Source organism: Dipodomys spectabilis, unplaced genomic scaffold, assembly GCF_019054845.1.
Source record: "Dipodomys spectabilis isolate Male_0828 unplaced genomic scaffold, ASM1905484v1 ptg000083l, whole genome shotgun sequence".
NCBI classification, from domain to species: domain Eukaryota; kingdom Metazoa; phylum Chordata; class Mammalia; order Rodentia; family Heteromyidae; genus Dipodomys; species Dipodomys spectabilis.
In genome coordinates, this window is record NW_024870760.1 from 504,465 (window position 1) to 565,412 (window position 60,948).

A 60,948-nucleotide genomic window follows, 5' to 3' on the forward strand; every position below is an offset into this window, starting at 1 on the left:
CATGGGGCTAAGGGTTTGGCCCCATCTGACCCTTAACTTTCCACCAGCTTACAATTCCATCCATCTATTCTAAGGTGCCTTGCTAATAAGTTGCTCTTTTCACAGGCCCTGGTAACTGAGGCCCAACCATCTGATGTGCTTTTTTAGCACAGATGTCTAAACATTGATGTCAAAATTTTGGGTTTTGAGTTTTGCCTTTTTTGTTTTGTGTTGTGTATTCTACTGACTACATGGTTCTAAAATACTAGGCATATCTGTGCTAAAATTCTCATCACATATAATGAGTTTTGTCATTTCAGAATATTTGTTGGCAATTCTTGATAAGGACCAGGTAAGCTCTACTTATTCTATTTGATCTCCTTGTTGCTTTAATTGGAAATAATAAAGGGCTTTTGTGGCAAAGATTTCAGTTCAAAGACAGCTCGGGCTGAAAAATCCCTAAGACTCCATCTCCCAGCTAACCTGCAAAGAGCCAGGCTGGGAGCGTGGCTCAAAACTCTTATCTGTAACCAGCCAAACTCTGCAAGTGGTACTATAACTCAAAATGGTTCAGTGCTAGCCTTGAGCAGAAGTGCTCAGGGACAGTGCCCAGGCCTTGAGTTCAAACCTACTTGAATACTAACTGGGACAAGCCATCCCAGCAACGAGCACCTAGACTCAGTCAGTCTGGGGAAGAAGGGAACATGGAGAAGAGTAAGAGGAGATGATGTCACATCAGCCACTTTGTGCCTGCCCTTTCAAAATTAACCAGAGCTGGGAGGTCAGTAGAAGTAAGAAGCCTGCCCATCCAATGTCTATACCTGTCTACCTATTAACTGAAAAGGAATTTATATTCTTGCCTTTGTCACCTGACTTCTCTACCTAGTCGCCATATGTCAGAGGTAGCTAGGGACATTTCTACCAACATTTTGAGCCACAAGTCCTTCCTCTTGCCATTTATTTGCTCTCTAGTATTTTTTTCAGTCCCTCAATGCTAATGAGACTTCTCCAGACTTTATCTAAGGACTCATGCCACCAAGGAACAGCTGCTGCTCACTGCCTTCTCTGGAAGGGGACCAAATTCCAGCCTTTTACCCTTAATGTCAACGTCCCTTGTCAGCAGGAAGTAGCCAGAGAGAATCCTCGCCCTATTTCATGATTATTAAAAGGCTGGAATGTAAGATCTGCTCCTGAATGGAGAGCAGACTCTACCCTCCTTCCAGCAAAGTCTCCACCCAGTACCTGCGTTACCTAGGCAACTGGCACACCTGGAAGAGGTCACATCTGCATCTGCTGAGGTCACATCTGAATTTAATGTGGCCACACCTTTCTCTGCCCATACCCTAGATAAGGCCTAGCCCAGGCCCAGACTCTCTTTTTCTAGCTCTTTTCTAGCTATTTCCCAGGCCCCCCTCCCCTTCCCCCTCCCCCCCCACCACATGGAGGGCCAAGATGGCCTGGTGCCAGCCAGAACGATGACTAAACCTACCCCTTACCTGAATACCACGTGTGGTGCTGTTCTTACTTGGCTACCTCTTTTTAAAAAATCTAACATTATTAAATAGGCTTTGGGCCTGTAGGTCAACATTTCTGCTACCATGGTTCTGAATCCATAGGCAGTAATATACAGGCTGAGACTCATCAATGTAAGGAAGATAAAGAGGCTGTCCAACTCATAAATCATTACTTTTGCCTAACCCCCTGAAACTCATGGCTATATAACAGAAATATTCCTTGTTTTTCTAAGGCCTTGCTGCTGGTATGTGGGGATGTGTGTAACATAATTTTCTTTCCATCTTGTATTCTATGTTAAGCTCTACATTTTGTTCTCTCTTCCTATTAGTCTAAGCTCTGTGTATTCCATTTTGTTTGGTTACACTTTTATTTCTATATGTCCAAGCACTATTTCAATATACTTTTATGTATTCTGTTACTTGTAAATGACATCTATGTTTTTCCATGTTTATCTGTCTTTGTACCAATATCAATGTATTGGTTACTTAATTGGAAAACATGTTACCTATTTAACAAGAGACATTACTTGTCGCTTTAAAATGCCTATAATTTGTGTTTCTTGCTTCTTGCTTCCCTTCCCCCTTTAGCAACTTTTTGTTGAAGTGATCAAATTGCTATCTTTTCTCTTCATCTTTCTTGTCATTTTAGGAGTTTTCTTTTAATTTTTCATTTATTATTATAGACTATCTTTCTCCTCAGTGTTGTGCTCTTTCTTTTCAAGTTTTTTCCTTGTTTACCAGGAAAGAATGAGGTCTCAGTGCCCTGCTTCTCCCTTACCTGCCCTATGTCTGCATAACATGCATATCATTGCTTTTACTGTGCTCAAGAGACTCAGGTCCAGCTCCTGGAATGTATCATCTCAGCTGTCCTATGGGTGAATGAACTCTGTTTCTTGGGTTCAGTCTTTCCCAGAAAGAGTCTTCTGGGAACTGTTATAAAGAAATTTCTCTTCTCCTTGGTTTTTCCCCATTCTCTCCATCTTCAGAAGTAGCTAGGGACATTTCTACCAACATTTTCCAGCCCCAAGTCCTTCCTCTTGCCATTTATTTGCTCTCTAGTATTTTTCAGCTGCTCACTGCTTTCTCTGGGAGGGAACAAACTCCAGCCTTTTACCACTATTGTCGACACCCCTTGTCAGCAAGAAGTAGCCAGAGAGAATCCGCACCCTATTTCATGATTATTAAAAGGCTGGAATGTAAGGTCCACTCCTGGATGGTTAGCAGACTCTACCCTCCTCGCAGCAAAGTCTCTACCCAGTACCTGCATTACCTAGGCAACTGGCACACCTGAAAGAGGTCACATCTGCATCTGCTGAGGTCACATCTGAATTTAATGTGGCCACACCTTTCTCTACCCATACCTTAGATAAGGCCTAGCCGAGGCCCAGATGCTCTCTCTCTGCTCTTTTCTAGCTCTTTCTCAGCTCTTTGCTTCTCTTCTCTTTCCCAGCTCCTTTCTCTTTCCTAGCTCTCTCTTTCCCACCTTTCCCAGATGCTCTCTTTTCTAGCTCTTCTCTCCCTCTTTCCCAACTCTCTCTCTTTCCTAGCTTTCTTTCTTTCCCAGCTCTCTCTCTCTTTCCTAGCTCTCCCAGCTCTCTTTCCCGGGTTTTGGCACCATTTATGTTAGGTTTTTAGAAAGAGGTAGCCGAGTAAGAACAGCACCACGCACGTGGTATTCAGGTAAGGGGTAGGTTTATTCATCATTCCGGCTGGCACCAGGCCATCTTGGTCCTCCACGTGGTGGGGAAAGGCCTGGGAAAGAGAGAGAGCTTGGAAAGAGAGAAAGCTAGGAAAGAGGGAGAGCTGGGAAAGAGGAAGAAAAGAGCTAGAAAAGAGAGAAAAGAGCTAGAAAAGAGAGTGTCTGGGAAAGGTGGGAAAGAGAGAGCTAGGAAAGAAGGGAGCTGGGAAAGAGAAGGAAAGAGCTGAGAAAGAGCTAGAAAAGAGCAGAGAGAGAGCATCTGGGCCTGGGCCTTATCTAGGGTATGGTGGAGAAAGGTGTGGCCACATCAAATTCAGATGTGACCTCAGCAGATGCAGATGTGACCTCTTCCAGGTGTGCCAGTTGCCTAGGTAATGCAGGTACTGGGTGGAGACTTTGCTGCGAGGAGGGTGGAGTCTGCTCGCCATCCAGGAGCAGACCTTACAGAAGGGAGCTTAAATGCCCGAGCCAGGAACAGCGCCCCTGGGTCAAGACACCCAACAGTAGAAGAAATTTGAACGGTGTACCCCAGGCTGCATATCCTAGGCAGTATACACAGCAGCACAGGCCCAACCGGCTTGCCCCAGGCGGGGGGCCCGGGACCAGGCCTGGGGATCCGGTGCCTGAGCAACACAACCAATTCCTCCCAACTGAAGTCAGAAGCTGAGCATACACCTCAGCAGAGGGGAGAAAAACAGGGAACTGCACCCCCTGGGAAGCACACCTGTGACAACAAAAGACCCCGGGGGCTCAGGACAATAGAAGCCAAACCCCACCAGAACCCAACCCATATATTCTAGGCTGAGAATTGAATAACACAGGCTGCCAGCACCTGATAGTAGGCAGGAGCTCAGGCTGGTAAGGTGGCTCAGCAGTAGAGTGCTTGTCTTGGGTGCATGAGGCCCTGGATCTGATTGTTCAGCACCACATAAGTAGAAAGGGCAGAAGTGGTGCTGTGGTTCAAATGGTAGGGTGCCAGCCTTGAGCTGAAGAGCTGAGGGACAGCGCCCAAGCCCAGAGTTCCAGCGCACAACTGGCCAAAAAACAAAAACAAAAAAACCATCAGGAGCCCATAGCAGACTCCAACATCTGGGAGACTGCATCCAGCACATCCGATCTTGCCAAGAGCATCTATAGGAGCAAACAGGAGCAGTCTAGGCTGCTCCTAGCAGTCTAGTGAACTGCCAGTAATCTACAGCAGAGAGCCGAGAATCCTATGTAGGTCAGACCAGCAGCTGGAGGTCGGCCCCCAACAGAACCCAGATCAGGTACAGACTCTCTCTACCAATACAGAAACAGCAACCAAGCAAAGACAGACACACCAAAACAAAATTTCAGATTAGTCTCCAATAACCCCTGAACCCCCATGCGAAAATAACAGAGAAAAATTACAAGGTTTATCAACACCCAGGATAGCAACCTATCCCCAATAGCCAGCAGCCACCCAGGGGAGAGCCCCAGTGGGAGCAAAGCAGGAATGGAAGACAAAAGCTACATCCAAGGGATGCTGGAGGCAATGATTCAAGAAATAAAGCGAGAAATAGACCAGAAATGGAAAGAACACAGGGGCAAACTATCGAAAGAGATGCATGATCTCAAACACGAGGTACACGCAAAAATAGAGGCAGTACATACCTCACTAAGAAGTGAGATAAATGCCAAAATAGAGGCAGTACATACCTCATTAAGAGGTGAGATCAGTACTTTGAGAACCAACATCGAGTCCATAAAGGAGTCCATTTCCTCCATGCAAACCACAATGGAAGCCACAGTTAACAGAGTGAATGAAATGGAATGTAGAGTGTCAGATACAGAAGACAGAATACACCAACTAGACCAAAAAATGACAGATATGGAAAAATAATTCAAATTATGCCAAAGGGAAATTCAAGAGCAAGCAGATAGTGCCAAGAAATTTAACCTTCGTATAATTGGAGTGGACGAAGGTGAGGAATATCAAAGCAAAGGAATGCAACACCTATTCAACAAGATAATCGGTGAAAATTTTCCCCATCTCAAAAAAGAAATCTTACCTACATAACAGAAGCATATAGAATACCTAACAAGCAAGATCCCAGGAGAAGCACTTTTAGACACATTATAGTAAAAATGATAGATCTGAATAATAAGGAAACAATCTTGCATGTAGCAAAAATGAAGAAGGAATTATACTACAATGAGAAAAACAACTTGAATCACTGCAGATCTCTCCACACAAACACTGAATGCAAGAAAGGCCTGGGAAAGTACCATACGAGCCCTGAGAGCCAATAACTGCCAACCCAGACTGATATACCCGGCAAAGCTAGCATTCACATTCGATGGAGAGCTGAAAATTTTTAGTAGCAAAGAAAAACTAAATGAATACATAAACATTAAGCCAGCATTACAAAGAATACTAAGAGGGGGAACATAACCTGAAGAAAGCAACCAAGAACTGGGACCTGCACCCAGACAGGCATTAATCGAAGTCTAACTGAGCAAGCACAGGAGGAAAGGAAAGAAGAAAAACTGAGGAAAACAGTGAATGACAGGGACAGCAATCCATCTCTCTATACTATCTCTTAATATTAATGGGCTTAATTCACTAATCAAAAGAAAAAGAACAGATTGGATCAGAAAACATGACCCATCCATCTGTTGCCTTCAGGAGACCATCTCTCAGCCAAACATACAAACAAACTCAGAGTAAAGGGTTGGAAAAGGGTTGGAAAATGCCCCCAGTAAGAAAGCAGGTGTAGCTATCCTGATATCTGACAAAATAAACTTTTCATTAAAATCAATACAGAAAGACAAGGACAGACACTACATATTAATACAGGGAACAATCCAAGAGGAGGATATTACCATCATCAACTTATGTTCCCCAAACATTGGTGCACCCAGATATGTTAAGCAAATACTCTCAAACTTACAGAATAAAATAGATCCCAATATGATAATACTAGGAGACTTTAACACCCTACTCACCAAAGGACAGGTCTACCAACCAGAGGATTGGCAAAGAAGCTACCGAATTAAGTGAGGCCATACTTCAAGCGGAATTAACTGACATCTACCGAGTATTTCACTCTAAAACAACACAGTACACATTCTTCTCAGCAGCTCATGGAACTTTCTCCAAAATAGACCATATCATAATTCATGCAAGGAACTTAAGCAAATACAAAGGGATCGACATAATCCCCTGTATCCTATCTGACCACAGTGGAATCAAGCTAGTTCTCAGTAACAAAGCATACCGCAGAAATTTCTCTAATACATGGAAATTGAACAGCACACTTCTTAGCAATGCCTGGGTAATGGAAGAGATCAAAGAAGAAATAAAACATTTCCTACAACTCAATGAAAATGATAACACCTCGCAAAGAAACTCGTGGGACACAGCAAAAGCAGTCCTGAGGGGCAAATTTATTGCCCTCAGTGCCCACATCAAGAAAATAGAGACAGCCTAAGTAAATAATCTCATGTTGCAATTAAAACAGCTAGAAAAACATGAAAAAATGGAACCTAAAGTTACTAGACGGAGCCAGATAACCAAATTAAGAGCAGAGATTAATCAATTAGAAAATCAGAAAACTATAGCCCAAATTAACCAAACAAAAACCTGGTTCTTTGAAAAAAGTAAATAAAATTGATTGACCTTTGGCAAGATTAATTTAAAAAAGAAGAGAGGAAACTCATATTAACAGGATTAGGGATGCCACGGGAAAAATCACAACAGGTACCCAAGATATCCAAACAATCTTAATGGAATACTTTCAAAAGTTATACTCTCTAAAGGAAGAAAACCTGGCAGAAATAGATGCATTTTTAGAGAAATACAAGTTGTCCAAACTGAGCAAAGAAGAAGTAAATCAATTAAATAAGCCAATATCCTACAACGAGATACAGGAAGCAATCAAAAGTCTTCCAACAAAAAAAAGCCCAGGACCAGACAGATTCACAGCAGAATTCCATAAGACCTTTAAAAAGAACTAATACCCATACTCCTCAAGCTCTTCAGAGAAACAGAGAAGGAGGGAGCTATCCCAAACTCATTCTACGAAGCCAATATCACTCTCATCTCCAAACCAGGCAAAGACCCAACCAAAAAAGAGAATCACAGGCCAATTTCCCTGATGAACACAGACACAAAGATCCTTAAAAAGACTCTAGGTAACAGAATCTAGAAACACATAAAAGAAATCATACACTACGACTAGGTTGGCTTCATCCCAGAGATGCAGGGATGGTTTAACACACATAAGTCAATAAATGTAATCCAACACAGAGCCAAGGTCAAGAATCACATGATTATCTCCACAGATGCAGAAAAGGCCTTTGATAAAATTCAACATTCATTCATGCTAAAAGCTCTGGAGAAAATAGGAATAGAAGGAACATTTCTAAAAACAATAAAAGCCATTTATGACAGACCAATAGCCAATATTATACTTAATGGGGAAAAGCTACAACCAATTCTCCTAAAATCAGGAACAAGGCACGGATACCTCCACTCCTCTTCAATATAGTCCTGGAACCCTTAGCCAGGGCAATAAGGCAAGAAAAAGACATTAAAGGAATCTGCATAGGGAAAGAAGAAGTTAAACTATCCCTTTTTGCAGATGACATGATACTATACCTTCATGATCCCAAAAACTCCATCCCCAAACTCTTAGAAATCATAAATCACTTTGGCAAAGTAGCAGGATACAAAATCAACCTACAAAAATCAGTTACCTTCCTGTACACTGACAATGTACAAGCAGAGAGGGAAATAAAGGGAGCAACCCCATTCACAATAACCTCCCAAAAAATAAAATATTTAGGAATTAACCTAACCAAAGATGTAAAAGAACTATTTAATGAGAACTATAAAAAGTTAAAGAAAGAAATTGCAGAAGACACTAGGAAATGGAAAGACCTCCCATGCTCTTGGATAGGCAGACTTAATATAGTGAAAATGGTAATACTGCCAACATTAATATACAAATTCAATGCAATTCCTATTAAAATCCCAATGACATATATCACTGAAATACAGAAAAAAAGTCCAAAAATTCATATGGAACAACAAAAGACCTAGAGTAGCCAAAACAATTCTAGGGAATAAAGATAACATGGGAGGGCTATCCATGCCGAACTTCAAACTCTACTATAGAGCTGTAATAACAAAGACAGCATGGTACTGGCACAAAAACAGACCTGAAGACCAATGGAATAAAATAGAAGATCCAAAAATAAATCCACAGGCCTACAGTCAGCTGATATTTGACAAAGGAGCCAAAGACATACAATGGAAGAAACACAGCCTCTTCAACCACTGGTGCTGGGAAAACTGGGCAGCCACATGCAGAAAACTAAAAGTGGACCCCAGCCTATCACCATGCACCAACATCAACTCAAAATGGATTCAAGACCTTAACATTAAACCTGAATCTCTGAAACTACTGCAGGACAGAGTAGGAGAGACACTTGAACTCATAGGCACAGGAAGGAACTTCCTGAACAGAGTCCCAGGGTCACAACAAATTGGAGAGAGACTTGACAAATGGGACTACCTTAAAATAAAAAGTTTCTGCACAGCTAAAGCTATAGCAACTAAGCTAGAAAGACAACCAACGAATTGGGAAAAAATATTTACCAGCAATATATCAGACAAGGGGTTAACATCCTGTATATACAGGGAACTCAAGAAACTAATACCTCCCAAACCAAACAAACCAATTAATAAATGGGCAAGGGAACTAAAGAGGGACTTCTCAGATGAAGAAATAAAAATGGCAAAGAAACACATGAGGAAATGTTCACCATCCCTGGTTGTGAAGGAAATGCAAATAAAGACAACCCTGAGACTACTTTACCCCAGTCAGAATGTCCCACATCCACAAATCAGCCAATGACAAATGCTGGAGGGGATGTGGAGAAAGAGGAACCCTATTTACACTGCTGGTGGGAATGTACACTTATACAACCACTTTGGAAAGCAGGCTGGAGGGTCCTCAGAAAGCTAAAGATTGACCTCCCTTTTGACCCAGTCATACCACTTCTAGGCATCTACCCTGAACAACAGGAATCAATATACAAGGACACATGCACCTCCATGTTTATTGCAGCACTGTTCACAATAGCTAGGATATGGAAACAACCCAGATGCCCCACCACAGATGAATGGATCCAAAAATTGTGGTATCTATACACAATGGAATATTATGCAGCCATTAGAAATGACAAAATAATGGCATTTGCAGGGAAATGGATGGAGCTAGAAGAAATCATGTTGAGCAAGGTGAGCCAAGAGCAAAGAAACAAACGGTACATGGTCTCCCTGATAAGTGGATGTTAGATCCAAAATGTTAGGTGATACGACAAAATTAACAGGACTTAAGAAACAAAGAACTTCCACTCATCTGGTCGAACCACTACTAAATAACCCCATGCTGCTGATCACATGTATGGTGTATATGTGTACACCGTTATATGTTATAGATCGTGATAGACAATTTACTCCAGGAAAGTTAGAATGAGTTTGTGACTTTAAATGAGCATCATTATCCCACAATACTGTGAAATTTGGGAAATTATGTAATCACTTAATCACAATTAAAAAAAAAAAAACACCACAAAACTAGAAGTGGCGCTATGGCTCAAGTGGTAGAGCATAAGCCTTGAGCTTCCAGACCTAGAGCTTAAGCCCCACGACTAACAAAAACAAAAAACAAAAAAAAAAGCAAAAAGGAGAGAGAGAGAGATCTTTCATGCTATTGTTTCTAACATATTTATAAGATTATGTCTTTGTTGCTTTGTATGTTCCTCCTCCATTATAACCCCTGCTTTCACTATATATGATGTTGGTGTATGTGGAGGGGAAGGGAAAAAACAAATCGTTAAAACAGGGATACAGGAGGACCCATTTCAACAATGAGATGTACAAGTCCTTATGTCAAAAAACGTACTTTACAACTTTGGTGGTGGGGCAGGGACAGTGGGGAGGATACAAAGGGATGGGAAGGGGAAACTAAGGAGTAGACTACAATGCTTGATAAGAAATGTGCTCATTTTCTTACCCATGTAATTGTAACCCCTCTGTATGGTATTTTCACAATAAAAAAAAAAAAAAAAAAAACAGGATACAGGTTGACCCATTGCAACAATGAGATGTACAAGTCGAAAAAAGAACTTTACAGTTTAGGAAGGGACAGGGCTGGGGGGTGGGGGAGTGTAGTTGAAGAGATGGGAGAGAAGGGATGGTAGGGGAAAAACAAAGGAGGAGGTAACAATGCTTGATAAGAAATGTACTCATTACCTTGCTTATGTAACTGTAACCCCTCTGTACAATATTTTCAAATAAAAAACTTAATAAAAAAAAAGAAATTTACCCCTATGCCTTTCTCTGTTTTACAGCTATAAACTCATGCTCCTCAGTCTGGGTCATTGATAATCTTTTCAGTCCTGAGACACAGAAGAGTGTGAATGTGTTTTATTTCTCTTATTTTTAAAATCACTTTTGTATTTGTCTTTTGGATCTAATAGTTTCTCTTTGTTTATTGTCATATATGTGAGTTTTTGTGCCATTTCAGGTCTCTCCCATTGAGATCAAATTTCCAGGATTGAGTGTGACTCAAATTGGTAGTATTTGGTGAAGTCCATTTCCCTATTGAGATTTTGTATTTTTTAAATAATTCTCATTACATTTCTCTTTAAGTTTTGGAAATCACCCATTTTTTATTTTTATTTATTTATTTATTTTTGCTGGTGGTGGGGCCTGAACTCTGGGCCTGGGTACTGTCCCTCAGCTCTTTAGCTCAAGGCTAGCAGCACTCTACCACTTGAGCCACAGTGCTACTTCCAACTTTTTCTGCTTATGTAGTGCTGAGTAATCCAACCCAGGGCCTCATGCATGCAGGGCAAGCACTCTACCAAGGACCCACCTTCCCAGCCCCTTTAAAAACTATAATACCTGTTTCAATAGTTGGGCCTGTTAAAGTTTTTCTTTTCTTTTCAGGGACAGGGATTTGAACTCAGGGCTTGCTTGGCTTTCTTGCTTATCACTGGTGCTCTTACCACTTGAATCACACTTTCAGGCCCTAACTTTATTAGTATACATTTGTTGTACAAGGGAGGTTTCATTTTGATATCTCCACACCTTTAATAAATGTATTCTTAACAATCTGATCCCCTCATCCTATTTTTCCTTCTTAAAAATTCAACAGATTTTTATATATGCAAATTGTGACTATATTTATCCTTATTCACTGTCTGTTATTCCCCTTCTCTCTTCCCTCTTCTGTCCTCCCCTACCAAGTCTGTTTTACTTTCTTGTCATTTTTTTCCATGTATATTAGATCCACCAAGGAGTGTCACTATATTTCAGACATGTATATGTTATACCTTGCTCAGAATAACCCTCTTCTTTGCCTTCTCCTCCCTGAGAATAATTTTCTATTATGACTTTATTCTTGAGTGTAGGTAGCATTTTCCTATTTCACCATATGAAGCAATTTTTGGATGAAATGTGGGCATTTTATATTTCTTGATATTTGTTTTTAGTGATCTCCCTAGATGTAAACAAATAAAATCTGTTGTTTGACTACTGGTATCTCCTGTTTTTTTCTCAGCTTTCTTTTCTTTTCTTTTCTTTTTAATTTTGTTTTTGGGTCCGGTCGTGGGGCCTGAACTCTGGGCCAGGGTGCTGTCCCTCAGCTCTTCAGCTCATGGCTAGCGCTCTACCACTTGAGCTACAGCGCCACTTCCGGCTTTTTTCTTTTTGCTTATGTGGTGTTGTGGAATCGAACCCAGGGCCTCATGCATGCAAGGCAAGCACTCTACCACTGAGCCACCTTCCCAGCCCCCGCAGCTTTATTTTCAATCCTAATGTTTTTGGGTTTGCCCTATGTCTGCATAGTTGAATGGTCAGCCAATGATTTGGGCAAGAATGGATTAAAATACCTTGAGTCTGTGAGTCTTGTTCCTTCTGCCAATCATGCAAGTGAAAAATGCATTCAACCAGCAATGGTAGTTTATACCTCTAATCTACTACTCAGGAGGCTGAGATCTGATTATTATGGTTTGAATCCATCATGGGTAGGAAAGTCTGTAGGATTTATCTCCAATTAACCACCTAAAAGCCAGAAGTGGAGTTATGGTTCAAGTGGTAGAACACTAGCTTTGAGCAAAAATAGCTCAGGGAGCATGCCCAGGACTCTGAGTTCAAGATTTTAAAAAATGTGCTGGGCACTGGTGGCTCATGCCTGTAATCCTAGCTTCTCAGAAGGCTAAGATCTGAGGATCATGGTTCAAAGCCAGCCCGGGCAGGAAAATCCATGAGACTCTTATCCCCAAATAATCAACAGAAAAGCAGAAGTGGCACTATGGCTCAAAGTGGTAGAGTGCTAGCTTTCAAGCCGGATGACAGAAAGAGGGGCGGAGGGGAGGGAGAAGGAGAGGGGGAGAGGGGAGGAGAGGGAGAGGGAGAGGACACATATATGCACAAGAGAACGAGAGCAGGAGAGTGTGAGCATGAACTGGGCGCAGGTGGCTCACGCTTGTAATCCTAGCTACTCTGGAGGCTGAGATCTGAGGATCATAGTTCATCAAAGCCAGTCTGGGCAGCAAAGCTGGTGAGATTCCTATCTACAATTAACCACCAGAAAACCGGAAGTGGCACTGTGACTCAAGTGGTAGAATACTCACCTTGAGATGAAAAGTTGAGGGACAGCATCCAGGCCCAGAGTTTAGCCCCACAACCAACCAACAACAACAAAAGAATGGAAGAAAGGAAAGGAGGGAGGGAGGGAGGGAGGGAAGGAAAGAAGAAATATTCAAAGTTACCACTAGTTTTCACATCCATTTTTTCAGTTAAGTAGACCTTTTGGGTGCAATTCATTCAAGTGCTTGGTTTCTAGCTGTCAGAGATGTGTGGAGGGTTATCTTAGCCCTGGCATGACTCTTATTTCTAAAAATTTCACCCTAATTATGGCTTGCTTGCCATTTGTAATCTTTGGTAAGCAATGCTGTAGGGATTTCCTGTTTATTTTCTTGTCACTTTCAGTTGTCAGTCTTTTTGATCACTCATCACAAATTGTCCCATCTGCTAGAGGCTGGTTTTCATGACTAGTCCTACTCACATTTGTGAAACTCCAGTTCTTGAGCAACAAGGTATGAGAGAAGAAGCCTTAGGCAAGGCCACAGGCATTGACTCCTTCCTAGAAATTCTAGCAGATTTTAAGAGTGTTGGTCAAATTGCTTTGATTTCCAGTACTCAGAAATGCTTTTTTCTTCCTATTTTGCCTAGTTTTGTATTTGTTTTGTGTGCAGAGAATTACTGATGATGTTCCTTGCATAGTTTTGTTATTACTGAACCTAAGGCCTTGAGCTAGTTTCTTTCTCTAAGCCTTTTGAGTAGCTAGGATTCCAAGTATGAACCACTGGAACCCAGCTTACAGTTTCTTTTTAAAGAAGTAGAATTAGTCAGGCCTTTCAGTGTGAATTAGGACTGTTTAATACTACTAACTGGCTTAAACACCACAGGAAATTTATGGATTATAATTCTGAAGTTTATAAGACATTTGATAGTATAAATCAGTCAAGGTTTGATATTTCACCAAACACATGGTATTGATTTCATTTTCATATTGTATTGGAGTCTTCCCTGTGAATTATCATCCTTCTAGGCTTTCCTTTTGTAAGAGTAATATGACTACATTTACACATCTCTATCTTACTGCATTAGAAGAACATGTAAGCTTCAGTTTAGTTGAAGTTCCAACCCTAGTCTTCCTGGGGTCATAGGTTCTAGCTGTGTCACATGACCATCCCTGAGATTAAGGGAATAGCTGCATGGCTTTAGTGGGAAGAAAGAGTGTTAAGGAGACAAGTAACAACTATGTTCTATAAATCTCAACTTCATTAGCATAAATAAACAACTATATATACAGTGCATATTGTGATGTACTGCTTAATCATTTAGGCTCACATACAAATAGCACTTGAAGAGCTACAGAAATTATGGCAACTGAGAGAAATCATTATCACTTGCCCAGCTCTTGCTTCTTCTGGGTCTTCTTCCCTTCTTTTCAACCTCATTCATTCCTTTTTTTTCTTTTTTGTCAGTCATGGGGCTTAAACTCTGGGTCTGGGTGCTGTCCCTCAGCTCTTCAGCTCAAGGCTAGCACTCTATCACTTGAACCTCTGCGCCACTTCCAGTTTTCTGGTGGTTAATTGGAGATGAGTCTCACAGCCTTTCCTGCCTGGGCTGGCTTTGAACCTCGATCTTCAGAGCTCAGCCTCCTGAGTAGCTAGTATTACAGGAGTGAGCCACTGGTGCCTGGCTGCCTCATTAGTTTCTATGACCAACAGGCCACTTTATGTTTTAGAAAATATGACCATCATGGGGCTGGGAAGGTGGCTCAGTGGTAGAGCGCTTGCCTTGCATGCCTGAGGCCCTGGGTTCGATTCCTCAGCACCACATAAGCAAAAAAGAAAAAAGCCCGAAGTGGCACTGTGGCTCAAGTGGTAGAGCGCTAGTCTTGAGCTGAAGAGCTGAGGGACAGCACCCAGGCAGAGTTCAGGCCCCACGACCGGACCCCATCCCCCCCAAAAAAGAAAAAAGAAAATATGACCATCAGCAATTAGATCTCAGTAAAAATCTCCTCTTCCTTCTCTGAGGCCTATAGCAATTTCAGGCAAGGGCTCCATAATTCCTTGCTTGGGTCAGTGTTTATCCTTTGACCACATCAGTACTGCCAAAGGCTACATTCGAATGGACATCCTGTGGTCACGGGAGACAAGTGTGTTGTAAGAGAGGCAATGGGAATACTCTTCTGGGATCCTATTGTTGAGCTGGGATTTTTTTTTTTTTTTTTTTTTTGGCCAGTCCTGCGGCTTGAACTCAAGGTCTGGACACGGTCCCTGAGCTTCTTTTGTTCAAGGCTAGCACTCTACCAGTTGAGCCACAGTGCCACTTCCGGCTTTTTCTGTGTATGTGTTACTGAGAAATTGAACCCAGGGCTTCATGCAAGCTAGGCAAGCTCTCTACCACTATGCCATATTCTCAGCCGCAGATGGAAATATTTGAGGGGGCCTTTTTAGTACAATGGTTTTAGTCCTGAGGAAAGCTAGGATATATGGATGCCCCAGACTCAGCCTAAATTAGGCAACACACTTTACAGCATGGTTCTTAGGAATAAAGTGGTGTGAAGGGTCATCTTTCTTCAAATAAACTGCTACATTTTATAAGGCCAGAAGTCTTAAAAAAAAAAAATAAAAGATCGCTGCTCTCCAGCTTTCAGTACATTTGAGAGAATTATTCTTCAACTCTTTGTAGAAATTTAGTTGTTTCTATTTTTGAATAAAACATACAGGCTGAGTAGTTTTCATCCAGGCGCCGTTTTGCAAATGCTGAGTTGAGAAAGGGGTGGTGGTGGAAGACATCGAGTCCCACAATATCCATTTCAAGAATTCTGTGGATGGCACAGGAGCACGTAAAGTTCTCTACACAGGCCTCGGAGCTTCCTTTTTCCTAACCCCCCACCCAAGAGTCTCCATCCTACACCAAATATCCTCACCCAAAGGCAGCCTGAAGGTTCCCCGCCAGCAGAGGGCTAGGTCATCGGGCCCAGACTGGTTTGACTGGTTGGAAGATTGGAAGCGCTCCAGTACGAGAGTAGGGAGCACCTTCAGCCACTGGGGACCGGTTAGCCAGAGCGCAGAGAAGGAAGGCGCTTTGTCCCTCCTCTTCATATCAGGAGTTGCACTGTAACGGTCTTCACAACAATTCGCCTCAGGTAGGAGCGTGTCCCACCCACTCTTCCAAGATCCTGCACTGCGCAGGCGTCTGTAGAGCACTAGCGTTTGGCTAGTCCTCTCGCGCGCTGTCTCTTTAGTGAGCTTGGGTCGAGAGACCCAATGCTTTCTGGGTGTTGTAGTTCGCTTTAGGCCTAGAGGCCTCGGGAGGCTAGAGTGTTGGAGGTGATCTTTCGACTACAACTCCCGGCGTGCTCCGCTCGAGGACATGGGACGTTTGCCCTCGATGGCCTTAGCCGTCAGAGGCGAAAGCTGAGGACCCGGGAAGCAAGCTGCGGCAGGAGGAGGATATGCGCGTGCGCGCAGAGCCGGCTCGTCCAGTTCTGTCCCAATCATTGTAAACAGGCGGAGGCTGGGCGGGGTGGGAATGGGGCGCCGGGGGCCGACCAGGGGTACGGCGCTGGAGGCGGTGACCGTAGCTGCAGCGGCAGTGTGAGCGCGTGGAGGCAGCGGTAGCGGCGTGGCGGGCGGACGCGCGGCAGTGGGGCAGGTCAGTCACTGGGAGCGGTGGCGTGCGGGGGTCCCGGCTGTCCTCTTCGGTGCTCGCGGAGCGCACTCCCGCCCGCCCTCGCGCTTGCGTCTGTCTGGCGGCGTGCGGGGCTCGGGGCTCTTCCGTTCTGGGTTGCAGTTGGGGGTTGGGGGCGTGGCTGCTGTGGGCTCCTCCAGGAAGGCTGCACCCCCCAGGCTTGTCCCTGGGAGTCTGACCTCCCTCAGTGCCCCTGCAAGTTTGGCGCTCTGCTTCCGGGCGGGTTGAGAACCGAGCTCTCCTCCCCGAGCCTCCAGGCCGCGGGGGAGCGAGCTCTTTATCGGGTACACCTGGACTGAGTGGGGCACCGTCTTTTGTACAGCTCTGTGGGCTGAGAGTCGTAGTTGGCTTATGGACCTGTCTCGGTGCCTCGCTCTTGATGTTGCCATGGCTGGCATGGTGGGGGGAGGGGGCCATCTTTGGGCCCAGGTTTCCTTGGGGATGGATGGACAGATTTGGCGCAGAGAATTCCTTTCCCAATTCATTTTCAAATAGGTTTGCGCCAAAAGGCTCTGAAATAAGTTTCTTCTTTTTATCTTTTGAATTTATCATTGTGAAACTAGTTTTACAGAGTAGTCCACGCCTCAGTCTAACTGAAGTAATTTCGCTAGTTCAAGTTTTGAGATTATTACTCACAGTCCTTCCTGAACAAGTAGCCTCTTTGCCCCAAGGCCTAGTAGCATTCTTGACAGTCATTAAAATTTTAGTTGGAGGTACCAACGTTCACGGAACAGAACTGCAGCTGTTTGGATAGAAAGTTACTGCTTTGGTAAGAAATGTACGCATTATCCTGCCCATGTAACAGTACAGTATGTTCACAAATAAAATTAAATTAAATAAAAAAAAAAAGAAAGTTACTGCTGTACTTAATCTAGTGAGAAGCTTTCACTGAAAAATTGTGTGTGTGTGTGTGTGTGTGTGTGTGTGTGTGCTTGTAGGCACTGGGGCTTGAACCTCAGTGCTGTCCTTTGACTTCGCTCAAATACAGAACATTACCTCTGGAGCCACAGCTCCACTTTTGGCTTTTTGCTATTTAACTAACTTTCCTTCCCAGACTGGCTTCGAACTGTGTTCCTCAGAACTCAGCTTCCTGAGTAGCTAGGATTAAATTACAGATGTGAGCCATCAGTCTCCAGCTTCACTGGTTATTTTGATTAATAAACTAGACATGTTCTAATATTGAGGTAACTTGAGTAACATTCCATCAGACAAGGTAGTTATTCACAAACTATGTAAGTGATAAGGAATAGGCCTATTTTGGGGCTGTTGTTTAGGAAGGCAGCACTTCTAAAAGAAGAAGCAGCACTTCTAAAAGAAGAAACAAAACTGGTAAATGAAAAGGTAACATCACTTTCTGTCTTAGGAATTGCCTTGGTGATTGGATAGTTTCTAAGTCTCTTCCCGAAAAGGAATTATTACTGTGAGCTGTTATTAGCAGTTGTAGGGATAGCAAGTCAGTAGATTAGTTCCCATTTTTCAATCAGTTGTCCCACATATTTAAGTGGGGAAGGCTAATTTAACAATTTAACTGCTTAAAAGTGTCTTTTAAGTATCTAGAAACTGTAAAATAATTAAATTTTCTATTTCTTAAAAAATATTGTTTCATATTACAGACTTTATAGAGACCATTTGAAAGAAAAGTATCATAAAGTGTATATTAACTGCATATTATACAAAAGTATATATTAACTGTAGTTTGTGCAGTTATATTTGCACAGTTGTTTGCTTGGCAAGGAGATATTAAATCCCGAATATTACTCAAAAGTATATTCTCCTCAGGAGGCTGAGATCTGGGAATTATGGTTTGAAGCCTTAGTTCATAAGACTTTTATTTCCAGTTACCAAAAATCCAGAAGTGGAGCTGTGCCTCAAGTGGTAGAAAACTAGCTGTGAGCAAAAACTCTCAGGAACAGCATCCAGGACCTGAATTCAAGCCCCTATGACCAGCCGAAAAAAAACTTTCTTCAAAAGAAACATCCCAGCCTGATGCAGGTGGTCTACACCTGTAATTATAGCTATTTAAGGAGGCTTGGATGTGAGGATGGAAAGGTTGAAGACAGCCCAGACAGGAAAGTCCTTGAGACTTATCTCCAGTTAACCACTAAAGTCAGAATTGGAGCTGTAGATCAACTGATAGAGTGCTAGCCTTAAGCAAAAAAGCTAAGGGATGGCACTCAGGCCTTGCGTTCAAACTCCGGTACTGGCACCAAGTGGGCGGGGGTGAGGAAAGAAAAAAGAAATTGGGGGAAAACTTAAGGCCTAAGGAAAGTTGGACAGAGAGAAAAGAACACTTTTAAGAATGAAGAATGAATACTATTAAGAATAGAAAGTTGTTTCTATGAAAGCTATAATATTGGTTGTGGAAGTATGCAGAGAATGAAGCTACACAAATTCTTAAGTGTTGCATGCCTTTCTAAGGTTTTCCTCTGTAATAAAAAAGTATACAGATTTTAATCAGGAAATATAATGCTTTCATTCTAGGAAAAGCATTCTAGAGTATGAATATCAGAAGATAGGTAACATTGGATGCAGAAAGACTGTATAGGAGGGTTTTGCAGGAACAGATGAGAGATAAGGGTCTAAACTAATGAAATATTAGGACAGAGGAGTAGGTTAATGGAAATATTTAGAAAGTATCATTTATAAAGGTTTAAGAATGATTGAGGGAAAAATAATAGGATATAATGAACTGGATGTCAGCCTGTATAATTTGAGTAGAAAATGGTAAAATAGACTGAGACAGGGAATTCAGAATGGGGAACAGACTTCAAGAAGATCATTAAGTTAGCTTTTGGACATATTGAATGGAAATATCTGTGAAGCCTCCAGACTGTGATCTGCTGCAGTATTACATATGTGGGTTTGGAGTGTAAGAGTGTTTCTTCTCTCTTTTCTTTCTCTACTGGGGTTTGAACTCAGGGCCTTATACTTACTAGGCATTCACTCTGTCACTTGAGCCATGCTCCCAAGATAGAAGCCTTTTTTTTTGTTTTGTTCTCTCTTTTAAAATTATTTTTAGCAGGACGTTGGTGGCTCATGCCTGTAATCCTAGCTACTCAGGAGGCTGAGATCTTAGGATCATGGTTTCAAAGCCAGCCTGGGCAGAAAAGTTCATGAGACTGTAGTATCTAATTAACCATCAGAAAACTGAAAGTGGCACAGTGGCTTAAAGTGGAAGAGCTCCAGCTTTAGCAAAAAGAGCTCAGAGACAGTGCCCAAGCCCTGAGTTCAAGCCCCAGGACTGACCAAAACAAAAAACAAACAAAAAACCCAAAAAACCAACCCCAAAACAAAAAGAGGAAGTCACACAAAGGAGTTTCAGTTCAACATGTCAGTTTATAAGTACAATGTGTCTCGATCAGTTGTCACCCTTATATTATTATCCCTCATCTCCAAACTCTACCCAGTTCCTCAATTTTCCTAGTTCTATTTTCACATATTTACTTAGAATATTATGACATTTTCTTATCCTTCCTTTCTTCATTTGTCTACTACTCTTCTTCTCATGTTCCAGCTTTGGTATTCATTTTGTTAGATGTAGGTTTGTCGTTTAGAGGAGTTAGACCATTGGATTTCTCCCCTGAGTGTACCATACATTAGTTATTATGTTTGTGTATATATGCATATGAACCTATATATGTTTACATATATGTATAAATTGGGTCTAATTTGAAGCATAATTTGTCTCTCTAGGCCTGACTTAACATAATTTATTACAGATCCATCCATTTCCAAGAGAGAAGTTTTGATGTGTGACTCATCAGGCTATATTATGAGTGGTATATTGTAAGAAGCCCTTGATGTAGGGATCACCAAACAGGAAGAGTTGACTGAGAACAAGTAATTTTGGAAATAGTTTTTGGAAACAACATTTAAAGCCAAATAGAGGGAAGAGAGCTAGATGTAGAGAAATTATGAGAAAATGGTATCAAAGAAGCCAAAGTAGAGCCGGGCGCTGGTGGCTCACGCCTGTAATCCTAGCTACTCAGGAGGCTGAGATCTGAGGATCGCGGTTCAAAGCCAGCCCGGGCAGGAGAGACCTTGAGACTCCTATCTCCAATAAACCACCAGTAAACCGGAAGTGGCGCTGTAGCTCAAGTGGTAGAGCGCTCGCCTTGAGCTGAAGAGCTGAGGGACAGTGCCCAGGCCCAGAGTTCAAGCCCCACGACCGACAAAAAAAAAAAAAACGAAGCCAAAGTAGGATATCTGTCAATACTAGAAATTGAATTTAGGGACTTACTCTTGCTAGACAAGTATTCTATCACTTGAACTACCTTCAACTACAATAGGGTCATTTTTTAAAGGAGGTATTTCTCAACCAACTCTGCAAAAAAAGAGAGAGAGAGAGAGAGAGAAAGCCCTACTTCAGATGTGAGTGAGTAATTGAATAACAAGGATTATTAGGAGTCTATAGGAGTCTATTAACTTTGAGAACAAGGAATTTACTGAATTTGACAGCTAAGTAGTAGCAATTTGGGTAGAATGCTTGAAGAAGCAGCTCCATATTCATTGAGTGAGGAGTTAATTGGGGCCAGAGAGTAGAGAAAGCAAATAGAGATTATTTTTCTCCCTCCATCTGTCCCTCCTTCCCTCCCTCCTTTTTTTTTTTTTTAGAAAGAGTTTTACTCTATAGAATTCAAGATACTCATGTCAGACACTGATGACTTATGCCTGTAATCCTAGTTACTCAGGAGACTGAGATCAGAAGATCGAAATTCTAAGTCACCCCAGGTTTATAAAAGCATAAGAGAAAATAGCAAGAAAAATGCTGAACTAGAGGCAAGGCTTGAGTAGTAGAGTCCGGCCATGAGTAAAAAAAGCCTAGTGAGAGTGGAAGTCCCTGAGTTCAACCCCTAAGACTGGTACAAAAACAGAACTTTTAGTATTCCTGCCTCATTCTCTTGAATGTTGGCATTGCAGGTATGCATCTTAACTGTAAAGAGAAGATGGAAAAATAGGAAGAGGTGGTGGCAGAAGGTTATTATAGGAAGGATTTTAAACATGGCCAGGCCTGCTTTAAAAAAAGAAAGTTTTAGGCTGGTAACATGGTGCTGCACATCTATAATCCCAGCACTCTAGAGGCTGAGGCATAGTAAGACCCAGTCTCAGCCTCTCCCCCAATAAACTTTATTGAGAAATAATTTATGTACCCATAAAATTGAACCTTTTAAAGGGTAGAATTCAGTGGTATTAGTGTATCCAGAGTTGAACAACCATCATAATCATTTTTTAGCACATTTTCCTTACACCACTAAAGAAACCTCTTAACAGCAGGTACTATTCCATCTACCTAGTAGTCTACTTTCTATTGATTTGCCTGTTCTGTTTCATATATGAATGAAATTATATATATGACCTTTTGTGTCTGACTTCTTTTACTTAATGTAAGAGTTTCAGGAGCTAGGCATCAGTGGCTCACACCTGTAATCCTAGCTATTCAGGAAGTTGAGATCTGAGGATCACAATTTAAAGCCAGCCCAGGCAGAAACATCCGTGAGACTCTTGTCTCCAATTAACCACCAGAAAACCGGAAGTGGTGCTATGGCTCAAGTGGTAGAATGTTAGTATTGAGCTGAAGAGCTGAGGGACAGCACGCAGGCCCAGAGTTCAAGACCACAGCCAACAAAAAAAATTTTTTTTTCAGGGATCATCCATTTAGGCCACCCCCCACTCCCCCCATGGCCTCTTTTTTCTTTTTTGCAGTGCCAGGGTTTATCAGTGCCTAACTCTGCCTGCTTGTTTGGCTGGTACTCTACCACTAGAGCTTTGCTTTCAGCCTGCCTGGCTTTTTGCAGGGGGGGGGGGGTCGGTGGGGGGGGTGGGGAAGGTCAGTCATGAGGCTTGAACTCTGGGCCTGGTACTGTCCCTCAGCTCTACCATTTGAGCCACAGAGCTACTTCTGGTTTTCTGGTAGTTAATTGGAGATAAGACTTTTCTGCCTCTGCTGGCTTTGAACCGCAATCCTTAGATCTCAGCCTCCTGAGTAGGTAGGATTACAGGCATGAGCCACCAGCACTTGGCCTTCAGCCTCCCCCTTTCAGTCATATTGTGTTTGAATTAATAAAGAGACTTGGAAAAGAGGGTGGACTAGATTATTTCAGGGTGGGGGCTGGTTGCCACAGGAACCAACAATGAATGGTTAGTTGGAAATCCCATGTACACAAGAGGTCTGAGGCTGATCCTGGGCAAAAAAATAGGAGACCCTAACCACAAAAACACTAATGCAAGAAGGGCTCTGTTACTAGATAGATGTTTATAATTGTTATATCTTGTTGGTGGATTTGCCCACTTAATAATATTCAAGAGGCAGTGTTGTTTAATATTAGTATATTCATTTTACTCTTTGGTTATTGTTTGCATAAAGTATCTTTTTCCAATTTTCCCCCATTCCACCTCTCACCTGATTAACCCCAAACTCATGCCTTTCTGAGTCTTCTGAGCCCTAAAGTTATAGGGGTGCACTACTATGCCTAGCCTGATTGGTTTTGTTCTTTTGGTATTTTTTTTCTTTTGGTGTCATCCCTCTAGATTCTGCTGTGATGTAATGAGAATTCAGCTGTCATTCTTAATACTGTCTTTTGCTTCTTTCTACTATTTATTTAAAAATTGTCTCAGTATACATCTCTCTGGGTTTGGAGTTTGTTGGGTTTGTTCATTCAGTTGGACAGTTTGGTTTCTTTTTTTTCTTTTTTTTTTTGTCCTGGGGCTTGAATTGAGGGCCTGGGCACTGTCCCTGAGCTTTTACTCAAGAATACCACTCTACTCCCCTATGACCCAGCAATCCCACTTTTGGGCATTTACCCAAATGTTTACAAACAAGACCACACTAAAGCTACCAGCACAACTATGTTTATTGCAGCATTATTTACCATAGCTAAGATATGGAACCAACCCAGATGCCCCTCAGTAGATGAATGGATCAAGAAAATGTGGTATATATACACAATGGAATTCTATGCCTCCATCAGAAAGAATGACATTGCCCCATTTGTTAGGAAATGGAAAAACTTGGAAAAAATTATATTAAGTGAAGTAAGCCAGGCCCAAAGAAACGTAGGTCCCATGGTTTCCCTTATTTGTAATATCTAGTATATGTATGAGTCAAGCGGAAAAGGTCAGATAATGTGATGTCAGGAAAATGAAACCTTAGATGTGTATTTTAATGTTTTTTTCTTTCATGCATGTGTTCTAACACATTTATAAGATTATCTCTTTGTTGCTTTGTATGTCCCTCCCCCACAGTATAACCCCTGCTTTCACTATATTTGATGTCAGTAAAACTTGTGGAGGAGATGGGGAAAAACCAGTTGATTAAGGATACAGGTGGACCTGTTGCAACAATGAGAAGTACAAGTTGTCATGTCCAAAACAAGCTTTACAACGTTGGGGGGGGGGGGGGAGGGGGAGGAAGGGGGGGAAGGAGAAGGATTGGGATTAGGGGGGAGGGGGGAGGCTGGGAAGGGATGTGAAGGGTAAACAAAGGAGGAGGCTGCAATGCTTGGTAAGAAATGTATGCATTATCCTGCCCATGTAACTGTAACTCCTCTGTACAGTATGTTCACAAATAAAATTAAATTAAATTAAAAAAAAAAAAAGGAAAAAAAAAAAAAAAAGAATACCACTCTACTCCTTAAGCCACAGTGCCACCTCTGGCCTTTTCTGTTTATGTGGTACTAAGGATTTGATCCCAGGGCTTCATGTATGCTAGGCAAGCACTCTACCACTAAGTCACATTCCCAGCCCCAGTTGGACAGTTTGGGTCATTATTTCTTCAAATATTCTTTCTGCTTCTCTTCTTTTGGGACATGTGTGATGGTGTCTCACATATCTCTTGGGCTCTCTTATTTTTCATTCTTTTTTCCTTATTACAACTGACCCATCTCAAATACACTGTTTCTTTGTTCTGCCTACACAAATCAGCTGTTAAGCCTTTTAGTAAACTTTTCATTTCTGTTGTCCAACTACAGATTGAATCATTTATAAACAATGTATATCCCTATAATGTTAGTTTTTATTTTTTGAGGCACTAGGATTGGAGGTGGGTGCTCTACCACTTGAGCCATGCCTCCAACCCTAGTATTACCTTTTTTGAGACATGGTCTCAAATCCTGGGCTGGTCTAGAAGTCTAGCTTCTCCTGATTATATCACCTAGTACTGAGATTGCTAGCATGTGCTACCAGCCTAGTTTTTTGTTTTGTTTTGTTTTGTTTTTTGTCTTTTCTTTTTTGGTACTGGGGATCAAACCCAGGACGTTGCACTTGCTAGGCAAACGCTTTGCCACTGAGCTACATCCCAGCGCAAGCCTAGTTTTTTTATTGTAAAATTTTTTTCAATTGACATAGTTTCCTTTAGTATTTTAGTATTTGAATATACTTAGAATATTAGATTTACAGTTTTTATGTAATAATTCCAATGACTGGACTCCATAGTGCCGCTTTTTTGACTTTTCATGGGTGATTTTTTTCTTGTTCTTCCCTGTGATTTTTTTTTTTTTTTTTTTTTTTGCTTGTTTGCTTTTTGTTGGTCATGGGGCTTGTCCCTCAGCTCTTCAGCTTAAGGCTAGCACTCTACCACTTGCGCCACAGTGCCACTTCCAGTTTTCTGAGTGGTTTATTGGAGATAAGAGTCTCATGGATGTTTCTGCCAGGGCTGGCTTTAAACTGCAATCCTCAGATCTCAGCCTCCTGAGTAGCTAGGATTACAGGCATGAGTCACCGGCGCCCGGCCCCTAGGATTTTTTTATTTAACACAGTCTTGGATATTATAGTGCTACAACTCTGGAAATCATTTTTTCCCTCTGTCACCAGGAATATTGTTGCTTGTGATAGTGCTTGCAGCTTGTTTAATGAGTTTTCTTAACTAATTTTTGTGAGCTTTGTTATGTGTGCCCATTATGGTACCCATTCCATTAACTTAGGGGTGATTGTCCTTAAACATTTAGAACCAAAAACATTTCTCAATCTTTGTAGGTGCATACAGTGTATTTGATATAGTACACCTAAAACATTCAGCCATACTACCCGTTTGCATCAGCTTTGTTTCTTGTTTGTGTAGAGCTTTAAGGTAAAAACACGCACAGTGCCTTCTCAGGTCCCCTTCAGAACACAGCCTCTAGCATGACAATTGCCTCCTAGATTCCAAGGATGAGAGTCAGTATGTTGAAGCTGTTTTAAGTTTTTTTCCTCATCACACCTAGCCTTCCACATCACCAGATTGGTCAGGGTGTTCATCCCTTCAGGTGGCAACAGCTAAATATTTGCTTGCTTGTGTTCTTCAAAACATTCCTGTGTCCCATTGTGGTTTTAGCTCTGGGACAATTCCAAGTTAACTATATAGGTGAAATAAAATAAGCATTTTAAGTAAGTGAGATCCATAGATAGGCCAAAACAAATACATTATAGTGTGTTTGCAAGTGATGTTTATTTGGCTGTACCGGTGCTGAGAGCAAGGATGGCTATTTCGAGTGTCATGATCTGAGATACTCACAGTAGGCCTGCAGTACCTTAAATCACCAGCTCAATAGTCTCACCAAAAGTTTAGCTGTTTTACCTAAATAAGAACTGTCTAGCCGATTACTGCAAGCTTTTGGTTAGTTCCCTGTGTTTTAAAATGTTGATTCTGACAGTTTTGCCAGTTTTGAATTGCAATTCATGGAGGGGTGGGATTTTGAATTCTTTTATTTCACCACTTTGATTACTGTCACTCCTCCTTCTATTAGTTTAATTATTTTTCCTCCACTTAAATTTAAGCTGTCCATATCATTATAGTTCAGAGGCATTTCTTATAGACATTAGTAATGCTTTCTTTCTCCTTTACTTTTAAAAGGTTTTTAGGTGGCTACTAAAGATGTAAGATAAAGCTTGTTTTAGGCTGTTAAAAATAATGCACCAATAAGTATCATTTTACTTTATGTGTTTGGGGGTTATGTTTCTAACTATGCAATTGCTAGGTCAGCATATTTCTTTTGGTGCACGGGGTGGGGGTGAGGGAGAGGATAGGCTTTTGCTCTGTAGTTCACACTTGCGTCCTTGCTATTCTCCTGTTTTGGCCTACTGAGTACTGAGATTATAGGTGTGCATCAGAATACTGGGCTAAAATACTAATTTTTTTCAGTGCTGGTCCTGGGGCCTGAACTCAGGGCCTCCCTATATGTTATCCCTAAGATTTTCTTGTTTAAGAGCCCTTCTTGAGCCACAGCTCCACTTCTGGCTGCTCTTTTAAAAAATATTTTAAAGAATTTTATTGTGAGCTAGGAAGTTGGCTCAGTGGTAGAGTGCTTGCCTCGCATGCATGAGGCCCTGAGTTTGATTCCTCAGTACCACATAAGCAGAAAAAACCAGAAGTGGTGTGGCTCAAGTGGTAGAGCGCTAGCCTTGAGCTGAAGAGCCAAGGGACAGCGCCTAGGCCCAGAGTTCAGGCCATGACTGACAAAAAAAAAAAAGAATTTTATTGTAAAGATGATGTACAGAGAGGTTTCAGTTACATAAGTCAGATAATGAGTAGTACGTCTCCTTTTGAACAGTGGTCGTCCTCCCTCCCTCATACTCTCCCAGTTCTGGCTGTTTTTGGTAGTAAATTGGAGATGAGTCTCTTGGACTTTAGGCTGGCTTGGAATTGTGATCCTCAGAGCTCAGCCTCCTGAGTAGCTAGGATTCCTGGTGTGAGTCACTGGCACGTGGCCAAAAAATATGTATTTTAAAAATTATATATGTAATATGTATATATATATGTGTGTATAGAGAGCAATAAGTTGTCCATCTCTCTGTACACATATTTGTGTGCGTATGTATTCATATATATATATATACATATATATATAGTGCTAAGTTGCCCATCTCTATATACACATACATATGTGTGTGTGGAGACAGAGGGAGAGGGAGCCCTCAGTTGTCCATCAATTTACACTTCTACTAGAGTATCGAGTGTTGATAGGCTCAAAAGAGCATTTCTTTCTCTTTTTTAGTGATACTAAGTTCGAGCTTAGGCCCTCATGGCTTGATAGTCAGGTTCTCTACCATTTGCTCCCATACCCTAGCCCCAAAGGACATTTCTTATTTACATTCCTCATTTCTATTTATACATGAGTGTATTTTAGGTGTGCTTTTTGGTCATGTTATTTATTCAAAAAGTAGCCTAGCATAGTGGTACATTCATGTAATCCCAGAACTCAGGCAGAGGCAGGATTGTGCGTGCAAGAGGCCAGCCAAGGCTATATAGTGAGACACTATCTCAAAACAAATTTATTTTGTAAATTGTCATGCTGGTTTCAATGTTTATAGTACTATAAAAATGTGATTCAGTTTTTCTGAAGGTCTTTTAAAAAGGGAAATTAAGGAAAGAGAAAGCCATAAAATACCTTTTCAAACTTTTATGTGGAGAATATCTTTATTCAGATACTTTAATACTCTAATTTTGTATATAGCTATATTCCAGACTGAGAGCTAAGATTTGTACCTATATTATCTATCACACTCAAACCCATAGACTTTCTACTTACTCAATTAATTTTCCAGTTCCTCGTTTCTTTACAGATGGATAGAGGTCTGGGTAAGATGGAAATAATATGATTGCCTTTTTAGTTAAAAACATTTAATATTAGCTGGGTGCTGGTGGTTTATGCCTGTAATCCTAGCTACTAAGGAGGCTTAGGATTGTGAGATCTGAGGATTGTGGTTCAAAGCCAGCCTGGGCAGGAAAGCCTGTGAGACTCTTATCTCCAATTAACCACCAAAAACTGGAAGTGGTGCTGTGGCTCACCTTGAGCTAAAGAGTGCAGGGATAGCACCCAAGCCCAGAGTTCAAGCTCCATGACCGACAAAAAAACAAAAAACAAAAATTTAATATTAGCTTGTGGTACAAAAAATATGTGTGTCCCTTCAGCCTCTTCTGTTGATCCATCCAAAATCCTTTCCATTCTTTTACATGTTTTATACACATACAAGCAAACAGGGTGCATAAATTTGTATGTAAGTTGGGTACTGGTGGCTTACACTTTTAATCCTAGCTACTCAGGAGGCTGAGATCTCAGGATTGAGGTTTGAATCCAGCCAGGTAGAAAAGCCCATGAGACTCTTATCTTCAAGTAGTAAGCAAAAAGCCAAACTTGGAAGTGTGGCTCAAGTTGTAGACCATCAGCCTTGAGCAAAAAAGCCAAGGGAAAGACCCAGTATTGGCACATACCCACGAAAGATGTGTATGTATGTACTTTCTTGTAAACAGTCACAGTGTAATATGTAGAGGAAAGGAATCAGTATTTGTTGAATATACAGTATATGTTAGTCATTGAACCTATTTATTTTTGAATAAAGTTAAGCAATTATTTAGTAGGAAACTATCAAAAACTAAAATACTGGTAGAACTTGTACGGCCTGAACAGGGACACCTCCTTCCCTCTTGGCTCAGTTTCCGCTCTGTATCTGTTACCTAGGTAACTGGCAGACCTGGAAGCAGTCACCTTCCCCTTCTGCTAGGTCACATCCTGGGCCACCTCTGGTCATAGGCCTCCCATCTGACCTTAGGAGGGTCCCAGACCTTGAGGTCACATCCAGATCCTGTGTGGTCACACCTTTCCTCCACCCCTTTTCCTGTCCCTGGCCTAGATAAGTCCTGGCCCAGAGGTGGGTCTTCCCCCCACCCCCTTTCCTTTTCAGCCATGCTTCTCCACCATGCATGGTGGGGGCAGCAGTTCAGTAAATAAACTTTTCCTGCCTGAATAGCACGTGGTGTTCTCTTCATCAGCTACCTAATGAAACCTACCTATTTAATATACCTTACAGAACTCTCTTGGAATTATTTTCAGAACTGACCCCATGATGTAATGAAGCATGACAGTTCATTAAATGTGGCTGACTTCATTCAGAAACAAAAATTGAGAACTAGTCAGTATGTGGTATAATTGGTTCAGAGTAAAACTATATGCCATTTTTATTGCTTACAAAAATGAAATCCACTTGTCATGTTGCTTGCTTTCTCATAGCTGGCACTCTACCACTTGAACCATTCCTCTAGTCTAGCATTTTGCTGGTTAATTGGAAATGGAGTCTTGCAGACTTTTCTGCTTGGGCTGGCTTCAGACTGCTATCCCCTGATCTCACCTCCCTCAGTAGCTAGTATGACAAGTGTGTGTCACTAGTTCCCTGATTAAAGCTTTTTTTTTTTTTTTTGGTTTACTTCATTTTAATTGTAACTGTCATAACTGATATTTTTATTTGAAATATTATTCCATTTCAGACTTGAAAATAAATAAAGGTAAAATTCTAGGGATATGTTTTTGCTTTGTGTCTTTAACTTAGTACCTTTTGTTATAGAGGTAGCTATTTTTTCTGTTGAAAAAATAGGCAAGTGCTGTACCCCTGAGCTACACTCCCAGCCCTTATAAATAACATTTTGTGTGTGTGTGTATGTATGTGTGTGTGTATGTGTTTGTATGTGCCTATATGCTCATACTGGGACTTAAACTCAGGCCCTTGTTCTTGCTTTGCTTTTTTGCTCAAGATTGATGCTCTATTAAGCCCAGGAAGGCATGGCAGAAATAATACTTTTAGTTTTGTCTGGACCAAACTTGTTCTTTTACATAGGAATTGGCCACCTGGTTTCATTGGAATGATTGGAAATAGTCCTATTTTAGTGATTTTGAGTATGAAAAATGGGATGTTGACCTAAAGGTGTGAGCAGTAACATTTAAAAAGGAATGTCCAGCCAGGGACTGGTGGTTGGCGCCCGTAATCTTAGCTACTCAGAAGGCTGAGATCTGAGGATTGCAGTGCGAAAGTTAGCCTGGACAGGAAAGGATGTGATACTCATTTAATCACCAGTAAACTGGAAGTGGCACTGTGGCTCAAAGTATTAGAGCTCTAGCCTTGAGCTACCACCCAGGACAACACCCAGACTCCAAGTTCAATTCTTATGACTGACCAAGAAAAAAAAGGACTTTCCATACTTTCTAACAACTCATAAAGCATTTGTGGCCCTTTTGTTCCTTTTCAGAGGTTTTATTGAGAGAACAAAAAATAAAGTCCCTAACCTTGCTTCCAACTTTCATTCTTTTTCTTTTTAAAAAAAGTTTAATATAGGGCTGGGAAGGTGGTTCAGTGGTAGAGTGCTTGCCTTGCATGCATGAGGCCCTGGGTTCAATTCCTTAGCCCATGAAGAAGAAAAAGCCGGAAGTGGAGCAATGGCTCAAGTGGTAGAGCACTAACCTTGAGCTGAAGAGCTGAGGGACAGCTCCCAGGCCCAGAAGTCAGGCCCCATGACTGACAAAAAAAAAAAAATTAATATAACTGGGGACCAGTGGCGCACACCGGTAATCCTGGCTACTCAGAAGCCTAAGGGTTCAAAGCCAGCCCAGGCAGGAATGTCCATGAGACCCTTATCTCCAGTTAACCACCAGAAAAATGGAAATGGTGCTGTGGCTCAAGGTGGTAGAGTGCTAGCTAGCTTTGAGCAAAAAAAAAAAAAAAAACCAAAACAACAAAAAACTCAGAGACATTGCCTGGGCCCCAGGATTGACAAAAAAATATTGATATGCAGGATTTTAAATTGTACCTGTCTAGGGATGTGGAGGATAACTATTCTTTATTGAAATTTTTAAAAATTACACAGAATCTCATTTTGTATTAGAAGAATTTCTGAATTTTGTTGTTTACATTCTGACCTTTGAATATTAATACTTACATATACCCTGGATCATTTGAAGTCTTCCGCTTCCATGAAGTTTAGGTTTGTTGTGTCCTAATGCAAACATAACCTTCCTTGCTTACTAAACTCATTTAGCCCACATTTAGCCCTTCATTACTTTATATCTGCTTTTAATTGTTACAGGTCTTCCCAATTCTATGTGAGCCAAATTATCTTAATCTGTTTAGATTGCTGGAACAAAATGCTATAAACTGGTATTACTTAAAGTTCTGGAGAATAGTAAGTCCATACTCAAGGTGCCACCTCTGATTCAGTGTCTGATGTGGGCTCGATTTCTGGATTTTGGTGGCTTCCCCTCAATTGTGTTCTACTGTGGAAGGAATGAACTCTGTCTCTTCAGCCCCTCCATTTATGAGAGCTTCACTCTCATGACCTAGTCACTTCCTAAAGTAACTTCCCAAAGTGACAATACCCTCAAACTTGGGACCAAATTTTAACATAGGGATTTTGGTGAAATGCTTTTAGTTCACAAATCAATAAATATTTCTTCTGGAGTAATTTTTACAAGATAATCTATTAGGTACTTTGCTGTGTGTGTGTGTGGTACTATGGTTTAAACTTGGCCTTACTCATGCTAGGAAGAATAAATTATATGCCACTTGAGCCATGCCTTCACCTTTTTGGTATATACTTGTTGTACCAGGGGATTTTATTGTGATAAAGACTTGTGCATTTAAAAAACTGCAAAATTCTTAGTTTGGTGTGATACTTACAATCTAGAGGCCAAGGCGGGAGTATCTTGCTCAAGACTAGCCTGAGCTTCATGAGAAGACTTTGTGAGAAGAACCTGTCTCACGAACAGCCACACACATTCAAATAAACAAATTCCAGGAAGGGATGACATTGTCCCAAAATAGAAATGTACTCATTACCTGACTTACGAAATGGTAACCCTTCCGTACAACACTTAATAATTAATTTTAGGAATTCCTTAAAAGTGAGTACAAAGAAGTAATTTCAAAGATATTTCAGTTTAGTATCATAATGACATGAGAGAGGAGTTAGTTGACCCTCAAGGTTCACACCTTTAATCCTAGCTACTCAGAAGGCAGACGTCTGTGGATCATGGTTAAAGACCAGCCAAAAAGTTCAATATAGTCTCATCTCCAAAATAACTAGTTAAAAGCAGGGCTGAAAGTGTGGCTCAACTAACTGGTAGAGTGTCAAGTCTAGCAAGTGCACAGCACTGTGTTCAAACCCCAAACAAACAACAACCCAAAAAGCCTACTTGCATTAGTCTCTCCTCTCTATCTCCTCCATATATATATATATATATATATATATATATATATATATATATATATATATTCATTTATTTATTGTAACGGTACTGTACAGAGGGGTTACAGTTACATGAGCAAGGTAATGAGTCCATTTCCTGTTGAGCATTGTTACCCCCTCCTTTGTTTTTTCCCTACCATCCGTTTCCTCCCTACCCTCCTTTCTTAAGACTGGGTCAAATTATGTAACCCAGAGGGGCCTGAAACTTTCAGTTCTCCTGCCATCTTCTGAGTGCTGGGATTATAGGTTGTTTCCCACCACACCCAACTCTTTTCTCTGTGTGTGTGTGTGTGTGTGTGTGTGTGTGTGTGTGTGTGTGTGTGTGTGTGTGTGTGTGTGTGTGTGTGTGTGTGTGTGTGTGTGTGTGTACTGGGGCTTGAACTCAGGGTCTCATGGCACTCTTGATCCACTTGTCTACTCACAGCTAGTGCTGTGCCATTTAAGCCATACCTACATGTCTGGCTTTTTGCCAATTAAAAAAATTGTAGATAAGAATTTTGAGGATTCATCTGCCTGAGCCCTCCGTTCTTTAGGTCTCAGATTCTTTAGTATCTATGATTACAGCCACTGTCACCCATTTAAGTGTGACGTGTGTGTGTGTGTGTGTGTGTGTGTGTGTCCACGCACGCACGTATGTGCATGTGTACCACATGTGCATGTGGCTTTTTTGCTCATGCTGATATTCTACCATTTAAATCACACCTCCAGTCCAGAATTTTGGCTGAATCATTGGAGATAAGAGTCTCAGACTTTTCTACCTAAAGCTGGCTTTGAACCTCAATCCCCAGATCTCAGCCTCCTGAGCAGCTAGGATTATAGGTGTGAGCCTTTTGTTCCCTGCCTAAGTTATCTTGTTTTTTGTGTGTGTGTATGCACATGTGTATGCGCACATGTTTGCACATGTGTGTGCCCCAGTTCTGCATCTTGAACAGCCTGGTTGCTGTCCTTGAATTTTGTGGTTAAGGCTAGCTCTCTACCACTCTCTAGCCACAGCTCTACTTTGGGCTTTTTAGTGGTTAATTGGAGATGAGGATCTTACAGACTTTTCTGTGCAGGCTGGATTTGAACCACTATCCTCACATCATAGCCTCATGAGTAGCTAGGATAGAGGTGTGAGTATCTGTTGCCTAGCTTCCAAATAGCTTTCAAACATGTGCTCAATGTATACTATAAAGAAGAAAAGAAATAGCAGACAAATATTTTCTTTTTATGATTATCCTTTCTAGTGTCTATTATAGTGAAACCATTTTGTATTTTAAGATTGAGTAATATTATTTGGTTTAAATGTAATTGCCATACAAAATATGTTAGTTGTTGTCAACATCAAGTATCTTAATTAAAGCAATCTTTAACTATTGTTATTGACCTGTTACTTTGTGAATCATTTTAACCACTGCAAATTTAAATTATAATACAAACTATATACTATAAACTAGTTCATTTGTAATTTATTATTCATTATTGTTTGGTTACAACTTGACATAAGTAAGATTTTTGTATTAGATAGCTGTCAAAAGCCCTTCTTAATGAGAGTTCTTTAATTTTTTTTTTTAATTTAAGTAGTTGCACAAAGGGAGGACCCATTTAACAAAGCAGTTTATGAATACAGTGAGTCTTGATCAGTGTTACCCCCTTCACCCAATCCCTAGGGTTCTTTTTAAAAGGAGCTCTGTCTGTTCTTTTGTTCTTTTTTTTTTTTTTGAGTCAAGATTACACTGTGAAGCCAAGATTGGCCTTAAACTGGTAGTCCTTCTGCTTTAGTCTACATAGGGCTGAGATTGTGCTTGGCAGGATTTTTTTAATTCTATATCAAGAACTTTAACTCTTACTTTCATTTGGTATAGTTTTTAAATACTGAGATCCCAATGCTTTCAACTAAAAGCTAAACTATATGATGCCTGGAACTTAATTTGAGTTAATAAAATGAAAGGTTGTTTTTAAAGGGCGTGGGTATAGAAAAAGCTAGTTTTGGTGTATTAAAGCAAGAGTAATGTTGTTCTGAATGTGTGTGTGGTGATTTTCTGCCTTGACTATTGTGTGATAACTGCTGACATTCTTTCTGTACAGGTGTAATGGATAGGTAACGAAGAAGAACCATATCCCTTTCTTGTCAGGGTGTCAGCATGACTGAGTGCTTCCTGCCCCCCACCAGCAGCCCCAGTGAGCACCGCAGAGCTGAGCATGGCAGTGGGCTAACCCGGACCCCCAGCTCTGAAGAGATCAGCCCTACAAAGTTTCCTGGATTGTACCGTACCAGTGAGCCCTCACCTCCCCATGACATCCTCCATGAGCCTCCTGATATAGTGTCTGATGATGAGAAAGATCATGGAAAGAAAAAAGGAAAATTTAAGAAAAAGGAAAAAAGGAGTAAGTGCTTTTCTCTATACTTTTGATGTATTCAGTTAATTTTTTGAGACATAATCTGGCTATGTAATGGAGACTAGCCTTAATTGATACACCTGGCTTGATATTTTAGATAAGCTTTTATTCTATTCACATGCACGAGCTATCTTTGGAAACTAAGTCTGGCTACCCAGTGAGGTGGTGTCTCACGCCTGTAATCCTAGCTACTCAAGAGGTTGAGATCAGAGGATCATGGTTCAAAGCCAGCCCAAGCAGGAAAGTCCATGAGATTCTTATCTCCAGTTAACCACCAGAAAACTGGTGCTGTGGCTCAAAGTGGTAGAGCACTAGCCTTGAGCAAAAGAGCTCGGGGACAGGCCCCGAGATCAAGCCCCACAACTGACCAAAAAAAAAAGAAAATATGCCTAGCCACAAACTTAAAAAAATAATTTTTATACTCTACATTTTAGGTCTCAGTGTTTGTGACTTTGTTTTTATATGTAGTTATTTTACAGTCATAATCTCATAAAGAGAGCATATTTCCAGAAATGATAAAAGTTTTCTATTGCATGTTTTAAACATGGTCATTCAAAATAATGTTTTAAGAAGTCCAGCTGTGTGCTGATAGCTTATGCCTACTCAGGAGACTGAAATCTAAAGATTGGCATTTGAAGCCAGCCCAGGCAGGAAAGTCCATGAGACTTTTATCTCCAATTAATTTCCAAAAAGTGGCTAAAGTAGTAGAATTCTAGCTTGAGCATAAAAAACTAAGGGACTGCACCAAGGACCTGAGTTTAAGCCCCAGAACCAGCACAGACACACACATGTGCATTTGTACATACATTTAATTAAGGGTTTCTATTCAATAGTGAGAATGGATAATTTAAGTATAGCTTTTGAATATGATCAAAGCAAATAAGGTGAGCATCCTTTAAAATATTTTTAATATAATTTTATTGTTAAGGTGTTATACAAAGGCTTTACCATTTCATAAGTCAGTTAAGGAGTACATTTCTTTTTGGGCAATGTTACCTTCTCCGTCCCCCCTCCCCCTGTTTCCTCCTCCCGTCCCTGTCCACTTAAGTATTTATTTTACATTTTATAATGGTTTTATGTTAATTTTTTTCATGCTCAAATGATGTGCAATTTGAATGGATCCCACCGAGTAAGGTGCCAACTGAAAGGACCTGGAAACATTATCAGCCGTTGGACATTCCTATAGGTGTCCTTCAAAGGATGTCCCAACAACTCCCAAAAGTACACCAGAACTTCACTTATAAAAACCCACTTTCCAGGGCTGGGAAGGTGGCACAGTGGTAGAGCGCTTGCCTTGCATGCATGAGGCCCTGGGTTCGATTCCTGAGCGCCACATAAGCAAAAAAAAGAAAAAAGCTGGAAGTGGTGCTGTGGCTTAAGTGGTAGAACGCTAGCCTTGAGCTGAAGAGTTGAGGGACAGCTCCCAGATCTAGAGTTGAGGCCCGAGGACCGGACCCCCCCCAAAAAAACCCACTTTCCTTACCTCATAGTTTCAAGTAGTAATTGTTGTCTGCTTGTTTCCTCTTTCCCTCTTGTGGTCAGCAGATGTCACTGCAACATCTTTTTTTTTTTTATTGTAAAGCTGATGTGTAGAGGGGTTACAGTTACATAAAATAACGAATATGTTTCTTTTTGAACAGTATTAACACTCTTTCTTTTTTTCCTGCTTCTTCCCTCAATTCCTTCCCCTGCAGGTTTAAGTTCATTTCCAACATAGTGTCATAGTCACTCTTTATCCTGCAGTTTTTGTGATCCCCCTTCCTTCTGCAAATCAGATAAACTTATATACAAGACAAAGGGTACAGAAACCAAAAACAGTGACAACAAGGCATAAACCAAAGAAAAAGAAAGAAAAAAGAAATAACTTCCAACAGTACATTATAAAATCCTCTTGTTTCCATTTCTTGGAGTTTGATAAGCTTCATTTTATATGGTCCTATGCAACTAGCTATTGAGTTATTGTGATCCATTGCTAAGAATATCCTAGACATATTCTAGTTATTACAAATGAGGAAAACCATGCAACCTGTGTTTCTTTGGGTCTGGCTTGCTTTGGTTAATATAATTATTTTCCAAGTCTTTCCATTTCCTTACAAATGGGGCAATGCCATTCTTTCTAATGGAAATATAGAATTCCATTGTGTGTGTGTATGTGTGTGTGTAGGTGTATATATATACCACATTTTTTTCTTTTTTTATTGTGAAAATACTGTACAGAGGAGTTACAATTACATGGGCAAGATAATGAGTACATTTCTTATCAAGCATTGTAGCCTCCTTTGTTTCCCCTTCCCATCCCTTCCCATCCTCCCCTGGCCCCCTACCCAATCCTCCCCCCCCCCCCCCCCCCGCACCAAAGTTGTAAAGTTCATTTTCGACATAATGACTTGTATATCTCATTGTTGCAATGGGTCCACCTGTATCCCTATTTAAACGATTTGTTTTTCCCCTTCCCCTCCACAAATTATACCGACATCAAATACAGTGAAAGCAGGGGTTATACTGTGGGGGAGGGACATACAAAGCAACAAAGAAATAATCTTTAAATGTGTTAGAAACAATCGCATGAAAGAAAAAAAACATTTGAATACATATCTTAGGGTTCATTTCCTTAACATCACTTTATCTGACCTTTTCTGCTTGACTCATACATATACTAGATATTGCAAATAAGGGAAACCATGGGACCTATGTTTCTTTGGGCCTGGCTTACTTCACTTAATATTTTTTCTAAGTCTTTCCATTTCCTAACAAATGGGGCAATGTCATTTTTTCTGATGGAGGCATAGAATTCCATTGTGTATATATACCACATTTTATTGACCTGTTCATCTACTGAGAGGCATCTGGGTTGGTTCCGTATCTTAGCTATGGTAAATAATACTGCAATGAATATGGTTATGCTGGTAGGTTTAGTGTGGTCTTGTTTGTGGTCAGTTGGGTAAAGCCCAGGAGTGGGCTTGCTAGGTCAGTGCAACATCTTTAGCTGAGGAGAACGTCATTTAGTTTGTCATTTGTTGAAAGTACCTAAGAGGAGCTGTTGGTGAAATGAAAAGCTAGCTAGTGCCAGATGATACTTACTGTCTTGTCTTCTTCCTAGTATATGGACAGTTTGAAATTAAACAAACCTGTAACTTATACTCCTTATATTTCTTTAATAGCTGAAGGCTATGCTGCCTTCCAAGAAGATAGCTCGGGAGATGAAGCTGAAAGTCCTTCCAAGATGAAAAGGTCCAAGGGAATCCATGTGTTTAAGAAGCCCAGCTTCTCTAAAAAGAAGGAGAAAGATTTCAAAATAAAAGAGAAACCCAAAGAAGAAAAGCATAAAGAAGAAAAACATAAAGAAAAGAAGTCAAAAGATTTGACAGCAGCTGATGTTGTTAAACAGTGGAAGGAGAAGAAGAAAAAGAAGAAGCCAATTCAGGAGCCAGAGGTGCCTCAGATTGATGTTCCAAGTTTCAAACCCATTTTTGGAGTTCCTTTGGTTGATGCTGTAGAGAGGACCATGATGTATGATGGTGTTCGACTGCCAGCTGTCTTCCGTGAATGTGTGGATTACATGGAGAAGTATGGCATGAAGTGTGAAGGCATCTACAGAGTTTCAGGTACTGGAGATGTATACTTCACGTGTGTGTGTGTGTGTGTGTGTGTGTGTGTGTGTGTGTGTGTGTGTGTGTGTGTGTGTGTGTGTGTGTGTGTGTGTGTGTGTTTTGTTTTGTTTTGTGTGCCCATACGCAGACTTGAACTAAGGGTTTGGGAGTTGTTCCTGAGAGTTTTTGCTCAAAGTGAAAAGACCAGGTCCCTGTTGCTTATACCTATAATGCTAGCTGCTCAGGAGCCTGAAATCTGAGGATTGTGGCTCAAAGCCAGCGTAGTCAGATAAATATGAGAGACTCTTATTTCCAGTTAACCAATTAACTTAAAGCATAGTTCAAGTGATAGAGCATCAGCTGTAAGAAAAACAGTTAAATAAGATCTAAGGCCCTGAATCCAGGGCTCAGTACAGTACAATATAGTACAATAAAAAGATTTCTTCCTAAGCATGGTTTTGTGCTGGAATAGAATGAAAAGCCCTAAGTATCTGTTCTAATCTTTATATTCTGGTAATTTCACTGCCTTGGTACATCATCCATTTTTGTTTAGGAGTTTTTTTTATAAAAAAAAATTGATTTTATGAGGTAAGTCATACTCGTTTATAGTATATAACAAAATTAAGAAGGTTTTCCACTTAATTGGTTCATACACATTTTCAGCAAGTAGATTTGATACTTAAGATTTGTTGAGAAAGGGCAGATAATTTTGTTACTTAGGATAACTTTACACAATTGATAAATTTGGAAAAATGATCTCACTTAAAATTGTTTTAGCTATAATGATACTCTGTACTGTTTAGAAAATAACTTAGTTAATGTATTAATACTATACAGCTCAACAGACTTAAGTTTGCAAATTTTTAAGAATAATTGTAATTTTAAAAGATTTATGCAATTTAAGTTGCAGCTCTCACATGAAGCATTTTGTTTAGGTGAGTTTCTCTGAAAGGTTTCTGTAGCTTTGTTCAGAGGATTTTTTTTTTTTTGTCTCTGACCTACTTTTTATGTTTATATTTTTTTAGGAGAATCAAAGTTTTAGCATCCCTTTTCTCTAGGTGATAAAAACATTGAAACAGAGTTGTTATCCCCTCAGGTAACTCCTGGGGCTGAGCTTCTGTTTTCATGACTGTTGTTGTTTGTGCTGGTTCTGGGGCTTGAACTCAGGGCCTCAGTGCTGTGCCTGAGCTTTTGTATTCAAGGTCAGTGCTCTGCCACTTGAGCCACAGCTCCACTTCTGGCCTTTTGGGGGTTAATTGAAGAGAACTGTCTCACAGACTTTTCTGTGCCAACTAGATTTTTTTTTTTTAATTTTAATTTTTTGTGAACATACTGTACAGAGGGGTTACAATTACATGGGCAAGATAATGAGTACATTTCTTATCAAGCATTGCAGCCTCCTCCTTTCTTTACCCTTCACATCCCTTCCCAGCCTCCCCCCCCCCCCCCCCCCCCCCCCGGACCAAAGTTGTAAAGTTCATTTTCGACATGACAACTTGTACTTCTCATTGTTGCAACAGGTCCACCTGTATCCTTAAACGACTTGTTTTTCCCCATCTCCTCCACAAATTATACCGACATCAAATATAGTGAAAGCAGGGGTTATACTGTGGGAGAGGGACATACAAAGCAACAAAGAAATAATCTTATAAATGCGTTAGAAACAAATGCATGAAAGAAAAAAACATTTAAATACATATCTAAGGGTTCATTTTCCTAACATCACATTATCTGACCTTTTCCGCTTGACTCATACATATACTAGATATTGCAAATAAGGGAAACCATGGGACCTATGTTTCTTTGGGCTTGGCTTACTTCACTTAATATAATTTCTTCCAAGTCTTTCCATTTCCTAACAAATGGGGCAATGCCATTCTTTCTGATGGAGGCATAGAATTCCATTGTGTATATATACCACATTTTATTGATCTATTCATCTACTGAAGGGCATCTGGGTTGGTTCCATATCCTACCTATGGTAAATAATGCTGCAGTAAACATAGTTGTGCTGGTAGCTTTAGTGTGGTCTTGTTTGTAAACATTTGGGTAAATGCTCAAAAATGGGATTGCTGGGTCGTAGAGGAGCTCTATGTGAAGTCTTTTGAGGAACCTCCATACTGCTTTCCAAAGTGGTTGAACAAGTTTACACTCCCACCAACAACGAAATAAGGTTCCCTTCTGTCCACATCCCCTCCAGCATCTGTTGTTGTTAGAGTTCTTGATTTTTGCCATTCTAACTGGGGTGAGGTGGTATCTTAATGTTGTTTTGATTTGCATTTCTTTTATGGCTAGGGAGGTTGAGCATTTCTTCATGTGTCTATTGGCCATCCTTCTTTCTTCTTCAGAGAAGTTTCTCTTTAAGTCTTTCGCCCACTTATTTATTGGGCAGTTGTTTCTTTGAGGATTTGTTGTTGGGGGATTTAATTTTTTGAGTTCCAAGTATATTTTAGATATGAGACCCTTGTCCGTTGTATGGCTAGTGAAGATCTTCTCCCAATCTGTGGGCTTTCTATTGATCTTGCTAGCTATGTCCTTTGCCATGCAGAAGCTCTGCAACTTCATGCAATACCATTTTCCAACCTTTCTTTGATTTGTTGTGTTTCCGGGTCTCTATTCAAAAAATTTCAGCCTGAGCCAAGGAGACCTAGGGTTTCTCCTATTCCATCCTGTAATGTTTTCAGAGTGTCTGCTTTGACTCCGAGGTCTTTGATCCATTTGGAGTTGATTCTGGTGCAGGGTGATATATAAGGATCTAGCTTTAGTTTTCTACATGTAGTTAACCAATTTTGCCAGCACCATTTACTGAAGAGGCTGTCTTTCTTCCATTCTATTTTTTTAGCTCCCTTATAGAAGATTAGATGGCTGTAGGTCTGTAGGTTCATTTCTGAGTTTTCAATTCTATTCCATTGGTCCTGAGGTCTGTTCTTATGCCAGTACCAAGCTGTTTTGATTACTATGGCTTTATAGTAGAGTCTGAAATTTGGTATTGATATTCCTCCAGCACTGTTCTTTCCGTTGAGGAGCGTTTTTGCTATTCGGGGTCTTTTATTGTTCCATATGAATTTTTGGATTACCTCTTCTATTTCCTTGAAGAATGAGGTTGGAATTTTGATAGGTATTGCGTTGAATTTGTAGATAGCCTTGGGGTATTGCCATTTTCACGATGTTAATCTTTCCAATCCAGGAGCATGGGAGGCTTTGCCATTTTCTAAGTTCTGTTTTGATTTCCTTTTTCAAGTTTTTAAAGTTTTCATCATAGAGGTCCTTCACTTCTTTGGTTAAGTTAATTCCTAGGTATTTTATTTATTTTTTGTGGGGCTATTACAAATGGAGTTGCTTTCCTAATTTCAGCCACACTTTTCTCATTGTTGGCATACAGAAAAGCCATTGATTTTGGGGGGTTAATTTTATACCCTGCTACTTTGCCAAAGTTTTGAATCAGCTTGAGTAATTTGGGAGTGGAGTCTATGGGATTCTTTTTTTTTTTTTTTTTGTCCATCGTGGGGCTTGAACTCTGGGCCTGGGCACTGTCCCTCAGCTCTTCAGCTCAAGGCGAGCGCTCTACCACTTGAGTTACAGTACCACTTCCGGTTTTCTGGTGGTTTATTGGAGATAGGAGTCTCACGGTCTCTCCTGCCCGGGCTGGCTTTGAACCGCGATCCTCATATCTCAGCCTCCTGAGTAGCTAGGATTACAGGCGTGAGCCACCAGCACCTGGCTTAAATACAAGATCATGTCATCTGCAAAGAGGGAGAGTTTTCTCATTTCCCTATTTGGATCCCCTTTATGTTTGCATCTTGTCTTATTGCTGTAGCTAGGCATTCTAATACTAGATTGAAGAAAAGTGGAGAGAGTGGACATCCTTGCCTTGTTCCTGAGTTAAGAGGAAATGGCTTTAGTTTTTCACCATTAAGTATAATGCTGTGTGCCAACTAGTTTTGAACTATGATAATGAGATCTTGACCTGAGTAGCTAAAAGTACAGTGGCTAAAACTACCAACAGCTAGTTGTATGTTCTTTTTAAGAGGTTGTCAGCATGTTAGACAGTGCAGAGATGGCCATGGCTTTGCCTTTTTTTCCCCCTGCTTTGATGTTCTGGGCCTGTGTGCAAGTGCTGTATCACTGAGCTCCATCTCCAGCCCAGATTTGCTTTTTGAGTGTTGAAACCACTTTTTTTTTTTTAGTTGAAGAGTTTTGGTTCTCTCATAAAGAAGTCAATTCCAATTTAATATTAAAGATAATTTAAAACATTATAATTATTTGTATATGTTTTATTACATTTTTTGCATATTTTTTCTCTCCCTGGAATTCTTTATTTGAAGTGACTAATTTTTTTTTTTAAAAAAACAGCAAACCAAACACGTACTCTAATTGTCTACTTAAGCCATTTGCTCGCATAGATCTTTGGGGGAGAATTTAAATGTTTATAAAATGCATATATTAGAGTGAAAGACCTGTGCCAAGAGTTTCGTTATCAGACTCATCATGTTTATTCATAGTGTCATAAAAGGAAAGAAATGGAAGTTATTTTCTGCCTTTTTGTCTCAAAGATTATGAAACATCAGATTCATGTTATTTTTGTATTTGGTTTATTTTATTTTGTCAGTACTGGATAAAGACTTATTATAATGCCATTAAAAGGTTTTCACATAAGATAAAGAATGCCAGATTCCAAATGTAAACACTATGTTGATTGTAAAATTTAGATTAGATGACATTTACCATTAGAAACGGTCAACCTTAATTTGTGGCTTGTTTCAAATAATTGACCTAAGGTTTTAAGAATTAAAAAAGCCGGCTGGGAAGGTGGCTCAGTGGTAGAGCGCTTGCCTTGCACGCCTGAGGCCCTGGGTTCGATTCCTCAGCACCACATAAGCAAAAAGAAAAAAGCCGAAGTTGGCGCTGTGGCTCAAGTGGTAGAGCGCTAGCCTTGGGCTGAAGAGCTGAGGAACAGCGCCCAAGCCCAGAGTTCAGGCCCCACGACCGGACCCCAAAAAAAAAAAAAAAAAAGAATTAAAAAAGCACAAAGCTACTTTGTACTCTCATGAACAATCACTATCCCTGAATTATGTCTCTTAATGTGGATTGGACATTCAACTCTGATACTATGTTGAAAAAAGATTCACTTTAGGTGTTGAGTTTTTTTCTGTTCATTAAGAAAAGCCAAACAATTTGATTTTATAATCTCAAATTTTGCTTTATTTTTTTGTTCTAGTTCTGTCTGGGTTAAGAAAACACTTAAAAGAGCTTAAATTCTAAAACAGATACTAGGGCACATTCCTCTAATTTCATTTTCTTGGTAGGCACAGATCAGGAGGAACACAGTTTGAGGCCAGCCTGGGAACAGTGTTATCTAGATCCCCATCTCAATAAATAAGCCAGATAATGGTGGTATACAACTGTAATCTTACCTACCTGAGTAGGAGGATCATGGTCTGAGAAAAAATGTAATACCCAACCTGAAAAGTGACAAATTGGAGCATGGCTCACATGGTGTAGTGCCTATCTAGCAAGCCCAAGACCCTGAGTTCAAACCCTAGTACTATTGTCCCCTCTGCACACACAATAAAAAGGGAGCGAATGAGAGACAACTAGATTCAGTGGAGAATACTTTTCGAAGAATTCATTTAGATATATAACTCACCTTTTTCAGTTACAACTTTTACTTACAAAAAAAAATTTACCTACAACCTTAGGAGATATGCTTGGGTAAGCCAATTTTATGTTGTATGAGGGGTTAGAAAAGGCTGGTGACTGCCCGCATAGAGCAAGACTTACAATTGGATTGTAGTTTATTTTTTCTCCAAATTTTTACCTAGTTACTTTAAAATATTTTTGTTCCTCAGTTCATTGACATAGTTACTTAATACATGTGTGGTTGCTCTGAATATTGAAATTTTCATTTATTATTTAGCTTCTGATTATGTTTACCTTTGAAGTATCATCTTTTAGGTAATCTAAGAGCTTGATAATAGTTGTTGTTGGTTAGGTAGATATTCTCAGGGGTGGGTATAGTGGAAACAAAGCTTGAGTGTTTGATTTCTGGTATTCTCTCTTCTGAATATGGATGTTTTAAGGAATTAAATCAAAGGTGGATGAGCTAAAAGCAGCCTATGACCAAGAGGAGTCTCCAAACTTAGAAGAATATGAGCCTAATACCATAGCCAGTTTGCTGAAGCAATATTTGCGAGACCTTCCAGAGAATTTGCTTACCAAAGAGCTTACGCCCCGATTTGAAGAGGCTTGTGGGAGGACCACAGAGATTGAGAAAGTTCAAGAATTCCAGCGTTTGCTCAAGGAGCTCCCGGAATGTAACTACCTTCTGATTTCCTGGCTCATTGTGCACATGGACCACGTCATCACAAAGGAACTGGAAACAAAAATGAATATACAGAACATCTCTATAGTTCTCAGCCCAACTGTACAGGTATGGATCTTCTCTATACATTGTTTCCCAGTATTGCTCTGGGAAGTCAAGGATGGTTGATGAGTGTCATGAATCTGAAAAGATGGATAAGGGATAAGTTTGCTTAACCGTCTTTTTCTTTAAAATGTGGACAGTGTCTACCTGTAAGGTAATATTTGCACTTTTGCTTATAGCTGTGAAACTTGAATATTATACAGTCTGTGATGTGGGTTTACAAGCCAGTTCTTTTTTTTTTTCTTTTTTGGGTCCGGTCATGGGGCCTGAACTCTAGGCCTGGGCGCTGTCCCTCAGCTCTTCAGCTCAAGGCTAGCACAGTGCCACTTTCGGCTTTTTTCTTTTTGCTTATGTGGTGCTGAGGAATCGATCCCAGAGCCTCATGAATGCAAGGCAAGCACTCTACCACTGAGCCACCTTCCCAGCCCCATCAAGCCAGTTCTTGATGACAATGATCTGCCCTTTGTAGAGAGGGAGCATGTGACCTGCCTTTACATAGTTTATCTATGAAATTTAAAAGATTTAAGTTATTTTATCAAATAACATTATTGCTTAATTATATAGCATTCATATATTGGACAATAAAGGAGCCTAATGTTAACTTACAGTCAAGGATTTAATGGGATTTCATACCAGAGAAACATATTTTACAGGTTTATTGTCGTGGAATTGATGATGTTATGAATTGGTAGAAATGAATACAACATACATATTTGGTCTCCCTCTGCTGTTTTCAGTTGATACTGTCATAGAGTGTGTGCTTGCCTTTAGAATTGATGATATTTTACTCAGGCTCAAAGAAAAAAGGCACAATAGTTTTTTATTATATTTTAGAAATAAAACATTTCTCATTTCTCACAATGTAATGGTCATTTGTATTCATATTTCAGAATCTGGTAAATATTACATTATGTACATCTACATAATGTAGCTGATAATATCACAGAAGTACCAAATGTGTTATAAGAGTGAGTTTGAGGAAGGAAGGATTTATTTTACTAGCTATTCATCCAGCCTGCAGTCCTAGTCTCCTAGCATGGAACCTTATCTTTGAGCACTACTATATTGTACACCCAAGAGGCCTTTGCTTCTGGAGCTGAGATCTGCTCCAGCCAGCTTTAAACTTGCAGATGCTCTGACCTTCTACCTAGTCCTCAGAAGAGCCATTTGTGTGTGGAAATGTCTCAAAATATATTGTAAATTAAAACATTAGCTTCTTCAAATCAGTTAATATTGTAGTAATAGAAAAGAACTAATTGATGGTAATCAACTTTTGCATCCTTTTTGTGGCTTTCCCCCCACTTGAATTCCTTATGGTGCTTGAGCACATTGATTTAACTCAGATCTTGACTTTTTTTTTTTCTTAAATTGAACAGTAATTAGCAAAGTCTGTTTTGATACTCCTATGGAGAATTTTCTTTCATGTGTCCAGGATTGAAGGATGATAGACACTAAAGACTTTTTTTTGTTGGTTTATATCAGTTATAGGGGAAAGATTATACTGTATTGCAATTAATTTCAGCACCCCCCCATTACATTTCCTTTTAAGAAATAAAATAATTTTAATTGTTTTCCTGCAAACATTTATTTTCCTCTAGATCAGCAATCGTGTTCTGTATGTGCTTTTCACACATGCACAAGAGCTCTTTGGAAATGTGGTATTAAAGCCAGTAACAAGACCTCTGCGCTGGTCCAACATGGCCACCATGCCCACATTACCGGAGACCCAGGCTGGAATCAAGGAGGAAATCAGAAGACAGGTATGAGCCTAACTCTCCCTTGCTCCTACTTTGGCCACTGTGAAGCCAAGAAGATTAACTCTTGTCTTGCTAACACTTCTTATATGGCTGGATCTGTTTAGGGCATATTTTTCATGGAACCCAGACATTTTCAGCTGGTATTGATTCATGCCAAATAAGTCAAATATTCAAAATAAAGTAGGGTTTAAATCAAAAGACTGGCTTTGAATTCCTACTTCGTTCTTTCTTAATATACTAATTGAAGGCAATTTTCTTCACCTCTTTCAGCTTTGGTATCCTCATTTTAAAATGGATCCTCTTGACTGTGAACAATTCCCTAGTGAGATAATACCTTAAAATAAAAGGACCAAATCTAGTTCAAAAATGTTTGCCTATATAGACAAAGTTGTTGTTAATATCCATATTTTACAGATAAGATGCTGGAAATTAGGGAAGTTACATAATTTACTCTGTACCAAGCTGTGCCTAGGAGGCCTTTGTTGTTGGAATTGAGCTCTGTCTCAGCCAGCTTTATGCCTGCAGGTGCTCTGAGCTCCCTCCGAGTCCTTGGAGTGCCACTGTGTATATGGAAAGGTCTCAAAATGAAATTTAAGAATATGATTATCAGACTATACTTCCAAGATTTAGTCCAAATTTTGAGGGTTTTTTTTTTTACCATATTATTTTAACAATACTGCCATTTGTATGTGTATGTGAAATTGAAAAAGGAATCTAAGAAATTAGATTGTTTGCATGCATATTATCAAATCCCTGCTTCTTTGCTTTAAGCTCCCATTTCTTATGATAACTGAGAGAGGGACAGTGTAAAAGATATAAATTAACTATTATTAAATGAGACCTTAATTCCCAGGTGAAACAAATTGTTTTTAGTGGTATTCTTGAAAAAAATATTATACTCTTACTTCATTTCTGTGATAATTGAAAAATACTTGTTTCTATACCTTTGGAAATTACATGTGTCATTTTAGATAGTAAGATGTGTGATACTACTCCGTGTGCACTGTTGTTCCTAGGAGTTTCTTTTGAATTGTTTACATCGAGACCTGCAGGGTGGGATAAAGGATTTATCTAAAGAAGAAAGATTATGGGAAGTACAAAGAATTTTGACAGCCCTCAAAAGAAAATTGAGAGAAGCCAAAAGACAAGTGAGTTTATTTATTATTTTGGCAGATCATGTAAGAATGTACTTGAGTCTTTTGTATACTATTAGAAGGATTGTTGTTGTTGTTTGAAGGGGTAATTCTGGGGTGGGAACTTAGGGCATCAAGTTTGTTAGGCCGGCACTCTACCACTGAGCCATACTTCCAGTCCTTTTTTTGCGCTAGTTATTTTTGAAATGTCTCATTTTCTTCCTGGGTTTGTCCCTGCACTACAGTCCACCTATTCTAGGCTTCCCTTTGTAGCAGTGGTGACAAGTTCTATCCACCATACCCAATTTCTTTTCCATTGAGATGGAGTCCTGTGGACTTTTCTACCCAGGCTATCTTGGATCCTCAATCCTCTCAGGCCATAGTACAGCTATCTGACAAACTTTTCTGCCCAGACTAGCCTCAAACTTCAGCCATTGAAATCTCAACTTCCCGAGTAGCTAGAATTAAAAGCATCACCACTAGTGCTTGGCTTGTTATTCTTTTTTTTGGTAGTCGTGGTTGTTTGTTGTTGTTGTTGTGGGGCTTGAACTCTGGGCTTGTGCTCTTCAGCTCTTAAGCGCAAGGCAAACACTCTACCACTTGAGCCACAGAACTACTTCCGGTTTTCTAGTGGTTAATTGGAGATAAGAGTCTCACAGACTTCCTGCCTGGGCTGGCTTTGAACCTTGATCCTCAGATCGCAGCCTCCTGAGTAGCTAGGATTAGTCTGAGCCACTGGTGCTGGGCTTGTTATTTTTTTTCAAAAGATAATATGTACATATTTCTTGAAGGGAGGCTTATTTACTGTTTTCCTTGCTCTTGGTTTTTAATATTTATATATGTATGTATGTATTTTTGATGTTAATATGGGACATACTCTACCACTTGGGTCATGCATTCAATTCCAACTCTTTGCTAGATAATTGGTATTGGTGATGAGAGTTTTGAGAATGTGTCTGCCAGGGCTGGCTCTCAATTGTGATCCTCAGCTTTCAGCTGTGATGCTAAGATCTCAGCCTTATGAGAAGATAGCATTATAGTCATGAGTTACTGGCACTTGGTTTTGCTCTGAATTATAGATACTTCAAATGGTATGAGTGAAGTTTCATTTAACTTGGAAAGTTTTTGTTAAAGGATTACTGAAAGGAGACTGCCACATGGTTCAGGCAGAAATGAGTTTAATTGGGAGAACCATACTGCCTGCCTGTACCAGGTGTAGGTGTGCAAAGAGAAAACTAATGGCAGAGAGAGATTATATAGGGAAAGGCAACAAGGTATGGCCTCAGTGGATGCAGAAATGACCTCAGAGCCTGGGGTCCTTTTGCTGACTCACAGTCCAGTGATTGACAATTAGTGGTGATTACTGGTTTCAGGCAGATGATTATATAAGGCCACATGCTTTCCTTCAGGAAGGGTGGGGAGGCAGGAAGGGGGCTGTTCTCCTGGGCAGATCTAATGTTTTTTAATTAAAAACATAATTTTACTACAAGATGTTTTGTCATATGAGTGAGTATATCTGTAGAAAGAACTTTCTTTTCTTTTTTCCTTCATTTTTTGTGCCAGTCTTAGGACTTGAACTGGGCCTGAGTGCTGAACCTGAGATGTTTTGCTCAAGGCTAATAATACTCTACCACTTGATTCACAGCTTTACTTCCAACTTTTTTTTGCTGGTTAATTGGAGATGAGAGTCTCATGGGCTTTCCTGCTAGTTTCTAGCCTCAGTCCTTGTATGTCAGCCTTCTTGAATAGCTAGGATTATAAGCATTAACCACTGTTAGCCAGCTTTGTAGACAGAGCTTTCTAAGGAATAGAAGTAGTCTGTTTAGTAAGACATCTTCAGACTGCAGGGACATTAGAGCTTGGAATGAGTCAGCTCTATGGAAATGCAGTGATAAGCACTTTGTCCCTGCCCTCTTCAGCTCAAGGTGAGCGCTCTACCACTTGAACCACAGTGCCACTTCCAGTTTTCTAGTGGTTTATTGGAGATAGGAGTCTCATGGACTTTCCTGCCTGGGCTGGCTTTGAACCGTGATCCTCAGATCTCAGCCTCCTTGAGTAGCTAGGATTACAGGCCTGAGCCACGGTGGCTCAGCAGTGATAAGCACTTTGAAAAGTCCTCAAAGCTCAAGAAGAAAAAATGATATTCAACTGTTGAAGCATCTGGAAAACCCAAATCAGACTTTTGACCTTTTGCTAGTTTAGTTCTGGACTGTCAAATTCCCAGCGATACTAAAGCTGCAGTCTTACTTCTCTAGACTCTTAGAATCCATGTGCAGAGTGAATCATAGAATACAAATAGCACATTCAAAGAACAGCCAGCCAGCACTTCATGGACTTGAAGAACAAAAGTAGGTTACTTTTTTTTTTTGGGGGGGGGGGGGTCCAGTCGTAGGGCTTGAACTCTGGGCCTGGGTGTTGTCCCTCAGGTCTTCAGCTCAAGGCTAGCACTCTACCACTTGAGCCACAGCTCCACTTCCGGCTTTTTTCTTTTTGCTTATGTGGTGCTGAGGAATTGAACCCAGGGCCTCAGGCATGCAAGGCAAGCGCTCTACCACTGAGCCACCTTCCCAGCCCCCAAAGTAGGTTACTTTCATGATTATATTTAAGACAAAATCATTCTTCCTTTGCTTCAAGGTGAGATTTGAGTCTGTGGAGGCTCAGTGTGTCAGATGGATCCATAGCCTTGAGATTTCATACCATACTCTAGGACATGCAGGCTAATTGAAACCCTTTACATGTTTTTCTTCCTTTTCTCCAGCCCCCTAGATTGTCTATCTTTTGTTTCCTATGGCTTTCTTATTTATTTCAGTAATCTAGAGTGCTGGTCTTTTGTTTCCTACAGCTGTACTTTTGTTGTATGATTATTCCCTTCATGTATCAACCTGGAATAGGTCTTAGTGATTGACTTCACAGGTTTCAAGGGAAGACTGTAATTGCTAATTATATGGTATTGCCTATCAGCCTTTAAATGAACAGATTCTTGACCTGGGACTGTACTACTGGAGGTTTAACCTTCAGTTTTCTTCTGCTTTGCTCTTCCATAAAGGAATCATGGTATATCAACCACAGCTAGTACAAAAAAGGATCTATTGCCTTTTTTATAAGCCCTCCCTCCTTCCCTCCCTTCTTCCCTCCCTGCCTTCCTGCCTCCCTGCCTTCCTGCCTCCTTCCCCCTCCCTCCTTCCCTTTCTCCTTCCCTCTCTCCCCCTTCCTTCCTTCCTTCCTTCCTTCCTTCCTTCCTTCCTTCCTTCCTTCCTTCCTTCCTTCCTTCCTTCTTTTCCTTTTCTTTCCTTTCCTTCTTCCCTTCCTTCCTTTTTTTTTTTTTTTGTCAGTTGTGGGGTGTGAACTCTGGGCCTGGGTGCTGTCTCTCAGCCTCTCAGCTCTTCAGCTCAAGGCTACTGATGTACCACTTGAGCCACAGCACCACTTCTGGCTTTTTCTGCTTATGAGGTGCTGAGGAATCGAACCCAGGGCCTCATGCATGCAAGGCAATCACTCTACCAGCCACCTTCCTAGCCCCCTTTCTTCCTTCTTTTGTTCTCTCCTTTCTTTCCTCTTTTCTTCCATTTCCCTCACCCTTTCTTCTGTTTCCAACTCTTTCTTTATTCACTCTCCCCTCCCCCCTCTCTCCCCTCTTCCCTCCCTGGACTTTGTGCATGCTAGGCATGTAGTTTTCCACTGAGCTAAATGTCCAGCACCCCCCCCCCCCCCGCCGCCCCCAGTTTCATCATGATTCTCCCTTTGAGGGATAAATGACTAAAAGCAGAAATACTATTATGCTAGGGTCTTACTTTATACCCAGGCCAGTGTGGTCTGTGATTCTCCTGTTTGTGCTTCTTTGTGTTGCTAGGATGAAAAGCGTATGCCATTATATCCACTGACCTGTCAAGATGTATTCTCCCAGACTTTTGGTCTAATCCTCCAGTCTCTACCTCCCAAGGTGCTAGGATTTTAGGCTTGGGTCTAGAATCATGCCCAACCAAATATATAGTATTCTTGATAATTTGTTTAAATCTCAAAAATTCTAGTTAATTCATATTAACAGACTGAAAATAAGAAAAGCCACAATATCAATTTGTCATTTTCCTATAAAGTTAAATATAAAATTAAGTATAAAGTTAGTTATCATATGATCTTGCAGTTCTATTATTTATAAGATCTGTACAATGTACAAAATACTAAAAGAAATACTTATATCAACTCTAGTTATAATAGCTGAAAGTTGTTACAATCTAAAAGTTCTTTAGCTGCAGAGTTGATAAAATGTAGTACATTCAAACTATGATACATCATTCGGAAACTACTGATACATACACAAGAGATAGCTGCATCTTAAAACACTGTGCCAAGTAAAGAATCCAGAGAACAATTACTAATTGATTCTGTTTATAGAAACTTGAGAGAGGGAAAAATTGTAGCAATGCAAAGCAGATTGATGGTTGCCAGAGGCCAGCAGATGATAGAGGAACCCAAGGGGGACTCTGAGGTGATGGGATTTTCCATAGCATGTTGGTGGTAGTAGTTGACTGCATTTGTCAAAACTAAATAATGAACTTAGAATTGATATCCCCACTGCTCCAAACAAAGTATCAAATATGGTAACTTTTGTTGAAAGCTTCCAGAAATGTAAACATGTTAACCAGAAGCAAACATATTCATAGTACCATCACAAACTGCTGTTACTCTCCAAGCCCAGTTAGCTCGTCTATCTTGCTGGCCCACCTGACTTGTTTTCAGTTCTAGGAAACTTGTAGCTTTATAGTGTGTGAAACTATTGAGTGTATATTACATGTAAGCTCTGAATTCTCCTTCATTCCTGTTTCTTCATAGGAGTGCGAAACCAAGATTGCACAGGAAATAGCCAGTCTTTCAAAAGAGGATGTTTCCAAAGAAGAAATGAACGAAAATGAAGAAGTGATTAATATTCTCCTTGCCCAGGTAGGCTGAACTCTTTATTTTGCAAGTCTCTTAATGGTCATTTAAAAATAGAGCTGAGTCACAGAACCTTTTAACCAAAATATAAAGTGATTCCTAAGCCATGGAGAAAGAAGCTGTTGAGCAGTTTTCCCTAAGGAGGCTTTGTTCTAAGTACTTAATTTATCTCATTAATCTACATCTAACTCTATAAGTATTTTCCCTGACTCATAGGTCAATGGAAATTGTTCTATATCAATGATTTCAATAAATAATTTAGGCACATTTCTAATTTCTCAAAACTTGGGATTCTTAATGTATAAGGATACAGATTACAACTGACAGTTTTTGCTAATAATACTTTAGACATTTTGGTTATATTCTTTGCAGTGAAATTGTTGGAGGCAGGTTGTCTTATTCTTTCCTTGATGGAATAAATATCTTTTGAGAGCCTTCTGTATTCTAGGCATTGAGCTGAAGTTGAGCTCATCTCCTTTCTGAATTTCTCAAGTTAGCCTTCCTCAGTTCTGGGAATTCCCAGAGTTAAAACTGGAAGGAATGAAGTTCTAGACTTTGACAGCAGTCTGTTTAGACTTCCAGAAACTTCTGTATGTGGCTCACTAAAGCACTGTGGGTTTCAACTTATTTTTATTTATTTTTGGCACTTGTGAAAAGTGCATTGTTTCGCCTAGAAGGGATATAACGTCCTCTGAGAAAAGAGTTTCAGATTGTGTCTTTCCAGGGTTTTCTAACCTAGTATTTCTTGGAACATTAGCTTTATAGATATGCTGAGGCAAAGGAAGAATACCTGCATGTCTATAAACCCTTAGGAAGCACTGGGGATCTCATCTCTGGGAGCTTTCCAGTGTTCATTGGAATGTGATCCTGGTGGCTTTCAAATTGACCATGTATTGTTCCCATAATACCTGTTTGAAAGACATGCAGAAGATTTTTGTCCTTTTTTTTCTTTAGCCAAGTTTCAGTTGCCACAGGTTTGGTTGCTCCCCAGGATTTGTCTGCTTCTTTTCTCTAGGTTGGAGAAACTGTCTGGATCTTGTGCAGATAGTGATTTTTTCCCCCCATTCTTTAGACTGGTGACTAGAAATGGATACTTTGTTAAAGCAGAATATTTAATTTTATCTTGGGGGACTTTGGTGGAGGAGGATAGTGACTTGTGGTATAGAGAAAAGATTTCTGTAACCTTTGTTCCTTAAACTTGACACACCAGTCACAAATCTCCTGGGTCCTCCTTTTCTACTGACACTGTCAAAGACTGTCCCTGATTGACTATCACTTGCCTAAGAGACAGGAAGTCAAAGCAGGGTTAATCATCGCTTAACTCTGGGTTTGTTCTGTGTTGGAACCCTCACAGGACTTTTTTTTTTTTTTTTTTGGTCGGTCATGGGGCTTGAACTCTGGGTTTGGGCACTGTCCTTTCGTTCTTCAGCTCAAGGTGAGCACACTACCGTTTGAGCCACAGCACCACTTCTGGTTTTCTAGTGGTTTTTTGGAGATAAGAGTCTCACGGACTTTCCTGCCCGGGCTGGCTTTTAACGGCGATTTTCATATCTCAGCCTCCTGAGTAGCTAGGATTACAGACATGAGCCACCAGCGCCCAGCATCACGGGGCTTTTTATTGCTGAAAGTGTAGTTTTGTTTTTTTCTCAAAATAACTTAGTATAGCTTTTCTCAAAGAAGCCTTTTTTTTTTTTTGTCAGTCGTGGGGCTTGAATTCTGGGCCTGGGGCATCGTCCCTCAGCTCTTTAGCTCAAGGCGAGCACGCTACCGCTTGAGCCACAGCGCCACTTCCACTTTTCTACTGGTTTATTGGAGATAAGAGTCTCACGGACTTTCCTGCCTGGGCTGGAAGAAGAAGCCTTTTCTTGACACTGAGGAAACTAACTTTTTGGTTGGGCAGTATGTAATTCGTTTAGTAAGTGAGACTGAAGAATTCAGGGGAACATTTACAAAACTACAGTGGCTTTACTAGACTATTATCTCAGAAGATGTTCACTAGTGATTATCATTTTAGGAGAATGAGATCCTGACTGAACAGGAGGAGCTCTTGGCTATGGAGCAGTTTCTGCGTCGGCAAATTGCCTCAGAAAAGGAAGAGATTGAACGCCTCAGAGCTGAGATTGCTGAGATACAGAGGTAAAGGAAAGCTTTGAGGGTTTGTTGTTGTTGGTGGTGGTTTTTTTGGTTGGTTTGGGCCTGGGTGCTGTCCCTCAGCTCTTCAGCTCAAAGCTAGCACTCTACCACTTGAGCCACAGTGTCACTTCTGGCTTTTTCTGCTTATGTGGTGCTGAGGAATCAAACCCAGGGCTTCATGCATGTACTCTACCACTAAGCCACCTTCCCAGCCAAGCCTTGAGTTTTAAAGTTTTCAACAATGCTTACTTAAATATGGTTTTGGCTCTGAGTTGCCTGTGTAAAAATTGGGCTTCAAAATTGTTTCTTTATCACATGTTAGGAAGGCATTGTATTAGGTAAATTCATGGACACTGGTCAGTCTTGAACGTAAAATCCCTTCATCTCCCTCACAGTCGCCAGCAGCACGGCCGAAGTGAAACCGAGGAGTACTCCTCTGAGAGTGAGAGTGAGAGTGAGGATGAGGAGGAGCTGCAGATCATTCTGGAAGACTTGCAGAGACAGAATGAAGAGCTGGAAGTGAGTTTGGGGAAGATAGCCAGACATCATAGAAATTTCTAAAATGCTGTTGAGACCCTGTTTCCCCTTGGAGGAGTTTTCTTGGTTACTAGCTGAGAGGCTGGTAGAGAAGAATTTAGGGGCATGGCTCACCCGAGACTGCTGAGCAGATGACATGACGTGTGTTCTCAGGCTGTCTGAAGGTTGGTGGCTTTTCCTGACTTTAGTGTGCCACACAGATCTTTTTCTTCTAAACCTTTGGAAAGGCAAGTCTTAACCAACCACCGTTTTAAGCACTTTTACATGATCTAGTGTTTACTTCCAGAGAAGATTCTCAGAAAAAAAATCCTAGTGGAAGGAAAGTCTGCTATGGGTGAAGTAAAGGCCAATATTTTGTCCTTTTAACCCATAAAGCAGTAAGATATAAAGCCCTAGGAAACTAGGACATCATATAAGAAGGCAAGAGAATTCCAGATGTTTTGCCCTTGGGATGAGAGGAAAATACATTTTCTTCATGAAAAGGAAACAGGCAGCTTTGCTTCCCTATTTAAGTTTATATAGTTACTGGAGCACAGTAGAGCTATACTGGAATAAGAACTAGAATTGCACGTTAAGCTCTATCCCTGAAGTCCTATTTGTAGACTGGCTTCAGAGTAGAGAGGTTTACCCCTGGGTCCCAGAGTTGAGGTACTCTCCACAGTAGAAATGTGTTGTGGGGAAGTGTGTGCAAGGGTAACTTGTGGGTTGCTGGGTCTCTGTGTTTTAGAAGGCATCACACTGGCATCTTAATTTGCTTTAATTATGCCTTACAGAGCATATTATAATCCTAAGGAAAACAAAATCAAGAATTAGAGTACCTGGAGTGTAGGTAAAGGTTGGGCTGATATAATAACAAGATTAGTGTAGTAGTTTGTTAGACACTCCAAGCCTGTCATCTTCCACACAGGCTTTTTCCACTTGAGGTCCTAAGTAGCTGCTCTAAGTTTGCCCTTTTCTTAGTAGGAAGGGGAAGAAATTAAAGAGGAGGAGCACAAATGAAGTTAAAAGGGGAGGAACACAAATGGAACTCAGCACTTGTGTGTTTACCCAGTAGCATACAGCCTCATTTAGTCAGAGTGAGTGCATGGACAGTGCTGAATGGGGACGGTGTGGCACAGAAATGGAGGCTGCTGGGGATTGGTAACTGTTTTGCATTACTCAAGCTTTGCTGAATGTGTATAAATAATTTAGAAGATAATTGGTTATAGTTTTCTATGTATTGACTGGCACATTTCACATTTAATAAGATTTTGTTCTTAAGAGAAATCTAGGCTTTGTTCTTATTTCTCCCTCTCTAAATTGCTACTAAAAATACCTTTATATTCTCCTTAATGGCTTTTCAGAAGCCAGTTTCTTAAAAAGGGATTTCAAACACTAGAATATTTATTGTTTGAAATCCCTAGAATATTTATTAAAGTAATTGTTTTTGGTTCATACATTGTTTTCTAGATAACTCTGAGTATAGTTTATATTCTTACCCATAGTCAGGTACACTGATGCAGCTCATTTGCATATTCTGTTCTTGTTCATGTCTTCCATTTCACAAGCTAGGCTGACTAAAACAGAACTAGATTCTTCTGTAGGATCCTTGCTGAATGGTCTTCCCTGAGTCATCGTCCTCTGACCTCCTTGCTTAAGTGGTAACTGCCCTTTCTGTCATTCCTCAAGATAAAGAACAATCACTTGAACCAAGCTGTTCACTTGGAGCGTGAGGCCATCATCGAGCTGCGAGTGCAGCTCCGGCTGCTCCAGATGCAGCGAGCCAAGTCTGAGCAACAAATGCAGGAGGACGAGGAGCCTGAGAGGCGAGGTGGCGTGGGCATGCTGCCGCAGGATGGTATCCTCGAGGTGAAAGCAGTTAAAGAGCAGCCAAAGGTGGGCAAGGAGCAGGCAAAGCCCTCACCCAGCAAAGACCGAAAGGAGACGCCCATCTGAGAAGCCTGTGGGACAGCCACAAACCCTCAGACTGTAAGGCCCTGTGCGTTTTACTGTAATCCCAAGAGTCCACTCGGCTCTCCTGCTGTACATTCTGTAAAGGTTCTTCTCAGAGACTTCCTCTTTCACACATCTGACTTCTCCTTGTCAGGCTCAGGTTCTGGAGGTTCTGTGGGCTTGTAGGGGACACATGAGTTTTCCAGATAGTGTCAGCTTGAGAATTAATTTTCCTTGTTAAAATAACTTTTAACCCTTGAGTGGCTTCTTTTTAAACCAAAAATCGGTCTTGCTTTTTTTTTTTTCAATCACAGCAGAATCAGGATTTCTTTCTCAAGGGGTGGGAGGTAACCAAACCAGGTCACTGCTGCGCCTGCCTTGTGGATTCCCATTGTCTTACCACCCTGCAGGACCTCTGTGAGCTCCTGCACCCTGCAGGATCTCTGGCTACTCTTGCTTGTGCCTTTTACACCTCCTAGGTGCAGATTGTTCAGTGGGGAGCTGCCTCATATTTTCTGACTGGCCAAAATGGCTCTCGCTGGGTATTCCCTTTCCTTGCCCTGTCACCCTTTCCTTTTACAGTTCTGAACTATGGTATATCAGCCTGAGTCACCAGAATGGCCTAGTTTGGTTGCACAGAGGCTGCCCATGGAGCCTGCTGCCGACCTCAACAGTGCAGGCCCCTATTTTTCACTGCCAGGGATCAGCAAAGGCTGAAAATACTGGGGTGGGTTGAAGATCTTCACCCTGACCTAAAACATCCACAAATGACTTCAGTTGCTTGCTTGGGCAAGAATGTACCTGTCTCTTTGCCTGAATAAGCCATATATCTGTTCTTAAACAAGTTTTAAATTATTCATATCATCTCAGTGAACCTACCAAGGAATTCCCAAATAATTAGCAAGATTGAGAATAAGAAAAATGACTCCTTGTAATTATATCTGTGATTCATCCTGCCTTTCTGGTCCATCAGATCAAGATGGCTGCCCCAAGGCTTCTGAGAGACTAAGCTCTTAGGCAGCTTTATTTGCCGGCCCTTTGTCAGGTGAGTGGCACCCTGTGGCTCTGAAAATAATCCCCCTACTGGGCCCCACACAGTAAGGTGATGAAGTCAAATCCCACCTGAGGGCTCTATTCTTCTCCTAGTTAGTATTTATTTTCAGCACCTGTTTGATGCAGTTTTTTTTATCCTCTACCTATTGCACTGTTGTGACTTGTTGGCCATTATTTCATTTTTGTACGAAAAAGCTTTGTTATAGAAATCAGCATACTATTTTTTTAAACCTGGAGAGAAGATATTATGGTGACTGAAAATATGGTCAGGTGTCAAATATAAATGTATAAACGCCTTCTTGCTGTCCTGTCAGACATATTATATTCATTTTATATTTGCTGGCAATATTGACAGTTTTGTTTGTGTAAATTCTAATTTCTATCAGGGTGTCATGGATTTCTGAAATTACTATTACAAATGTCTCAACATTGGTTAACTAATTTTTGCCAAGACTATTATTGATCAAGCAAATAAATTCAACAGCCATTTGGGGGAAAAAAAGCTTCTAGTATTTTTGTTCACATTGTGGCTGATGTGGAGTTGGTGTAGGTACTTCAAAGCCAAGAATGAACAAGATGTTTTGTTTTTACTTTGTGTTCCTCCTCGCTGCACATTTGATGACCACTACAGTCCTGTTTGTGCTTTCAGCTGTTTACCACCTTTCCTCACACTCATACATGCAATTGAGCCTATGTGCAAACCTAACTGGGACTGGATCTGCCCTTCTCTCTGTGATCAGCTTCATTCTGCCACTAGGAAAACAAGGTTTGCCTTCTAGGTCCAATCAGCTCGCCAATCTTGACCCAGGTGTTGCAGTTCAGAGAGGCTCACATTTCAAAAACGAAATGAGAACTCAGCACAGCTAGCATGTGGGGAACAGACCAATCCTAGGAACATGAGATTACAAGTACAGTATTAATACTGTTAATAGGGTTAAATTATATAAAGCTAAAATTGTAATTCTACTTTATGGACAATCCCAAATATAACTATTTAACACATCTGGAGATACAACAGGTAAGTACTAGGATCAGCTTCCAAGCTGGGATCTGCTACCTATGTGACATTTTCTTTTTCATCACATTGCTCAACAGTGTACCTATTTAGTGTTTATTTGGATGGCTCAGCACTATTCCTAATTCCTAGAAAACAAATACACCTTTTGAGCCCAGCCAGGGTGACCAAAGATCTGGAGTTTTCTTCCTGGTGTTCCTGTAGTCTCAATCTTTAGTGTGATGCAGGGCCCAGTCATTACTTTCATTTGAGGCACAAGTGAAAGCACCCAAAGCAACTAGATGAACACTAAGATTATACAGGTGGGAGAGAAGGTAAGCATTTGTCTCTGGATGTACACAGAGAAAACAGTTGTACATTGTAAATCAGGATATGCTGGAAGTGTGAGGAAGGGGCAGGAGTGCTCTTAGAACTCCATACATGGGCTGGGTGTGGGGGTTGTCTGTAATCCTAGCTCCTTGGAAGGCTGAGATTGGAGGATTGTGCTTCAAGGCCAGTTGTTATATTACTTTAAAAAACTATAAAGAAAGAGGACTGTAGCATGGCCTACATATGATAGTGCTTGCTAGCAGGTCAGAGGCCAGGTTTAATTGCTAGCACTTTCAAAATAAAGATTCTTAGGGAGTACCAACAAGTACTACTGTTAAATTTCTGGCTCTCGCAGACTTTCAACATGATGGATACTTTCTCTTTGATGGAAATTTGACACTGCTAGACTAGTCTGACTACTTGAACCTGTGGCACAGAACTTTATTTGTAGTGAATGCTAGTTTGTTTCTGAACCATTTCTTCATCAATGTCATGTCCTCCACAATGGCTTTCTGCGCCATTCCAACAGGCAGCAGGCTTTCATCTCTTTGTATTTCCAGTGCTTTATTCTGGTGATTAGCTTGGCACCTGGCAATGATTTGCTTGAATGTTCTTTAGCAGTTCTAAAACTGCTTCCACAGAGATGTTGCAGTGTACAGGAAAAACTATATAAGCTGATACAGGAACTTAGTGGCCAGCCATGCACATCACATAGATGGATGCTGGTGAATGTCACCCAGGTATCTCCCTGGAAGAGTTCCCTGCAGAGGACAATGGTAGAGTCCCTGGGCTGCAACTTGATCATAGTAGGGTTTTCATGTAAAAACACAGCACATCCTCTTCTGTTTGAAATTAAGATCAACAATAAACATGTAAGTTTGTCTCTTGTGATTTTGTTTTGGAGAATCAAGACAAAATGAAAACTCAGAAAAACTTTAATAAGTGATCAGGAAGAAAAGCCGGCAGCAGCTTTAGTATACACACCATATCTGCAAAGGGATAGACTGCTCCTCTGGATTATGTACTACTTAAATAGCCTGTATCTAATAAATATGGGTTAACAGTAAAAAGCTGCTCACAGGAAATACCTTTCCTAATTTGATAACCAAGTGTGTTCTAAAAGCCTGAGCTGGTGCCAATGTCTCACACCTATAATCCTAGCTACACAGGAAGCTGAGATCTGAGGATCGTGGCTTGAAGCCAGCCTGAGCAGAAAGGTCCATGAATCTCAACTCCAGTTAACCAATAAAAAGCCAGAAATGGATCTG

General features: G+C 40.6%; 1 protein-coding gene across 1 annotated transcript; it reads left to right on the forward strand.

The window, feature by feature from the left end:
• The first annotated feature begins 16,240 nt into the window (after positions 1-16,240).
• On the forward strand, positions 16,241-60,561 carry Ralbp1 (ralA binding protein 1). The gene is made up of 10 exons (XM_042683657.1): positions 16,241-16,468; positions 34,554-34,853; positions 38,027-38,470; positions 44,536-44,885; positions 46,478-46,639; positions 47,653-47,784; positions 52,600-52,707; positions 54,716-54,837; positions 55,230-55,353; positions 57,040-60,561. Exons 2-10 carry the CDS (start codon positions 34,610-34,612, stop codon positions 57,304-57,306), a joined length of 1,953 nt encoding a protein of 650 aa, XP_042539591.1. The 5' UTR covers positions 16,241-16,468; positions 34,554-34,609; the 3' UTR covers positions 57,307-60,561.
• The last annotated feature ends 387 nt before the right edge of the window (positions 60,562-60,948 follow it).

Bases quoted from the DNA above. Each gene is read 5' to 3' on its own strand.
- Ralbp1 (XM_042683657.1), top strand. From the start codon at position 34,610: ATGACTGAGTGCTTCCTGCCCCCCACCAGCAGCCCCAGTGAGCACCGC. The intron at 44,886-46,477 runs GTATGGATCTTC...ATTTTCCTCTAG, and splicing joins TTCTCAGCCCAACTGTACAG to ATCAGCAATCGTGTTCTGTA. The intron at 47,785-52,599 runs GTGAGTTTATTT...GTTTCTTCATAG, and splicing joins TGAGAGAAGCCAAAAGACAA to GAGTGCGAAACCAAGATTGC.